General features: G+C 44.6%; 1 protein-coding gene across 1 annotated transcript; it reads right to left on the bottom strand.

Annotated features, from left to right (window-relative positions):
- Positions 1-5,763: 5,763 nt before the first annotated feature.
- FOXN2 (forkhead box N2) lies at positions 5,764-57,223 on the bottom strand. Its single transcript, XM_066611894.1, has 7 exons — positions 57,187-57,223; positions 21,884-22,434; positions 14,632-14,724; positions 13,879-13,886; positions 10,191-10,255; positions 7,782-7,850; positions 5,764-6,298 (listed from the first exon to the last, which is right to left on the bottom strand). Exons 2-7 carry the CDS (start codon positions 22,418-22,420, stop codon positions 5,766-5,768), a joined length of 1,305 nt encoding a protein of 434 aa, XP_066467991.1. The 5' UTR covers positions 22,421-22,434; positions 57,187-57,223; the 3' UTR covers positions 5,764-5,765.
- Between the last annotated feature and the right edge of the window lie 2,231 nt (positions 57,224-59,454).

Genomic DNA, 59,454 nt, shown 5'->3' with positions numbered 1-59,454 from the left:
CTACGTGAAGGGCCTTTAAAAAAAATTAAAATGGGAGAGCATTCAGAAATTTTAATTCCCCTACGCAGGCTGAAGCAAGATAGTTGAGAATTCTACCACTTAATTTGGTGTAACATAAAGACCAATCTCAGCTCCTGAATGCACAAAATTCTTGTCCTGCCCCCATTTCAGCCCTTTAATACACATTTAAGAAGAGCTCCTCCCAACTTTTGCTCCCCACTCAATGCCTTTATTGTTCTGCCTTTGCACATGGAAAACTACAGAAAACATAAATTGGGGAAGTGTCTAACAAATACTAAAATACAACACATTTTGTAGTATAAAGATGACAGTGATTAGATTGTTCATTAATAAAGGGAAGACACGGAGACAATTTTGCAGGAATGGGAAAGATACTGCAGATCATCAGATCAGTTGCAAGACTGTAAGAGTGAACAATTCAATTTGGGGAGAAAGACTAGCCTCATCTCAAGTTCTAGCCAGTTTTAGCAGAAACTGAAATGTAGTTCTCGTCAAACTTCAAGAGAGACGCAAGACCTAAAGAAATTAACACACACTTTCTTTGGAGAGCAGTCCCATGATCTGCACTGCTACAAAAACATTTCACACCACATAAAATTATTAAGCACAGATTTTCGACAATTGCTAGTGGAAGCAATAGCTCTGGTCAGCCATGCGACATACAGGACTTGAAATTTGTATGTAATACACATGACCGTCCATTTGCAAGAAAGCAAATGCACAAGAGCTCCCATGAAACAGGGATATACAACGACAATTTAAGGGAATGAGCTCACAAGTCACACTCATGGTAAAATACACAATGTGGAAAGGATATACAACCAGATCTATTCATGAATTCAGACATGAGTATGTTTGAGACTATAGGGAACCATCTTGAAATAGCCTGGGCTCAATGTATCTCCTCCCATGCAAAGCATCCTGAGGCTAGCAGACAGGCTCTGATTTGGGTGCTATCTGACACTTCAAGCAAACCCTTTTTTGTCAAGGCACCACAACCATGGAACACCCTACTGAAGGAAGGTCACCAACCACACTGTTGACATTGCTGTCAACATTAACAAATCATTTTTATTTAAGCAAGCTTTGTAACCTAGTGAGCTTTTCCATTTTGGTTTGGGTTCTAATACTGTGTTGCTGTATATTTTTTGGAAAGTTTTATGAGAGTAATTTACACAGAAAGACACGGTCTGGAAATGTTTTGAGATAAACAACATCCGTGCCTGACTTGGAAGTAGATGCAGATAAAAATCTTTCCCATGGTGACTTGTGGCTGCATACAGGAAGGTGCTCTGGAAGTGCTTTTGGCAGGCAGGCAGTTGCTTTGGCCAGTCCTTCAGAGCATCTGAGTTGAAGAGGAAAGAAGGTGACATACAGAATGAGCACCATGTGTTTAAACTTTACATTGGAAAAAGCTGTGTACAAACAGGTGAACGTGCAAACATCCATGCAGTAGAGATTTTTTTGTCTAGAAACTAGCAATGTGATTACTAGGCAGCGCCGTTTACAGTTTGCTACCTTTTGGACAAAGATTTGTTCTGAAACACAAAAATTGCTACATGGATCCTTGCAACCAAAAGGCCTACAGAGAAGGCTCTCTGTGGCAATTGGGTGAGGAGAATAGTTCTGATCCAGAAAACCACTAGCTCCCTCCATTTCTCACATAAGGCATTCCAGAACAGGTGACAAGAGGGCCAATGGATTACAGCGAATGCATTGGGCCTCTGCAGAACGGTTATAGCAATTATTATATTATCAGGGTTAACACAGGATAGGAGACAGCAGTATTCAGGAAGAGGCAGTGAAATCAAAACCCTGACTGCTAACAACTTTATCACTAAGGAAGCTGAGAGTTCAGAGCAGCCAAGAAAATGGTGGCTTCATTCTGCTTTGCAAAGTCTTGATTTAGTTATCTGTAACCTGATACAATTTTTCTGACAGGGAAAAATTTGCTTAACTGGCAGACTATACACCCCCTTTCCCCAAAATGCCAGGATTAAAATGGCACATCAAGTTGCCCCACCAAACTAGGCAGAAGAAACTGTGCTTATGCATCAAGAAACATTCAAGGTATCCTCAGAATTGCAGGGCACAATGTCCCCAGTCCACCACCCAAAAACACTTCCTGTGCAAGCACCCCTTGGAAAAAAAAATCAGAAAAAGTCAGGACTTGCATAAAAGCGCAGCCATCTGAGAGAGAGAGAGACTCCAGTTTATCTCAGGGGGATTCACACAAGAGAAGTTTTCTGTGAATTTGGATCCATTTGTGAAATCCATTAGTGTGGTGGCTTTACAATTTGCTTTTGGATTAGCCATTTGTTCGAAACAGGGCTGATTCCCATGCTATTCTTAAGTAATATCAATAGCCTGCTTATTTCAGAAACTGACTGTGTGGGTAGCCTCTCAAGTCTATGATCTGCAGCGTCCTTCCTCCACTTCAAGAAGTCATTAATACAGGCAACGGTAACATCCAGAGGACTAACATGAATTATATAGCTAGCTTTGAAATGCAGGCTGGCTGTCTCATAGACAGGGATGTCAACCTCTTTTGGGTGGTTTCCTAACCAACTAGCTGCATACTGGAGCATCACTGCTGACACAGCAGCTGCCTCAGAAGACCCAAGAGTGCATATATATCATAGCACATGGGGAAGAGTCAGACACACAACAGTTTTCTGAGAGAATGTCACGTGTGTAAAGCATAACTTATAATCAAGTCTATCTTTTCAGAGAAAGAGCTGCATATCTGAAAATGACCCACTTCTGCAGTTAGGCCTTCATGTAGGACTTCTCATAAAAAAATAGGTGTGTGTCTTTTACCATTCCCATGCATTATAATACAGTGTTCCACTCAGTCATGTGTCAGCTCCTGCTGAAAACTTGGGCCATCTGGAAGCCTGACAATAGCCTATGTTATTGCTGAGATAATGGAGGGAGAGACAGACAGATACGATGCCATCCTGGCTATGTGAAAACTGTCCGTGGTAAAATCCCTATTGATTTTTTTAAAGGGGTAAATATTTCACCTCAAGTCTCACTCCTACCCAAGGAACATGGAGACTGCTAGAAGTTAACAGCATATGTCTTCTAGGCCGCTATCAACATTTTAAAAGACACCCTTTTAAGGCTGTGTATATAGGATTTATGAGGAATGCCAAGTTAAATTCAGTGCAAAACTGAGGCAAATAATAAGGGAGGGGAAGGCCAGTCTTCCAATAAGCTTAAGAAAGCACACAGAAAGCTGTCTGTCAATTGACACATTCACACCAACATGGGAAACCTGCATCTGGGCTGTATCACCAGATAGGGCTCACGTGATGTAACGCTTTCCTATGAAACAAAGATGTTTACATAGTGAAAACTAGCATGTTAGAAAGATGACTTTGGCTAGAACCTTTCTCCCTGATAACTAGTTTTCTATGTGCAGGGCACTTCTTTTTCTAATATGGTGAAGCATTCCATCCTGTGAGTCCCCTCCCCCTTGCCACCTTATACTCTAAAAAAGAAAAAGAATCACCATTACAGTATGCTCTACCTGAGTATGTAAGAGCAAGTTGTTTGGGTAACAGCGATTTACAATTTAGCAGTCCACATTTTTCACTTAATTTGAATTTAAAGACACCAAGAAGGCCCTAGGTTTGAAAAGAAATGTGTACATTTCAGATCTAAAAGATAGTCCTAATTTAAAAAAAAAATTAAGAAAAGGAACAGGCTTATTTTTTTGCCATAACTTGGAAGGCTATAAATGAACAAGAAGGGGACTCAGCCACTCAACCTCTCTCAATAATATCCATGTCTTTTCCACATGATAACTGACGATTAGAGTCAACTGGCAACTAGTCCATGCTGGCAGTTAGTTAGTACAGGTATCCTCCCATATTAGTGGATCCGGTATCTGGTACTCTACCCCCCCATTACCTTCATTTATCTTTGTTACCATTGTGCCAAGCGAGAATGTCTCTTCCTTCTACAGACATTATAAGCATGGAAGCTTATAAAGAGACAGGTAGCTTGAATGCTAGAAGGACAAAGGCAGAATGTTGACAGGAAGCAGAACACTTTCTCTAGTGTTCAGACTGCCTGCCTTTTTATAAGTTTGCATGCTTATAGCGTCTGTAAAAGGAAGAGTCATTTTTGCTTGGTGCAAAGATAACAAAGAGAAACAAAGGTAATGGGCGTGGGGATAGGGTTCCCTTTTATCCAAGGTTTCCAGTATCTACGGGGAGCAGAAATGTATTTCCCATGGATGTGGCGGGGGGGGGGGGAAGCCTGTATTAGGATTATCATGGACCATGAACTCATCATAACACATAAACACAATTATTATGCAACAATGGAGGTGAAACTGGAAGGCAATAAACCTATCATACATTTGTCATTTTTAAAAAACCTAACACAGGTAGTTGCCCCGAGTCACAGCCAACCACACGTTCTAGATCCCAACACAGACATGACTCTTATTGTAACCAAATTTAGATCTCATACTGAGCGAAGTGGTAGAATCCTGTACTGTCCCCACTTGAGACTGTAGGTGTGGGGTCATATTGTAGACCACTTGACTACACAAAAACCCTTACGTGTATTAAATGGACATATTGGAAGAAAGGTTTTGCACAGATCTTTAATCTATGCAGGTATTTTGCATGGAAAAGTATCCAAAAATATGACTCCCCACCTGAAGTTTGAAGTGAAATAGTCCAGACGGCTTCCACCTCAGCTGACTACCACATTCTGCATAATATATTATTGGTTCTGACATGTGAGTGCTGGGTGCCACTTTGGAATATGAGCCAATGTGCACAGGGTGTAGCACACCTGATTTCCTAAACTTGAAGACAAAGGATTGTACACATAGGCCCAATATGCAGCCCAACAGATGCATGCCTGATCCACAACACTTGTACCCCTCAAATCTGACAGCAAAGGACAGCACACTGGCTTTTAAGTATGAAAGGTCCTATTTCAGTGGTTCCCAAACTGCGCGCTGTGGCACCTAAGGGCATTGTGACAAACTCACATGGGTATTGCAGGATGTTCCTGATGGCTCCTCGTCCTGGCTCACCCAGTTGTCACCAACTTATGATTGTGTGCAATTTCATACAATCCAAGTTGGCGGTGCCTGGGAGAGCTGGGAAGAAGAGGCCACCATGATAGAAGGGTGCCATGACCATGGTAAGTTTGGGAACCTCTGCCATATTCTAATGCAATGTCAAACATGTAAACACAGGGCAGATCTGGAGGTAGGACAGATGCACCAGGAAGCAGGATAGGATTCCCTTGCATACACTCTACACAGGGCCCCATCTATACAGGGCTAAGGTGTGGATTTCTCAAGCTTAAGTTGAGCGAAATAGATAGCTAAACAACTTTCCACATAAGGCAAGATGCAACTTTTTGTCTTTAGCATGAGAGGATATGGGCAAGGTTGGTGATGTGAATTCAGACCACTCTACTGGAAATCTTATATATTCAGGTTGTTAAACACTATTAAAGAAAAAGAAAGCAGTTAGTTTTCCTCACCCCACTTGTCCTGCACCATTTTAATCAGCTCCTCAGTGCCTAAAACCGCTACCATGACCCTTGAAATTATTTTTTTTAATGTGAAACTATAACCTTCAAAAATAAAAACAAAAAACAAAAAAATCAAAAGTCCTTTTATGGCTTTGATCTCCCTTGTGAAGGGTAAAAAGTAGAGGAGTATTGCCACGCTAAAAAATAAAATAGGCATTTATATCCATCCATCTTCACATTGTGTTGCTATTTTTTTTTCTCCGCTTCTGGCTATGGGTCTTTGCAGTACTTATGAGGGAGCCTAGACATGTACTGATCCCAGCGAGGTGAAGCAGAGACCCAGCAGCCTCTTTCAGTTCCTCATCTATTTCTTGGCAGAGCTCCTCTAGGGCTTTCTTGTGAGGTTGGGTTCTGTCTGAGGTACCAATGCGAGGCTGTGCAGTATAACCGCTGTCCGCAAGGGGATCATCCTCATCCTCGTCATCCGTATCCACTTCACTGTGGAATCCTTCGCTGCCATCACTTCCCACTCGGCTGGCCTCCGAGACAAATTCATACACCTCGTCAATGGAGGACAGGGATGACACACTGGACAAGGATGTGCAGCGCTGGGAGGCCATGCTGCTGGCACTGTAATTGTGATCTTCCTTTGGGTCGATGCTGGGGACTGCCGAATCATTCTCCTGATGGCTTGCCATACTGTGGTTGTGGAATGCACTGCCATAGTTCCTTTTTTTGGAGAGTTTAAGAGGTTGTGGCTTCTCACCTATGGAAACACAAACATCTATTAAAACTCAGGACACAAAATGATTGCAGTCAAGATAATCAGATATCCAGTTTTAAAGGGCTCAGAGATGAAACTGAAACACAACCTAATTACGTGACTGAAACTGCTCATATTGTGTTTTATGTGTTTTATAAAACACATATATGTGTTTTATCATGGCATTCTCCTTTTGCTTCATTTGCTGTTGAAATTTCACCTGTAAGCCCCTTGGAGCAGGGGGCATGTTCTTTGTTATGCCATTCTGTACAGAACAATATCGTTAGAAGGCATTATACCAGTGTGGGTGATGGAAGAGGAAAAAGTAACTTAATACAGACAAGATGGAAGTACTGATTCAGAAGTAGGTATGGAAGCTGTTCTGGATAGAATTGCACTCTCCTTAAAAATCAGATTCACTGTTTGGGGAAGATTCTGGATCCTAAATGCTCATATGCTGACTGTGGCCAGGAGCCCGAACATCTAAAATCGGTGTGCCAGCTGATCTTTTCCTGGAAAAGTCACTGCTGGTCACAATTATTCACACCATAGTAACTTCCAGGGTGGACTACTGTGATGCACTTTGCATGGGGATGCCTTTGAAGAAAGCTGGGAAACATATTTAGCAAATGGAAAGTGGAGAAGTAGGACTGCAGCCATCAGCCCTGCCCTCCCATACCTGGGGCCAAGGTCTGAAAGGTGAGCCTATGTGCAACCAACCGCAAATATGTAAGCTCCCCTTTCAAACCTTCACCCCAATTGTATTTACCTCATAAGTACAATTCAGTACTTATGTTTAGTACATAAGTTCTGAATTGTACTTATGAGGTAAATACATAAATATAATTATGTACTTATGTTCAGTACATAAGTTCAGTGAGCAGCTGGGGGCTGCATGAACCTCTGCCTGAATAGGCTTCATTAAAAATTATGGTTGCAAGAGACCTTGTGAGGCAAAAGGGATTCACCCTGGTATTTATAATCCAAAGCACATCTGGAGTCTAGAGCTACATGGCTTGAAAACCGAAGATAGATCAGTGGGTGAACAACATGGGATGGAACTCACAGTATTATACCAGTAAACAAGTGCACTGAACCAAGTGTCAAGTATGAAACCTGCATGTGTATTGTACTGGAAGACTGGCAAGCCCAAGTAGGGCAGCAGCATCATGAAACACTGTGCAGAGTTATAACGCATCACACTGCTGCAAATTATGCATTCTCCACATTAAGTGTAGTTTGGCCCTATGACACTTTCCAGGAAATGGGCTCCATTAAGACCCACTTCCAAGTAAACATGCATATTATTCCACTGCATTGGCCAGAGGTGTTTTCAACACAAGGAACAAGGGAAACCTTATTGAGTATTTTCTGTCAAACTGTCAATTGCCGTAACCTAAGCGGACCCCAAAAAGATGACACCTGAAAAGGCCTTTCACAGCATCATTTGTAAAAAAAAAAAAGGGCAAACATTTCTTGCACTTACAATCTAAAATGCCTTGTTCAATGGAAGTGTTCAGCAGCATCATGGCAGTTGCAGCGTCAATATCAGAGTCTGAAAAGGAAAGGAAACACCCTGTGTTATGATTCATTTAGAGGACTGTGGAGTGATCACAGACTAAACATAATTGCTTTTAAGAAGTCAAATGAGGGTAAGACAGTGGATTTGGCCCAAGTGGAGGTTATATATTTAAAATATCTATCCACCTTAAAATATATCCACCTTTCTGTCCAACAGACACTCAAGGCACTATGTGTCAACAATAGTTAAAAAGAGACTAAAGTAAACACAGATATACAAAAGATGAATTGAGAGTTCTCAATGGAGAACTGTATGCTTGAATTTGGGACACAGGAGGCTGAGACCGTTCCCCCCCCCTCCATTTTCCCCACCACTAGCAGTAGTTCTACAGTAGTGGCAATCAGCAGTGTTCCTCCCAACGATCCCCCCCCCCCACCGAGCTGCTACATTATTACATAGCATTGCTCAAAGGAGGCTACGGGGGGAGGCAGCTGCACTGCTGAAGAGCATTACTGTTGTGTAAGTTTCAAACCCCCTTCCTTTTACCCCGCTGATCTGTCCCAAATCCTGCAAATGGGACTGCAAAAGTGAGGAAGCCATTTTGGTTCTGCCTGACCAGTATCCCAGACAAAAACCCAGCACACCAGAGAACCAAAACCCCAGCCAAGAGAGTAATTCAAGAGCTTAATAAACCATAGGCGAATGGAAGCATGGTTTGCAGGTGTCATTAGGGAGGGAGCCAATGACTGGCTGCCAATCCCAATTCTGAAGGCAGCAGAACACCGAGGAGAACATTCACCCATTACACAGGTCAACACACATTTTGCTTCCTTAAATGTTACACCAATTCCTGGGTATATTTGGGGTGCTGATTCCAAAAATGGCATCTGTTTTGCCCTATCATGTTTAGTTTTGGAGACACGGCATAGCCTCTCTAGTGAATGGTTCAAGCAGCTTCCTCATGAGGAAGCCTATACCATGGACAAATGGAAGAGCAAGATCCTTGCGCCAAATACCTCAATTTCTTCAAAGAGTTCAGTTTTAAACTGCCAAGTCAGAAGGAACAACCAACCAATTATAGAAGCAAAAAGGCAAAAGATAGGGGAAAGTAGGAAGAAGGGAAATACAGGTAGAGATGGAGGGTGCACTGGAGAATGCATGCTAAAAACAATAAATGGGAAATAGATTAAGATTTAGATGAGCTTTTAAGGCATGATGATTGCAAATGCAGCTGTGAAATGAAATTTAAAAAGCACAAGCAAGCAAGAGATGAAATCAGTACTTTTAGAACAGTTCAGGGGACCAGAAAGGGAGAATGCAAAAGAGTAGCCCTGGAAGGGGATAGCATTTCATTCTTCAAGAAGAGATTTTATTAGCACCAACGCAAGACTCCCCTTGGCTTCCTTATGGTAAACACTCACCTACAAGTAGCTGAAACATTCAGTTACAATCACATTTATTTCGATTTTGAAGCAGTGCTGACCTCAGGACTTGGTGCAGATAACACCATTTTAAAACTGATCATTATCTAGTCAAATCTAGTCAAATTCATTTAAATATAAAGGGATATTAAACAATTCATTAGAATATAGAACAAAGTACAGGTGGGTGCTGCTTTGCGACCTTCCTGCTTATGCCAGGACTGCATAACCGATGACCACGTGTGGTCATATGGTCATCAGGGGCACACATTCCAACCCTCCAAAAGCAAGGGGAGTTCCCCTCCCCTCCCTTCCCCTCAGGAGGGCTGTCTGAGCCTCCCAGAGGCAGCACAGGTCTGCACGCTGCTTCTGCAAGGTTCAGACTGAGGTGAAATCGTCTCTCACACGATTTCCTGTTTCCTCCATAAAAGTGGAAGTCATGTGAGAGATGCAATTTCCCTCAGTCTGAGCTCTGCAGAGGCAGCATGCAAACGCACGCTGCTGCTGGAAAGCTCAGACAACCCTCCAGAGGGGAGAGGAGTGGAGCATCCCCTTCCCTGTGGAAGGTGTGGATTACATCATGCCCTGGTCCCAATCCCTGTCATTAAGCAGCGCACAACTATGTACTTAATCTCATCGAAATAGCTACTGTAAAGTGGTTACCCAAAGCAAGAAGATCTGAACTGCTATGCTAGAAAACACACAGGTCCGGTTTGGATCCAGCATCCAGTTCTAGTTTATTCTAACTCTTGTTTGCAGTAACCATGGTTTGCAGACGTTGGATGCCACAGCAAACTATGGCTATCGCAAACTAAAAGTGCAGGACAAAATCCAAGTGTGCAAGGAGACGAGGAAGTATGCCTGCCCAAAGCTCATGCATGAGGAGCTAAGCCACAAACTGAAGTGCCCAAGCCAAAAGGAGTCAAAAAAGAGCAATGAGTACAATACTTACCTTTGATTGATTGACCCTGGCTCTGTTTCAGGACTGAGGTTAGGTAGTGAGGAGATGATGAACCACTGAAATAGAGAAAGGGGGGACACACATCACACAAAATTTACAGAATGTGCTTTGGGAAATTAAAATTCCTGTTGTTTCCAGCCTACAACGCCTTGGCACTGCTGATCACTGCTCATATCGCCTTTCTGCCACTAACTGAAAGCTGAATTAAAATTGTGTTTCCATATGGCACTTCATAGCAGCTCAAGATTATTCAACAATGTCCTTCCCCATGGCCAAACTTCTCTTTACTCACTATTAGATCCCATTCATTAAACAGAGTTTATTGTCTGCAGGTGTAGCAGGTGTTATTGCTTCCTATTGATCTTGCCTGATGGATTAGTGACTAACAGCCCACAGGGAGTTTTAATTATATATTCCTCTAATTTGTTCTGCTTTCATTTTTTTTAAAATAGCAAAATATTTCCATTCCACTTTAAAAAAAATTGAAATAATAACACACAAGAAGAAGTTAACACTCTTCCTGGGTATAGAAACTGGCACTGGGCAACTGAGAGAAAATATTCAAAAGACAATCAATAAGGGTACTCCTCAATCAATCAATAAGGGTAATGATCCAGCCAGGATTAACAGGAAGTAATAAAATAGGCTGAATGTTTAATTAAGGCACAAAAGCCCTGAAAAGCCTTAATATAACTTTGCCTAGCCATACTGAAAAGCTAATGGCCCAAGAGTTTTTATCACAAAAAGCAAACAAGTTAAAATAAGGAACAAAGGACAACACCATGGAAAACACAATACAGTAGAATGACAATGGTATTGTTTAGATGCTCTGTAAAAACTGAGTGCACAGAAGATCATAATTGCATTAAAAAGAGCTAGCAGGGAAGAAACACACATCTGCAATGTGACAATGTGCTTATCAAAGTAAGGACTACTGCAGTTCCCTTTGAGTGCACATTCGGCGGCAAACCTGTTTCCTGCAGAATGTGAGAAATGACCCTGAGAGACTCTAATTCTAGTATGGTCTACCTCTCCTGGGTTGCCAGTTTCTAGACTCTTTATAATCTCTCTTCATGAGCAACTGAGCCACTGTTCCATGCTCTTGGTTTGATCCTTTTCACTGCCTGCCTTGCCATTGCTTTCCTCAGATCACTGGCCCCTCTCCTGATCTTGTTCCAAAGCCAAATTCTGAAACTGGCTTTACTCTGGACCCTCCAAACAAGATGGAGGGCATCAGTGAAGAAGGCTACTTTGCTTATCAGTGCCCCCTGCAAATAGCATCCACCAAAACACGCGCCTCATAACAAACATTTCTAGTGTAGCTGTGGGAGTTCTCTCCTGATTTTGCTCCAGGCTCCAACTCAAAATCTGACATGGGGCTCTGACATAGCTCAATGAAAATGGTAACCCAACATGCAGCAACAGTGAAGAAGTATATCCCTTCAGGCCAGCTCAGATGACTTTCTCAAAGAGATATGAGCATAAGTTCATTATGAGCATCTGTTAGCAGAAGCCCTTCCAGCATGAACTTCTGCTGCACTCTGGTCTATTTTAAGAAGGGGACTGGAAGTTGTGTGTCCTTCCTACAGCACAGATCTACCTCTGGGGAGATACGTTCAGCACTACTTTCAACAGTTCATGTAGATTGAGAAGCCTGCTCACCTAGGCAGCAGGGACTTGCAGGTCAAGTAAAATATTTTGGTTTGATTTGGCCATTTGGCATTCTTAGTTTGCAGTACAACACAGTATTTGTCTTAAACTGAAGTCACAGAATGAAATTTGGTTTTCAACTTCATAACACAATTCTTGTGTTCAAGCTGACATACCTGCTCGAACCCTTTTTCAACAAGACCAAGAAAACTCTGCATGTAGTTGCTGGGCAATAGAAGAATACCATGGACCTTGGTGTGCAACAACACAGCTTGGTGAAGAATATAAGAGTTTTGTTACTCTTATATTGACTGACAGGAAAACAGTCAGTCTAGCCCAGCTACCATGATCACAAGTAGAACTTGACAATAACCCTCTTCTACTGCTTTTGGCCCCTAACCACAGGGATTCACTGGCAAAATGCCTCTGAGCATGGGGCTCCCACAGGCCCACGAAGGCCAAGAAGGGAACTTTCCTTCATAAATCCGTCTAAACACCCCTTCAGAGACATCTAAGCTAGTGGCAACCACCACATCATGTGGTACTGAACTCAATACATTATGTACCATGTGAAAGACTTTCTCCCACCTGTTACTCAATAAAGTAAATTGATAATGAATTTGTGACGACCACCTTAAAGTACTATGGGAGAGGGATCATCCTTCCATATATTTTCTGTACCATGCATGTTGTTATAAAGTCCCCCATGCCCTTAGCCATCTCTTTTCTAACCTAATGCTCTCCTCCCAGCTATATTTCCAAATGCTTTAGCCCAGTGGTTCTCAAACTTTTAGCACTGGGACCCACTTTTAAAAATGAGAATCTATTGGAACCCACCAGAAGTAACATCATGACCAGAAGTGACATCATCAAGCAAGAAAATTTTTGACAATCCTAGGGTACAATCCTACCAACTCTTACCCAGGAGTAAGCCCCATTGACTATCATTGTTAAAAGCATATACATAGTAGCCTGTTAACAGTTGTGTAATATTTTCCCAGATGCAGTCACATTCCATGGCTGCATCAAGTCCAAAATATTAAAAATAAAATATTTAATGGGAACCCATCTGAAATTGGCTTGCAACCCACCTAGTGGGTCCAAACCCGTATTTTGTGAAACACTGCTTTAGCTTTCCTTGTAGGAAGATGCTCTAGCCCCTGAGTTTGCCTTTTCTCCACTTTTTCCAGCTCTACAATATCCTTTTGGAGATGAGGCAACCAGAGCACATTATTCCAAGTCTGGCCACACCACAGGTTTGTATCTGGCCTCAGTCTGACAGCCAGGTGCAGGCTTAAGCCCTGCACCCAGTTTCAAGGCCAGGGAAGAAAAGATACAAAATGCAAAGTGAGACTCCTCCATGTTTTATTAGTGTAGTCCAGGATGGAAGGGAGAAAGAAATCAGGCTTCCAAGGTAATTGGAAGGTGAGCTACTGGAAAGGGGGGAAAACAGAGACCGCTTTTCAATTATTGCCAACATGGATATCAGACTCAGTTTAGTTTGCCCAGAACCCTGCTTTAAAAAGTAATCTCAGGCTTAATGTTTTACTGAGCAATCATTTAAACTTGGTTAGGTTTTTTTTTGCTTTAAACATAGGGCCTTCATTAGCCAAGTCAATTTTTAAAGTGCATCCAATTCTTTTTTAAAATTGAGTGAAGTGTCCATTTTGCATAAAGTACCAGTTGATACTGTATCTTCTCCCATCTGTTTAATGACTAGATTTCTTATCGCCATGTATCACCCTGGCTAACCAGCATAAAAGGCAACTTTGGCTCAGCGTTCTGGCAGTTCAAACTGGTGAACAATTTCTGCTGAGGATTGGTAGCAGATTGCGTAGTTCTACCAGTAACCAGTAGAACATGGAGAGTTCCTTTCTACCAAGTCAAACATTAGTCTATGCAGCCCAGTACTGTCTACACCAACTGGCCATGACACTCCAGGTTTCAGACAGGAGTCTTTATCAGATTGCATGCATGGCTTCCATGGCTATGGCCCTCCCCTCAGTTTTCTCCCCCTCTACCCATTTGCTTTTCAGACTCAGCTGAACTCATCTCTAACTTGGGAAAAGCAGTTTGCAAAAATCTGTCCGCCCCTCACCCTGCAATGTATCGTGAAATGCAAATGCACCTAATAATTCATTCTCGTTTGAACCTGCTATCTTAGGAACGCTGATTTGGAAGTGAGCCTAATTGAAATCTATGTGATCTGTATAATTTCTTCCCAATTACAGAGTTTTACAATTCCTGGTTACACATTTTTTAATACAGAATTCCACGCAGCCTGCTTTATGAAGGTTCCAGTAAGTCTCTATCAACTAGTGCAAACACTCAGTTTAACAAAAATAAGACAAGAGTTTCAGACCAAGCTCTTAGAATGCCAATGAGACCTGAAAGAAAGAGGCTGACATTTGCATTGGACACAAGAAGTTGCCTTGAACAGACTCAGATTATTGGCCTCTTTGGCCTCCAGGACTTCAGGCAAGGGTCTTTCCCAGAACTGCGAAATGGAAGTGGCAGGAATTGAACCTGGGACTCTCTCAACCATTGAGTTTAACCTAGCACCCTAAAAATAAAAAGAGAACAACTTTGCCACAGGATGACTAAACTACCATATTTAAATTAAATTTTTATAATTCATGCACACTCCCACCCATCCTGCTATCTTTGGACGATACATCCCTAATCCAGACTTGTCAGGATTTTTATTTTTAAACAAGATTGAGTCATATATCTGAAAAACACAGTCCTACCTCAGAGGCGATACTGGTGGAGTATATAATGCAAATGTGGAAGGGAATGGTTGCTTCTTCAGCGCTTGTATAAGGTTAGGTTTATATTCTGGGTCCACACACCATAGAGAGCCTTTTCCATTCACCTAGGAAACAAGAACAAAACACCAGGTTTGATACAAGGGGGTTCTCCAATTCTGAGTGCACTGTGCATGAATAGCTCAATCAAAGTCACTGGAAAGATGGAATTTCCTCTTCCACAGCTTGTTCACTCCAGGAAACCTTCTGCTTTACCAAAGCATGCACAAACTTTCCACCTTGTGGATGTGCTTGGCTGGTACTTTTGAGTGGGCACAATAGCCTGGGCTAGCAAGGACGGCAACAAACAGGAGGTTGGATAGGCAGGATGGAAGGAGACATGTGCATGCCTTTGAGCACAGTTCCCCTCTTTCTGTCAAAGGCACATACAGCAGGACAGGAAGGAAGATGCTTCCCTCTATCATGTGCTCCTTTTGAGAAACTGCACTGGAGCAGTGTGTACCACTGTACTGTACAGTAAAAACCATGACTAAAAGTAGTTTGCCATTTTGTTTACAGAGCATAACTTATTTGTTTTAAAGATTTATATATTGCCTTTCCTACGTTCAAGGTGGTGTACAATTAAAAAATGAAAATGCAACCATAAAAACAAATAAAAAACCATTTAAAGCAATTTAAAATCATAAAGTTAAATGATACAGATAAAAATATAAAAACAGCAACAAGATAAAAACAATGGCATAAAAGCAGCAATCAAAGATACGAAGGGTCCTTAGGAGGTTCTTCCTCCCTCCTCAAAGGCCAAGCAAAATATATTTTAGACCCACTGGAAATTATATAAAACGTGTTAATGTTGCACCCAGGTAGAAAGCGATTTAAGTATAGACTCCTGGAACCTAACCTGTACTTAAATAGGGGACCTAATATGATCACAATCTTTTGGCACCTATATCTGATTTCCAAGGACAAGATAAACCACTGCATGGGCATTTTAGAGATTCTGAGTTTTTACAAGCAGCAACAGCAAAAAAAAGTTCCAGTACATCGCTAGTGTGATATGGATGAAATTCAGAGCATGGCAAGGGATCTTTCTCCCTCTTCATCCTCCCCCCCCCAAGTCTTCCCTTTCACGTCTGTTTTCTCCCATAAACAGTTCAGGTTTAGGAGAGGTCTGATAAATGTCTTTTGGCAGATTACTGTTGGTCCTCCAGTACCAGGAGGTTTGGGAAGCAGGCTGCATATTGGCCAAGACCCCCAAGCCAGGGAAACAATGACCTGCTCCCTTGTTGTGAGGGTGCAGCTGGCTAAAGGGGAGGTGGGGGGGAGTGAGAACCAATACATGCATTTCTTCCACCCTGCACAACCCCACAGTACAAGGACTGAAAATGGTCAGAGATGACACTGAAGCAGTCATGCACATTCTAAAAGCAACCCATTCTATTTTGGGAGGTGGTGGGGTCTGAATGAAAAGTACTTCTGTATGCCTTGGGCTTCCCCTGAGTGCTCAGAAATGTCTGGTTTGTTTGCTGGTAGCCCTGTTTTGCTTTCAAATTGATCAGCATGAGGCCATCTTGCTGCTGAAGAGAATCACATTCTCACATCCTCCAAATGCCTCTTCAAAGCCCAACTTTTCTAGTCCCTACGCCCTACTGTAACCAAGTTCTTGAACCAGCCCTAACAGAAGTTCACTTTCTTTCAGTAGCAAATCTGCACTGCAGGCTCCTTGGAACAGGACCTTGTCCTCTTGTACTTTGAAAAGTGCCATGGTCACTGGTCACACTATGTAAGTAAATAAATACTGTACTGAGATTGTGAGCAAAATGAAAACACAACTGCAGTCAGGTTGAAGCTGTTGAAATGTACACATAACTAACTGATGCTGAAAGCATTCATGCGTGCAATTAATTAAGTACAGTAATTCCTTAATAACATGTTGGCATGCATTTTAAATTGCATTTTATCTGAAGCTGCCTTGTGTCAGAGGCTCTTTAAGGCTTCTTGCAGGCATTCATCCATGGTCACCTCTTTCTTTAGGCAGCAGACTAATGGATGCTATGCCAATACAGCAGTGATTTTCTCATATTAGTATTCCAGCAGTCCTTGTAGGTTCTTAGCAGTGGCTTACATAGGAGTTCTTCCAAATTGCCATGATCTGCAACGAGGTATGTTGAGCTGACAAATACTGACTTATATGTGCAACACAGAGGTGGCCAGATTTCAGGCTTGTGGGATCTATTTTGTTTTAACTGGATGCTGGAAGCAGTCAATAGGAAGGCGGTGCAAAATGGGCAGGGGGGGAGCAGAGCAGTCCCTACTGCACACCATGAGGCAGACAAAGCAATGACTTGCACCTACAAGTAGGAGTTGCAACAGATCAGGGATTCTTCTAACACCAGACTCTAAAACTGATCAGCAGAGCTACAAAGAAACCTGGTTGAGGCATTCAATTAAACACTCATATTTAATAGGTGAGAAGTACTGAAGCTCAGAGAAATGCAAATAGTACAAAGTCAGTCATGGCAGATAATTTTTTTTTAGCTTGCTATTATGAAAGTAAGCCAGGAGTTGGGAATACTTGCCAGTTTGCTGCAAATCACCCAGATATCAAGTGGTATGGATTGATCTGTGCACCCACAACTTATTCACCCAGGAAAATAGATTCCTGCATACAACTAACTTTAGAAGCATTTAATTCTAACTATGCTCAGGATCTTGGAAAAACAGACCTGCCTGATGCAAGGGCCTCGTAACAGTTGCTGTCACGAACCCAAATATAAAGCGAATATGGTCAGACGCCATTTCTTGTAATTGTGCTGGGAACAGTACAAGGGAACAAGGTCACTGACTACTTTGATAACATCTTCATTAACATTTTGAACAAAGAAGGAAGGTCACACAATAGTAAAAAAAGCCAAGAGACTATCCAGAGCATGAGAACACACACAAAAATCACAGTAGTACTGTCGGTGCATTGGGAAAAAAATCCAAAAGCTACAGTTCAGCAGTGCCTTCTTTAGAACCAAGCAAAAGTCATGAACAAACTTTTGAGTTCTCCTTAACGCTTCAACAGGCTGGGTGTTAAGCAACGCAAAAAGCACTTCGTTAAGCTAATCAAATAAAGACTGCATAAGTCCTTCTCCACTCCATCATAAGATGTTTATAAACTGCAGACTTAACACTCAACCCGATTAAGAGATCTTGGTAACCAGTGTAAATGGTAAAGAACAGATGCAACATGCATAGACGGCTCAGCCTGCAGCAAGTAGAGGGCTGGACTAGATGGTCTACAAGGGATCCTCCAGCACTGTGATACTAGGGTCCCACAGGTATGCATCCTTGTGGTTGCCTTTTCAACTAGTTTCCAGACTATCTTTAAAAGCAGCCCCAGTTATCCAGTCTGGATGCGACTGCTCCATATGTGACAAAGGCTAACAAACAGCTTCTCTGCTTCGGGCCTAAAGTACTGAATCAGCCCAAGTTGGTTAAAAGCACGCCTAGCTACCAACTTCACCAAAGAACAACATCCAGGAGCACCACAGATTGTGCACCTTATTCTCCTGGAGGAGTGCAACCCCATCTAAGCAGACTATTCCCAATCAAGATAATTGTGTCTGGATTAATTTTCACTTTATTTGCCCCAGCCCAGGGTCTCCACCACCTACTTATGATCAGTTAGTGTAATGACAGGTAGAGTCTAGTGTCGTCTGCATACAGATGGCACTTCACCCCAAACCTTTGGATGACCTCTCCTGGGGGTTTTGTATAGATATTGAAAAGTGCAGGTGACAATAAGAGGCACCCCATATACCAATGCCATGGAATGGAACAATAGTCCCAAAGAAACACCTTCTGAATTCAACCCTTCAGGAAGTGCCGGAGCCACCCTAACACTACGCTTCCACTCCTGGCAAGGCAACCCAGAAGAATACCATGGTTAGTGAGAATGAAAGCTTCCAACAGGTCCAAAATAATCAACAGGGTAATAACCCCACCTTTATGTCCTAACACAGGTAATTCAGCAAAACGATCAATGTGATTTCTGACTGAATTATGGAACTGAAAACAAACTGGAAAGGATCTAGATCATCTATGACTACCAGACGCTGCCATACACGCTCAATATCTAACTTACAAGGTGCTTAAGCCATTTCTGCCCAACGTTACAAATATGCAAAAGGGACCAAATCTCTACACCTCTGGGCCAGGCAAAAATGGGTCATGTCAAAGCTATTTCTATAAATACTTCTTTGCACGTGGGCTTTACTGTACACGTTTATATTTGCTTGAAAATGGCCCTCAATCTAAGCTGAAGGACTGCCCTCAGGTGAGAAAACACTGTCCTCTGGACTGCTTTGCTAGCTATAACAAAGCGATGTTGTCTCACTTCAGCAGTCTTGGCTTGCTTGCTTCCTGTTTCCATTGCACAAGCTGTTCCCCTTTGATGACTACGAAACCGGTTTTTCAGAGTGACTTAAAAAGGAGTTACTTGTCCTCTGACACTCTTGAGCGGAGGTTACATCAACGCACACACATGTGCGCACAGGTGAGAGCTTAAAAAGACAGCTGAAGGAGAAGTTCCTCCTCCCCCAAAGGAAGCAGCACACCAATAGATCAGCAGGAACATCATATTTGCCTCACCCGACCAGCCGCTCGGGAGCCAGCCAAGCAAAAAAGAAATGCTGCCATGGCAACACAAACCAGGCTGCCCCCCAGCTTTACATGCTAAGCTGCCCCCACCCAATGGCAAAACTTTCAAATAACCAATTTCTTCCACTTTAAGGCAACATAAAGTGCAATTTCCTGCTAAACCAGCCACAGTCCTCCCAAGGTCTGCAAACTCTGCAACATATACCCCAGTGCTAGGAAAGCGAAAGCGCCTGGGCAGGAACCAAGGCTTCAGTCCTAGCCCTACTTTATTGAGAGTAGGTTCCCATTGAACACGGTGGGTGTTACATCTGAGCAGACATGCATAGGCTGCAAAGCACTCAAGTGGCAAGAATGGACACGGACACCAACAGCTGCTGTTTTTGTCTGCAAGTTTAACACTTGAATATTATTGTTTATGGTGAGTAGTACAAATCTAGTTACTTTAAGAGTCATCAAATGGAGAGTTGATGCCCATCCCTTGGTGGTGCATCCTTCCTTCTTCAATACCCAACAGTTGGCCAGCTGAACTGGGTAAGGTACAATGGATTTTAGCAGGGAAGGTCCCCATTACCTATCCTCAGTAAATTAGGGCACTCCATTTTAATCTTTCGAGAAACAGCAGCTTGATCCAGGGTACAGGATAAAATTTCCCCTTCCCCACACTAACCTTGAACCACTCCTGCCTATTTACTAAAATGCACAACACAAACCAAACATGCAGTCGTGCCAAACAACAGGTTTAAAGTCATGCCTATCATCGCCTCTATGAACCCCGCATTCATCTCTTCTGCATTCACAGAAAGAGCCTTTTAAAAGAAAAAAAAAATTCAAAATTCCAGTGGTCATTTATTTACTGCAAGGGATGTGTTGCCTCTTCCCTGCTGTGCAGGAGTTTGACTTGCAATCCAAATCTTCCAAAATTTCCTGCCTCTCCGGATCTCTTATAGCGTGGCTCTCAAACATTTAGTACTGGGATCCACTTTTTAAAATAAGAATCTGTCAGGGCCCACTGGAAGTGCAAGCATCATCAAGCAGGAAAATTTTTGACATTCTCAGGGTGCAATCCTACCCACACTTTCCCAGGAGTAAATCCCATTTACTATCATTATTAAAAGCATATACATAGTAGGGGGGACTGGGGGCTGGGGATAAGAGTAGGCCCTCAGATTGGCTATACTTCTCATAAGAGGCAACTAAATAGCCACTGGGTAGATGGGACTCGTTAGTCTGGGAAGGCAGCTCATCGGAGAGAAGGAAAACTCTGATCCCAAACCTCCACTGCCTATGGAAAAGGCTTCAGGAGTCAACCTCGAGGCAAAATCGGGAGCCGGAGTCCCTGAGGCAGTTCATGGCTGAACACAGTCACGTTCTGGCAACTCCTGCAACACCGCTGGAACAAACCGTATTGGCCTCTACCTTTCCATTGGACCATTTCAGTGATGTGGAGACGGGGGATTTGCTGCCTGGGAAACAGTCTATCCTCCATATCTACTTTACCCAGGCTTTGCGCACTGGAGAGGACACTGTTCCAGAACCACCATTCAGAGCGCGATACCATAGTCTTCCAAGACTGAAGGATGCCAACAAGCATTCATAGGAGCCTGTTAAAAATATAGATGTGCAACACTTCCCAAAATGCAGCCACATACCAGGGTAGCATCAAATCTAATATATTAAAAATAAAATTTGGGGACCCACCTGAAACTGGCTTGCGACCTACTTAATGGGTCCCAACCCACAGTTTGAGAAACACTGTCTTACAGGTATCAAGACAATATCAGACAATCATGTCCTGCCATGTTCATCCTGGATCCCAGTGGAAGAGAAAGTGTTCCTATAGTTTGTACTGACATTTCTGAACCCTTTGTTGACACCTCTGATTTATCTTAGCTATTCATGATATGAAGCGGTTCAGTCACCTACTCCCTATTCATGAATGTCTGTTTTTATCTAGAGAAGAAAACACAAGCAGACACCCATACAGGGACCATATAGGGAACAGGGGCAGCTGAAGCAAGTGAGAGTGGAAGAGGAGTCTGGGAAGATGAACTGTTTGCAGCACATGTGCTCAACATCCCTGCTTGCCAAGACTTGAAGATCAAACAGCATCCCAGACAAGGTGTATCTTCTGTGCCTCCTTCCAACCTGTGAGTGCCTTATTTTTTGTGGAATTCCACAAAATTCCACATCACAGGGAGGTTATCTGCCTCTTCAAACAAACGCTCTCTCTCGGGAGAGTGGAAGGGGAGGTGCGAGTTACAGAACGTATCACCCTGAGACTCATCAGCCTTATCCTTATCCTTATCCTTATCAGACACTGTCCGTAGTTATGTACATGAACAGAGTGAGTTAGTGACAGCCCAGTCTTAACTAACTTTCCAGTGCTGATACAGCCATGCCAATGGGGCGTGCGCTTTATCCTGCACTGGGAGGAGCAGTGTTTGTTCCCTTACCTTGGGGCTGCATTGGATCTGGAAATTTGGTTAGGATTGGGCTGTGAGCAAGCAAATACATACACACTCAGTTCCATTAAACGCTTGAATTAAGGTGGATTTTACTCTCTCTTCTTAGAGCAAAACAAGCAAACGAAAACGTGATTTTTTTTTAAACCACCCTCACCTTGCCATGGCTTCTCTCCACTTTTCGGAAACACTTGTTAAGGGAAAGATTATGCCGGACAGAGTTCTTCCAACCAGTGGGTGCTGTAGCAAAGTACGGGAAGCGTTCCAGGATCCAGCTGTAAATTTCTTTCACTGGCAAACTTTTATTAGGAGAATGTTCAATTGCCATATAGATGAGGAGGCTAAAGGAATACGGGGGCTTGGAAGTAGCAGATTTCTTCTCCGGATTTGAGCAGCAAGACGAAGGATAGGATGGCATGTTATCACCCTCGATATCGTACAGAGGGCTGACCATTGGAAGACCCTCACTTCCAAGGCTGAAGTTTGTTAGGAGGTTTGTACTTTCATGGAGCCAGTTCAAGTTTGTGAGCTCATCGTCTGCCAGTTCGCTATCCACGGCCGTGGCTTTGGGACGGGCGGCGTCACCCGCCTCTGGCAAGCTTCCCATTCTTTGGATATGCCTTAGCCCTTCGGCTCTCTCTCCTCCTGGAGTTTCAGCTTTCTTGTCTGGAGTCATTCCAGTTACTGGACCCATTTAATCTTGTGGGCCTACAACAGAAGAATATTATTATTACTTAAAATCAAACAAACATAAGCCTTGAAATGCTGATGCCATTTTCAAGTCACAAAAAAAGAACAAACTTTCAAATTTCAGCCCAAATTTTCAATTTAGAAGAGCTCCACATAATCCGGAAATTTGCTCATTGTATGCATTATGAGGGCTTCACTTTTAATCAGATTAATTTTTTCAGCCCACTTTTAATAGCTTAAATATTGCCTCAATTAATCAAGCAACAGATTTTTAAAACACAGTCAAGATTTACAATTTAAAACACAAAAGAGAAATGCCTTGATTCATGGAGATGTGCCAAAGAGCCAGATGGACAAATCTGAAGTGACACACCAGAACCTGGCAAGTTATAGCAAGTGGTACAGTGGACTGTACTACTTAAGACTTCAGTAGTCTTAAGATCACGCCTTGGAATACTCCCTTCAAACAGAAAACTAGCACAACAGGAAGAGATTCTGGTCAAGCCTGTTCTCTTTGACGTGTTAGTTGATTAACTGCAGGGAAAAATTGTTATATGGGAAAGCATTAAAAAAAACAGTATCCTCCCCTGGTGCAGCCATCTGGCATGATCCAGAATTCTATCGCCTCAGTCTTTTCCATGTGTCGGCCAGGTCCTAGTCTGCCCCACTCACAAGCATCCAGCCAAATTCACCAGCATTGTGGGAGGGCACATTGGCTGTAGTATCCTGCCTAGACACCACAAGGGGGAGAAAACAAAGGAGAGAAGAGGGGGAGTTGGTATGTGCTTTCTAGAAACAGGGTTGTTTGTTTTCCCAGAAAGTTCATCACAGTAAGTACTGCACTGTATTTAATATTTTCTACGATCAGGCTGCATTAATAAAATATGCCATTGTTTGTCCCTGTGCTCAGGGCCCTTCCATCTACGTTCACACTTGCTTATCTACAAAGACTGTTCTGTTAGCAGCCTGAGAATGGAAGTTAAAAGAAACAGGCCTTGGCGATCCTTCTCATTATTACGTTTATTAATCATGTATATAATACTCGGTGTGCTGCTGCTGCTCAAACACAATATTAAAACCGTTGGTTGCTCTTAACTATCCCCTTTAGAGGTGGCTGAATCGGAGATCACAATTTCTCACAAGGGGGCTTTTCATGATAAAAACTCAACATGAACTCTCTTGATCTCACTGGATGCCAGAATACAGGAAGTGAAAGATTAGTTTAGTTTAGTAAGAATGTTCAAGGAAGTGCAATTTCAGAGTAAAGTACTGAGTATTTACTGCCAACACGCTCCCATTTGTTGTGTTTTAAGATATAAGATAGGCAATGGGGCAGAATGCTCAAAATGCTCTCACCTTATTAATTAAAAATAAACTCTTCTCTCCTATGGTGAGCCCTGAAAAAAAATTTCTATAAATTGGTAGATTGTTCAGTATGAACTAGGAAAAACTGGGGTTGGTGCCAGTAATGATATTACTGGCAGACACACATGCACCCCAATTCCCTGAGTAGTTTTGAACAGAGGGATTTTTTAATAAATTGCATGTCTTCACATGAAGTGCTGGAACAATCAAAGCCAAGGAGCACTGAGCAACTTGCCACTTGAAACCTCACATACACAACCTCTTTTTATTTTAAATTATACCACATAAGCTCCTATGCAGCATCACTATCACATTTTTATAAAGAAATCCAAAGCCTATACCTGAAAGCTGGAACATAGTCTAGGGCAGGGGTCAGCAACCTTAAACACTCAAAGAGCCATTTGGACCCATTTTCCGGAAAAAAGAAAACCTCAGGAGCCACAAATCCCTTTTGACATCTAAAATGAAGATAACACTGCATATATAGTTTGCACTCCCCTCTTATAGGTCCCAGTTATATAATACACTCACCTCTTGTAGGTCACAGTTATATAATACACTCCCCTCTTATAGGTCCCACTAAAAATCAGGTCCAGACCCACAGTTGGAGAACAACTGTTTTCAATTGTGCACAGGTGAACTGCTTGTGAAGGATACTGTCATTCTTTACAGTCATTTACTTCTGTACTTTTGTAAATGCCTTTACACACAATACCACCTCTGAACAAGACCACTTAGTATTACTTAACACTGTTCACAAAGGTGCTCCTGAACAAGCTAAGAGTTCAAAACTGAATAAAATAAAAGGCATACTAACAGTGATTACTTCCCAACCATGAAATATGCTTTGGTGCTACATATACAGTATGTTACACATACAGTATACAAACATATACAGAATAACATCTGGTGCAGGGGTCTCCAAACCTCTTTCAAGTTTCCAAGTGAAGGAAATGGAGCAGTGAGAGTGTGAGTGAGTGATGGGGGGATGCTGAGTGGGGAGGTTGAAGGATGTAATCCTGTGCACACTTTCCTGGGAGCAAGCAGAATGGGACTTACTTCTGAGGGGACACACACAGGATTGTGCTCTAAGCTTGGAAGGAGAACAGAGTAGCTGCAGCCAACTGCTTGCTTTTGCTTTTGCTCCGTGGGGTCAGGGCTGCTTGTGGGAAGGGGGGTCATCAGGGTGTTCAAACCCCGTTCCTTTACGCGCCCTCCCCTACACAGGCAGGCGGCTTGTGCTTTGGCTCAGGCAGGAGGGAAAGTAGGGAGCTCCGCGTGTGCGCTTGGGCTGCTGATCAGTGGCTTCGTCACGGGATGGGTGAGTCCTTCCCCCCCCCACGGGTTGGCCCCACAGGGAGCCGCAGCAGAAGGCTGAAAGAGCCGCTTGCGGCTCCAGAATGGCAGGTTGCTGACCCCAGGTCTAGGGAATTACCAGCACTCAGGTCTGTGTAAGGTGTATCAGGTGTCAAGACAATTGAATCCGTGTTATATTAGCCCCTGAAAATGGCAGGTAATGTGAAGTATTCTGGCTTGGCCAGACATGCTACAAAATACTTGAAGCGGATCTCTGCCCTTGCCTGCTCAGAGTAGTACCAACTGTTTTGCTGTGCTTCGGGTTCTAAGCCACAAGCTGTTGACCTTGGGCTAGAGAATGCACCCTCCAATTCTGGATTCAGAAATGGCTACCACACAATATCACAAGCGCATGGGGAAGGGGGATGACAAAGGAATTGTGTTATTTATTACCATTAATGTGATTAGCACTAGACTACAGGTGTCCACAAACCTCAGCAACCACATTTCATGTAATGCCCACCCATGTAACTAATGGAAGGGGGAAATCACACACACATTGCTGTGAAAATGTGATTTTCTATTACAAGAGGAAGTCATCTCTATATTCAGAATTCTCAGTGCTCTCAAGACAAAATATGTCTTTTAAAAAAGATGGATGGATCACATGCGACAACAGAGTAATTAGGTAATTACTGCTTGAAAAATGTTATCCAAAACATCTGGATAACTGAATCCTCACCTCCTCTTCTCATCAAGTTCAGTATTACACAAGCCCACCAAGGTTGATTTCATTCACCTAAATTGCATTATTCTGTATGCATGAGGCTTCCCCACTCCCTTTTCCCTAAAGGGAGATCAACTCTGCGATATCTCAAAGTTTCTCTAAATGAAATACATCATACAACTTTACCACAAAGGCATTAAACTTGCAGATTATTGCCCAACAACAAAATGATGATACTTCTTGGTTGCTTCCTGCAACTGCTTTAATTGAATTCAGCATCCAAGACCATTTAAGGCATTAGAAGAAGCTGTAAAGTAAGAGAATTTATATTCACTATGTATATTTTTTTAAAAATTGTCTTCGTTTTCACAGTGGAAACACAGAGCATATCAGTGTGAATCAAACTGAGTTATGACATCTAATCAAGTGATGGTTTCTATAGCAATAGCACAGCGATTCTTTTAGTCCCAACTAAGCAGCAGCTGCTGCAAACAGCAATTTCAAACTGCTCTGCAAGCCTTGTGTCTCAGGCACCCATCCTGTGAGGTAGGTTGTTATTATTTCTGTCATGCAGATGGAGAATGGAGCTGAGAGATGGGCACCTTTCCCAAAGTCACCCACAACCTGCTGGAGCAACAGGGTCTCCACCCAGGCATGCTACTGAGGCCTTTGTTCCTAGAGTCTTGCTCTCTACCACTCGAAACCAATGATGCTTTTAGCTTGCAATTGCTACTCATCACAAGAGAAGCCATCCCCTTCCTGCAACTCATGTTTACTGCTGCTTATTGTCCCAATAGTCTTTTTTAAAAATAATAATAAAAAAAATCACACATGCAATACGTACAGATTGTGAGCCCATCTATATATTGCAAGCCCTTTGGGGAAAGGGAAATTGTTTAGTTATTTCACTTACTAATCTGATTTTCTCTGTGAACTGCTTTGTGAACTTTTTGATTGAAAAGTGATACACAAATATTTTTAATAACAACATACTAAGAGCATACTCAGGTCATCATATGCCTACCAGACTGCAGGCAAATCAGTCCCGTCCCCCCAAAAGTTAGCAGTTTCAACAAACTTGGGAGACTGACCAGGTATGCAGAAATTTTAATTGAAAAGAAAAAGTAAAGGTAAACATGAAATAGCCTGAATATGTTCAGTGGCCTCCAGAACCCATGGAATGCTGAGGTCTAACTGGGGAGAAGGGCAGAACGCAGGTGGAGAAGAGAGGGAATTCATCTGCTTTAGCCAATTTGGTATTACACAACATAATAATAAAATATAACTATTTATAGTACTTCACTTAAACAGGACTTTGGTAATCATCACTCAGCAAGATACATCGCTATTGTATTGAAATTACAGATTGGAAGAAGAGAGTGGGATAGCGGTCCAGTTCCAACATCATGGCCACAGACAGTGATCAAGTCTGAAAGTCACTTTTTTATCTGCTGAAGAATCTACATGTGCACCCTCCTCGTCTATTCCATGTGCATACTCCCTTGTCCATCTCAAGAGTTGCTATAATCCTAGTTATCCATTATGTCTAAATCAGCCATATCATTGTATGAAAGAGGTTTGCAAACTGCACTAGGAAATCTAGTGCTAACCACAGTTTGACCAATTCAGACATCATGGCAGACAAAGGTTAGAGCAGCCTGGTAAAGGAGTAGGACGGACGACCAGTTCCATTTCAATGAGTCTCAAAACTACAATTAAAAAGATAGGAAATATGATGAGTGTGCAATATCTTTCCCACACTCCACTCTATTATTTAGTGAATTTTCTGAATGAAGCAAGTGGCTTGCCTAAGGCCACCAAGAGAGTTCAGTGCAGAGGTAAAATGTAAACCATTTTAGCTCTTGTTCCCAGTTCAACCTCCCAGAGCCAAACTAGATGAGAATTTGGTAATCAGAACACCTACCACCTTTTTCATTTTAAAAGTTTTATATCCCACGGTTCTCCTACTGAAAAGGCGTACAATCTCAACAAATCAATAAAAACAATAAATTCCATCAATAGCAACATAAGAACAAGCAGAAGCAACATTCATGGAGCAAATACAACATGAAACAAAAAAGTGTTAAGCCTTCTGATGGAACCATAAGGATGGTTCAGGTCTTAATTTTATAAGGAGCAAATTCAGCAGTTGCAGTGCCAATGCAGAGAAAGCCCTTCCTCTCTTTGTCACCACATGAGCCTTGGAGACTGGTACACCCACAGAAGTGTGATATCAGGGGGCAGGCCACCTCATATGGATGATTAGTTTCCATATGAGCTTTTAAAAAGCAGCCATACTGGGGAGCAAGGTTAGGATGTGAATCAGGGTTTAACCCTCTCTTACTGCGCTAAAGCCCTAGTCCAAACCATGCCCCCAGCTGCTAATAATGACAGATGGAAAATTTACAGGTACAGAAGGTACCCGGATAACTTTTCCCCTCCACAACTAATAGCAGTTGTGGGGAGCAGGAAAGTTTGTTGGGCAGTTGGTGCCAAATCCCTCCCTTCCAGATTAAATGAGGGCCCCTGGTTAATGCCACTTCAAAGTCACAGAATCCTCACATCAGTTTAGCTGGGCTATTTGCCCCTGTGCTACATTAGCTCGACTTACTAAAGTAGAGGACCTCTCTCTTTAACCACAGTTCTCAAAATACAAACTAACTGCATCCCTCTAAGAAGTTATGGTCCGTTGTGAGACTGGCATGAATTTCTGTAATCCTTCTAAATGGTCTTCATATTACACCAATACTATGGGGAATAGAGAAGAGTGCAAGGGGAGAGAAACAGCTCACAAAATGTATTTGTGACAGAGGTGCGATCTGAACCTGGAACTTCCTGTTTCCCAGTGCAGTTTTAGTCACTTTAAAAGAGAGAGAGACAAGGAACCAAAATGTCTTTGTCCTGCCTGGTCACCTGCTAGCTGTGCAGGCAAATGGATTAATTATAGACTCAACCAGACCTGAGTTTCACTCCCTATTTTCTGACAAAAAATAATTCTGCTTTCTGCCCCTGTACTTGGTACTTATCGAGTCAGACCAGCCACAGCAGCACCAGCATTGTCTCTTCTGGGCAAGTGGTGCTGTAGCAGCCATGATGAGGTGCTGCCATCAACTGCTCTCGTGAATAGAACTATTGCTATTTGCGTTTAGCAAGTTTGTCAGTGGCCAGCTTTAAATGTGCCTTTATATGACAGAGTAAGAGCTCCCCTTGAGACAGCTTCCTGTCAAAGAAAAAAAAAGGATAGTTTGTTGAAATATTTAAAATTTCTAGCCCTTAAGGTCTAAGATAAATGTTTGAAACTCTTCTGCACCTAAGGTCTACATCAGGGGTCTCCAAACCCCGGCCTGTGAGCCAGATGCGGCCTGTGACAAGCCTCTATCCGGATTGTGGCAGGTCTCTGGGCCCCGGCAAATCTCTGGCCCACTCAACAGAATGTGACCACAGCTGTGCTCCAATTGTGTCTGGCGGGTGTTCTGAGGGCTGGGGAGGCCATGCACCTCCCCTCAGACGTTCTAAAGGTCTAAAAAAATCACTTCCTGGTTTTCCTGAAAAATCAGAAGTGACGTTTTTGGGTTGTCTGAAGTCCTTACGCTTTCTAACGTATTTATTTAAATTTTATATTTAAAATTGATTTATTTTTCTGGCCCTTGACACTGTGTCAGATATTTGATGTGGCCCTCTGGCCTAAAAGTTTAGAGACCCCTGGACTACATGAACCTTAGCTCCAGTAATTCCAAGGTGTGATGATAAAAAGGCATTCTGAGGGTGGAAACAGACAATTAGTGGGAATTTGGAGGAAAATGGACAATTCTGGGGCCTTCAACACATTCTTCCCTGTACAAGAGTTAAATTAGTCAGCATGAATGGTGGATAAGAGGAGAGGACTGAAGCCAGAGGTCTTGCTGCATTCCTGAACAGTGCTATGCACAGGCTTCCATGACTTCATGCTTGGTCAGCATTGCTTGTTCCTGTTGCCTCTGAACGACTGGACTGTGCCCTCATTACCAGCACTTAAACCTTTGGCATGTAATATTATGTTGCAATGCTTTTCGGGTGTGTGCGTGCATTTGAGTGTAGGGAGGGAAGAGGGGAAGAAGGGAAAGACTTGTTGCTAGACCTGCAATTAAGAAAATAAGAACAGCCCCACTAGATCAGGCCATAGACCCAACTAGTCCAGCTTCCAGCAGCCCCACCAAATGCCCCAGGGAGCACACCAGATAACAAGAGACCTACATCCTGGTGCCCTCCCTTGCATCTGACAGAGCCCATTTCTAAAATCATGAGGTTGCACATACACATCATGGCTTGTAACCCGTAATGGATCTTTCCTCCAGAAACTTGTCCAATCCCCTTTTAAAGGCATCCAGGCTAGATGCCATCACCGCATCCTTGTTGATGCATCAAGTAAATGCTGGCTGAGCTCACTCCCACTGTTCAAGGACGCTTGGCCTGGCACAGTTCCGAGCAGTGTGTGTGTAGCTGATGCGGCAGCAAAGCTTGCATCGGCAAGAAACACACAGATAGACAGCGGCTTCCTTCACCAAAGTCTCTATTTACAAGATTTACAGATACACAAAGTAGGCAACATGCATGGGTTCCATCACAGGAAACCAAAGGTGTCCAACCTCACAAAGTGTGCAGCGTACCAACAGAGTGCTCCGCCTCCAGCCTTCCCAAGACCCCATTTTACCAGTGGTGGCTGCTCAGTTTTTATTGTTCTGCTGGCCAATGGGTGCCTGTGTACGTGCAGGCTAGGGTTGATTAGCCCCACCCAATCCCAGCTGGGGGTGTGGTTACTCAGGCAAACTCTTTTCACCTGCTGAGTGACTCAGCACAGGCTTTTACTTGCCTGTTAAAGGGCCAGCTTTTGTCAGGCCTCTGTGGCAAAGCCAAACCAGGGTCTTCCTCCAGGAACTCTACACAAGGAGCTGGGTCACAATCCTTGACAATCATGTGGCAAGGAGTTCCACAGACCAACCACATGCTGAATAAAGAAATATTTTCTTTTGTCTGTCCTAACTCTCCCAACACTCAATTTTAGGGGATGTCCCCAGGTTCTGGTGTTATGTGAGAGTGTAAAGAGCAACTATCTATCCACTTTATCCTTCCCATGCATAATTTTGAAAGTCTCAATCATGTCCCCCCTCAGACGTCTCTTTTCTAGGCTGAAGAGGCCAAAACACCGTAGCCTTTCCTCATAAGGAAGGTGACCCAGCCCAGTAATCATATTAGTCGCTCTCTTTTGCACCTTTTCCATTTCCACTATGTCTTTTTTGAGATGTGGTGACCAGAACTGGACGCAATACTCCAGGTGTGGCCTTACCATTGATTTGTACAACAGCATTATAATATTAGCCGTTTTGTTCTCAATACCTTTTCTAATGATCCCAAGCATAGTATTGGCCTTCTTTACTGCTGCCGCACATTTGGTCGACACTTTCATTGACCTGTCCACCACCACCCCAAGATCTCTCTCCTGATCTGTCATAGACTTTACACTTACATTGAAACGCATCTGCCATTTTGCTGCCCATTCTGCCAGTTTGGAGAGATCCTTCTGGAGCTCCTCATAATCACTTCTGGTCTTCACCACATGGAAAAGTTTGGTGTCATCTGCAAAGTTGGTCACCTCGATGCTTAGCCCTGCCTCCAGGTCATTTATGAAGAGGTTGAAGAGCACCAGTCCCAGGACAGATCCTTTGGGCACACCGCTTTTCACCTCTCTCCATTGTGAAAATTGCCCATTCACCCCCACTCTCTGTTTCCTGGTCTTCAACCAGGTCTCAATCCATGAGAGGACCTGCCCTCTAATTCCCTGAATGTGGAGTTTTTTCAGTAGCCTTTGGTGAGGGACCGTGTCAAATGCCTTCTGAAAGTTCAGATATATAATGTCCACGGGTTCTCCCACATCCACATGCCTGTTGACCTATTCAAGGAATTCTAAAAGGTTTGTGAGGCAAGACTTACCCTTGCAGAAGCCATGCTGATTCTCCCTCAGCAAGGCTTGTTCATCTATGTGTTTTGAGATTCTATCTTTGATGAGGCATTCCACCATCTTACCTGGTATAGAAGTTAGGCTGACTGGCCTATAGTTTTCCGAGTCCCCCCTCTTTCCCTTTTTAAAGAACGGCGTGACATTAGCTATTCTCCAATCTTCTGGCACCGTGGCCATTTTGAGGGACAAGTTGCATATTTTAGTCAAGAGATCAGCAACTTCATTCTTCAATTCCTTAATAGCTCTTAGGTGGATGCCATCAGGGCCCGGTGACTTATTGATCTTTAATTTATCAATGAGGTCTGAAACATCTTCTCTTTTAACCTCCATCTGACTTAATTCCTTGGTCAGGAGTGGCCGTTCGGGCAGAGGTATCTGCCCGAGGTCTTCTGCCGTGAAGACAGATGCAAAGAACTCATTTAATTTCTCTGCCATCTCTAAGTCTCCTTTTATCTCCCCTTTCCCTCCCTCACCATCCAGAGGGCCAACCGCTTCTCTGGCAGGTTTCCTGCTTCTAACATATTTGAAGAAGCTTTTATTATTCCCCTTAATGCTGCTGGCCATGTGTTCCTCATAGTCTCGCTTGGCCTCCCATATCACCTTCTTACATTTCTTTTGCCACAGTTTATGTTCCTTTTTATTCTCCTCATTAGGACAAGACTTCCATTTATGGAAGTTTCCTTGCCCTTTACGGCCTCTCTAACTTGGTTCGTTAGCCATGCGGGCACCCTCCTGGACTTAGTCGAGCCCTTCTTTCTTTGTGGTATACACTTCCGCTGGTCCTCTATTACTGTTGTTTTAAGCAGCCTCCATGCTCTCTGAAGAGACTGGACTCTTTTTACCTTCCCTTTCAACCTCCTTCTAACCAGCCTCATTTGAGGGAAGTTCGCTCATCGAAAGTCAAGGGTTTTTGTGAGAGATTTGCCTGGTATTCTTCCCCCGACGTGCATATCGAAACGGATCGTAACATGATCACTGTTCCCCAATGGCTCAGTAATATTGACATCTCTAACCAGGTCCTGAGTACCGCAGAATATTAAATCCAGAGTCACCTGTCCTCTGTTGGGCTCCATGACTATCTGCTCTAAGGCACAGTCATTTAGCATGTCAAGGAATCCGGTCTCCTTTTCATGACCAGAACACAAACTGACCCAGTCAATATGAGGATAATTGAAGTCCCCCATGATTACAACCCTGTCCCTCCTTGTCACCTCCCTGATCTGTTTCCTCATTTCAAGGTCCTCTTCTGGTTTCTGGTCTGGAGGACGATAGTATGCCCCCAGTATTACATCACTCCTCAGGCCTGGTAATTTAACCCATAGAGATTCTATGGAGTTGGACACACCTTCAATCTCTACTTTGCTGGATTCTATCCCTTCCTTAACATAAATGGCCACCCCACCTCCAACACACCCCTCCCTGTCCCTCCTGTAGAGTTTATAGCCTGGGATTGCGGTATCCCACTGATTCTCCGCATTCCACTAGGTTTCCGTTATGCTGTTTTCCCTTGTCACCAGACATTCCAATTCTCCTATCTTTGCTCGGAGACTTCAGGCATTTGCATAAAAGCATTTGTACATGGAATGCCCCAGGATGGGCTGCTTATTAGCTCCTTTATTAGAATCCTCTCATTGTGCCAGACTATCTATCACATCCCATCACGCTACCATTCCCAATTTCTTCTCCTACTCTGCCTTTACCCTGTTGTTCTCTAACCTCCCCATCCTCATCCCATAGGGATAAGGAGTCCTGAACTGGATGCCCCTTGGCTCCTGCCGGCTTTCCCCCAGGGATCAGTTTAAAAGCTGCTCTGCCACCTTTTTAATGTTATGCGTCAGCAGTCTGATTCCATTCTGGTTCAAGTGAAGCCTCTTGTACAGGCCCTGCTTCTTCCAAAACGTTCCCCAGTGCCTAACGAATCTAAACCCCTCCTCCCTACACCACCATCTCATCCATGCATTGAGACCCCTAAACTCCGCCTGCCTAGCTGGCCCTGTGCATGGAACAGGTAGACAATGCTACCTTTGAGGTCCTGGCTTTCAGTTTCCTACCCAATAGCCTAAATTTGGCCTCCAGGACCTCCCGGTTACACTAGCTCACGTCATTGGTGACGACATGCACCACAACTGCTACCTCCTCCCCAGCACTATCTACCAGCCTGTTTAGACGAATTATGGAATGACATTGGATAAGACCTTCGACCTGAAGTTGTTAACAGGATGAAAGGGACAGGCTGTGCAAGGGAATACTCACCACCTGCCTGACACTTCTCAGTCTCTCAGACTGCACCAGCCCCTATTACCTTGACGTGGGTACCTTCGTTCCCCACTGACAGGAATAACTAGTACGAATGCAAACACCACTAACAGATCTTGGCCACCTCACATAACCCACAAACAGACGACTTTCCCACAAAAGCAGTTTAGGTGCAAGCCATCCAAAAACAGGCTACAAGAAATACGTGTGCCTGTGTCCTTTAACTGCACTGAGGATCACAGTCAAAAATGTCCAGAGGACTAAAACAAGACACTTACAAGCACAGTGTTCCAGAGATCTTACATCACATTACAAAGTACACTAAGTCACCATTTTACAAGGGGTTCACGATATAATGGAATCACTTTATGATGGACTCTCTAGGGCAAAAAAAGGCAGACTGTACATAGATTATTCACTGTGGGATGGGTTTATTATTGCCACCAAGAGAATCTCATGGGTGACAGGTAAACCAATCAGTGACTGCCAGCATTTCATATCATCTTAGTCAACTGTCAACCAACAGCAATGTGTTTAACTTGGGGCTGAGGGTGCACTGAGGGAAGAATTTAACTGAAGTTAACAAATGCAAGCAAGTAGTTTCTCAGTCCGGTAGCCTTCATGCATGTGTGTGTACTGAAGGACACACAGTGTTTCTCAAACTGTAGGTCAAGACTCACCAGTGGGTCATGAACCAATTTTTGCTAGGTCTTGAAAAGTTTTTGAAATATTTTAAAAAAACAAACCAACCCAGAACTTTAGAAGCACCCTTCACTATTTGCAGAAGAAAATCATTAGCTGGAATGCTAAACTGTGGTACGAGGTAAGCTTCATTTCTCCAAATTAAAATGTCACATCTTCCAATTTTCTCTAATAATTGGAGTGCTATAGATCCTGTGTGAACCCAGTTTCAGCCTTTTGTCTGGCCTGGAAGTCCCTAACTGTACATCCTGCTCTCCAGTACAGTCTTCTGCGTACCCTGGAACAACTGTAAAGTTTTGGAGGAATAGTCCTTGAACTCCAATTTCTAAGGAGAGTCTAGCAAATGTTCTCTCTCTCTCTCTCTCTCTCTCTCTCTCTCTCTCTCTCACACACACACACACACACACACGATACATAAGGTTTCTAGTAGTGTTGGGAGCACAGGACCACCAAGCACTGGAGAGGTAGGTAGGGGCGTGGGAGAAGGCATTCCGGGGTAGGGGGAGGCGGAGGGAGAGAGGGGAAAGGGCGAGGAGGAGGTGTGCCAGGGGGAGAGAGTGGGGTGGTAGGGAGGCACGTAGGACTGGTGAGGCTTCACTCCACTGGATTCAAAGCCTCTGTGTCAGGCTGGCTGCCCGACACAGAGGCTCTGAATTCTACACCAACCTTTGGGTCATTGTAGAATTGAGTAGCCCCATTGTGGGGCTACTCAGTTTACCTGGAGGAAGGAGACAAAAGTCCCCTTCTTCCAAGGAGGAGGCGGCAGCTCCCTGCAGCAAGTAGGATGTAGCAGCAGCCATTTTCAGCGCCACTGCAGCCCCGTGTGCTGGGCAGCTCAGGATTGGGATCCTCATCATTAAGCATTACACTCATTGTGTGCAATCAACATGAACAGTTCGTGAAAGAGATCAGGATTGTGTAAACTAGGCATGATCCCCTTGCTGGCATGGTCAGACAGTACATTGGTGCAGGGACATGGTCAGTTGATGCACTCCTGAACATTCACCCTCAAGTGTCAGCTGTACATGTAACATCTGAAAAGGGCTACGGAACAAGCAGATAATCAATCACCCTAACTAAAATTAAGACCTCACTGATAAGAACAGACACCCACATAAGAGTAACTATGTTCTAGAAAGCCCAAAGAGAGAGGAGCAAAGAGTGACCTTCATTTATTTTCTCCTTTTTTCCTTTATTCTCTGGAACCTCCATGCGTGCACCAGACCACACTGCCCATCTCACAAGAGCTGCTGTTGAGATCAGAGGTCAGATTTAAATCCCCAAAATGCAACTGCCAACAGCCTAGATTTGATTACAATGCTATGTACACCACTGTGTATCCAAGACAACTGAAGCATTATGTTCTCCTCGGGGATAAAAACCTGCTTCTTGGTCATAGGCTTAGGCAAGCTGGCACATCACTTAGCAGTCTCGTCTCTGTTAGATGAAAAAGCACTTGCAGCTGTACCGCTCACAACACAGAACACAAAAGTAGACAAGGAAACATCTTCTCTCTGGCTGCAGTACACACTGAGGAGGAAGAAACATAGAAGATGGTAGAAGCCATCTCAGTGGGCTCTTCACCATGGTGTGGTCCAACAAGAAGCTGACGGAACATACCAAGATCCAGGTCTACAGAGCTTGCATCCTGAGTACACTTCTGTACTGCAGCGAGTCATGGACTCTTCGCTCACAACAGGAGAGGAAACTGAGCGCTTTCCACATGCGCTGCCTCCGACGCATCCTCGGCATCACCTGGCAGGACAAAGTTCCAAACAACACAGTCCTGGAACGTGCTGGAATCCCTAGCATGTATTCACTGCTGAAACAGAGACGCCTGCGTTGGCTTGGTCATGTCGTGAGAATGGATGATGGCCGGATCCCAAAGGATCTCCTCTATGGAGAACTCGTGCAAGGAAAGCGCCCTACAGGTAGACCACAGCTGCGATACAAGGACATCTGCAAGAGGGATCTGAAGGCCTTAGGGATGGACCTCAACAAGTGGGAAACCCTGGCCTCTGAGCGGCCCGCTTGGAGGCAGGCTGTGCAGCGTGGCCTTTCCCAGTTTGATGAGACACTTTGCCAACAGTCTGAGGCTAAGAGGCAAAGAAGGAAGGCCCATAGCCAGGGAGACAGACCAGGGACAGACTGCACTTGCTCCCGGTGTGGAAGGGATTGTCACTCCCGGATTGGCCTTTTCAGCCACACTAGACGCTGTGCCAGAACCACCTTTCAGAGCGCGATACCATAGACTTTCGAGACTGAAGGTTGCCAATACATACATAGTGCCTGGCTTTGTAGCCTGGATAACAGGATGAACATTAGAGCAAGTTGAACAATGGTTCAGCCATCGGTCTTGTTTCTCTCCATGTGCATCAAGTGGCATGTACACTCATTTTTAAATTGATACATGTTAAAGATAAAATGTTAAATACAAACCCCGTTATACAATTCCTGCAAACTTTACTTCCTTGTGCTATTTCCAATTTTGTCCAATTAGAAGTTAGTCTCTAATAGCTTTTTTTAGACCCAAATCCTAACCTACTTTCCAGCACTGACATAACTGTGCCAATGGGACATGTGCAGCATCCTGCAGTTGGGGGGCACTCATAGACTACTCCTCAAAGTAAGGGAATGCTTGTTTCCTTATCTAGGAGCTGCATTGCCCTTATGTCAGCACTGGAAAGTAGGTTAGGACTGCACCGTTGACTAATTTTGATTTTGTTTCTATTAGGTTGTACCTTAACCCAGTCTTGAAAATAGGCCCATAAAGTTTATACACCCCCAGAAACTTCTGCTCACCTGTTCCAAGAGCTAAGCCTCATTGCCGAGGGCAGTAATGGAGATTCCTTCCCCCCCCAACTGTGAACGGTGCTGATAAGTATTCCCAATTGATAGTTCCTTCCAGTTACCATTTCCACTCCACCTAGAATGCACCAGGAAATATGTGTTGACAAATGAATTTCAGGTTTTCAATGCCAAGTGGTAGCAAAAAAGTCAACTTTCTAGTGTGAATGCAAGAGCCCACACAGGAACTTCACCTCACCACAGCAGCCCTCCTGGAATTTACTCCAAAGGGTTGGGGAACCCTCTGTGGTGAGATGAGATGTGGCATAGAGGGCTCCTGAGGGAGGAGGGAAATGGTGAAAATTGGCTTCTGTTTGTACTAATCAAGGTTAGGATACAAGCCACTGCCTTTGATTAACTGTTTGGGGGGCTTGGTGGCAGAAAGGTGGTATACAAATATTAAAAACAAACACATACGCTGATAAGCCATCCTTCATCGTAACTGCCTTGTAACTGCCCCTCATCAACTCATAACAATCTCAAAATAGCTAAAGAACTGGTCTGAGTTTGGGGGCTGAAGGTCTGCTAATGTAGGCATGGACACTAGCCAACTGCCACTTTCCCCAGCTGGCTTTTTTCTGGTTCAAAATGACCATACTGGAAACTTGCAAAAGTAGTTTTTCATAGCTCACTCCAAGGGGGGTGGGAATAAGAAACGCACATTAGTACAGAAAATGATGAAGACGCTTTACAACCATCCCTATTGTTCTAAAAATCTTGTGCCAGTCTTTACCCTGAGCAAAAAAAAATTGATTGTACTAAAATGAAAAGGAAGGTTAAGCAAAAATAAAAGTCCAAACCAAAAGTGTTGCCGACTGAAATTCACTTAAAATGGTGTTTGAAAGCAAAAGGACAAAACCCACTTCTCATTTCTTGGCAAGAAGGAAGGAGAAGCTTTTGAGGAGAGATTTTATACATGCAGCGTTTGCAAGACTTCTCCAAAAAAAAGAGCATCTCAATCATATAATTAGTGCGCAAACAGGAGGAACCCAATGCAGCCATCAACTTAATGTAGCTACCAACAATGCCTCTATTAATTACTCTCTTTATCCCCTTGAACATTGTTGTTCCCAAATATTTTCCTGAGGGAAACCAATTGGATTTTGCCATTGCTGAAAGCCATCTGTCTGTTACAACGCCAGGGATAGCAGTGAGGCAATGAAGCCATCACAAGTTGCCATGGTTTTTGGGGTGGTGATGATTTGGAGGGTCAGTCAATTCTACACAGGTTGTTCACTACCTTATGGGAAATCGTGAAAAGATTTGCACTGTAAGCAATATTTGCAAAAGCATTCAGCAGTGGAGGGGGGGAGAGAGAGGGAAGAGGAAACACATTCTACGACCTCACACTTAACCCAACCACCTGAATGAAATGCTGGGTATCCAAATGGATCCGAACTGGATCTATTTGCCAACTCCACATGCTTCAAACATAGAACTACCTACAGTGATCGTTTCTATGCCTACATCTATGCAAAATCTCCAAAACTAACCAATCTGTATGTTCAAACTACAAGCACTGTAGATAAACATTCTCATGGTAGCAATGACTTTCCAATTATTATGAAACAAGCCCCTTCCCCAAGCCAATCAACACATGTAAGGTAACTTGCAGAATTTCTGGCATTGTACCACTTCATGATTAAGGTGTATACATGTGGGTGACACAAGAATTGATTTGTTTGCTCCCCATCACAAAAATGCCAGCATGATGAAAATTAACATCTCAAGGAGAAGACTATTTCTGAAACACTATCTGCCCCTCTAAGAGGGGCAGAAAATTTTTTTATGAGAGGGGGACGAAAACAGCAGGATGGATTGATTTTAATCACCAAGGAAAAACTGGCAAGTTTAAACAGTTGATTTAAATCATAATTTTTCCTCATATATTAAGTTCAGGGTTGTTTTTTTTAAGGGTAGTTGATTTTTAAAGAAACTTGTAGCTGAAACTTTTTTTAAAATCCATTTAAAATTAGCTATTTTTACCCATCCTACAAAATATGCAATACTCCACCTACAGCCTGAAATAATAATTGGATTCTTGTTCACATGGACTCTTAACTTTTTATTCAGAAGGGATCCACATTAAAAACTGGAACATGCCACAACTTCCTTGAAAACCAGGTCAGAATCACACTGAATGGCACAATAATACCTCAAGTTTTTACAAACATACTGCTGCTGGAAATCTCTACATAGTGTTTAATGGCCAAAAATCACAACATAAGTTCTGCTATGAAGCAGTAATGTCCCCACATTATTTCTGGAAAATGACAATTATTTCCCAAGAGAAAGTTTTTGTTTTCTTCATATCTGGCAATTGGGGGAGTCGCAGTATGTGAGAGTGTGATGTGACACTTCAAGTACTTAGCCTGGATCAGCTGTCCCTAGTAGTCATTGTGGTTAAAGAAGTTGGTCAGTTCTAACCTGGTACCCTGAGCCCCCAAGCTTGAAGAGTCTCTTTATATACACAGGCATCCCCCTGTAACCACAGATCCAGTAACCATGGATTCAGTTAACTGCTGATTGCATCCCTCCCGGATCCATTAACATTGTTTAAAGGCTTACTGCGTCTAAGGGAAAGTTAGTTGGAGTTTAACAGGAAGCAGGAAGATAACAGCTTCTTGCTAACCAATCTAGTCTCTTCAAGCATTCAGGCTGCTGGCAGCCTCCCCACACATTTCCATGCTGATAGCATTATGTAAAAGCAAGAAACACTTCACCATAGTAAGACTTTAAACCATGTAAATGGACAGGGAGGCTGCGGGGATAGGGTTTCCCCATATCCAGTTTCAATATCCACATGGGGGATGGATTCCATGCAGATATGGGGGGAGGGGCTGTACACCCAAAAATTGAAAGCAGCTATATCAGTCCATTAAAAAAAAAAAGATTCCAAAAGCAGAGCAATACCATCAGTAGGATGAAGGTGCATAAATCATGCAGCCATCCTACACACAGGTTTTTACACACGCAATGAAACATCTCAGTGTAAGAGCATCACACATCATGGTTCACACCCATTTTCTGCCATTTACTATATGGGAAGTGCCTTATAAGTAGGAAATCCACACTGTATAAAATAGCTATGTGTACAAACCTTCCCCTGAAAAATCTTACTTGTCCAACTAGAAATTCTTTCAGCTTTCCTTGAAAATTCTCAGCTGTTTTGAGAGGAAGTCTGATATTTACTTCAAATTTCACTTTTTTGAATGTTTGTGCCAACCTAGTCAAAAGTATTCATGAGGCCCCTACAATTTCACATAACTTGCTTCTCAGAAAAAACAATCAAGATATTAGTTAAGTCATGACTCATTGGGTAGTCTTCACTGTTTCCATCCAGCATCCAAAAAGTGGGGGAAATGATGACCTACTTCACAGAGCGGCTGCAAGACTGAATCACACAACATCCTACATAACATCAGCTCCTCAGCTGCAATACAATTACAATACTTGCTTTACAGGATCATTAAGAGGAAGGCATCATCACAATATACATGAAGTATTGTGCACACGCAGAAAGCATTAAACAAATGCTAAGTATTAATATTAATTACTATTACAACATGGGCTTTTTACAACAAAAAAGCTAGGAAACCAGTCTTGGATGCATTGATCACAAATGAATCTATTTTGCCTAGTGTTCAAAGCATATGCATACTATCAATTGCATAGGTATATGTAACTAGAGGTTGTGTGTGACCTCCATTTGCAAGGGTCTTCCTGCAGAGAAAGGTTTGAAGTGGACACCAAAATGCCCATTTTCATCCCCTTATGATATTGACTGAGCACACAGAAGATCAATCAAATGAGCCCTCATGTTCAGACTTGGAGAATTACGATGACAACATAATCATGCTGACAACCAGTGGAAATAGGTTGGTTCAAGCAGTTTCGGTACAACACTCAAGTACCGTCAAGTACATGTTGTCCACAATTGTGTTGCTCAGGTAGGAGCCAGCATTCAAAGCAGGAAGTCCACAATATAGAAGAAAAATACCAGTGTGGTTATATGCTGGGCTTACAGAGCCAATACCTGAAGCAAAAGTTAATTATGTCATGTGTGATGTGGGCTGGGACCCATTCACTTAGTTCTTCTTCTGTCTAATGAACTTCAATAGTGCCTTGGAGAATTATTCACATGGGTCCTCCAACAGCACATCCCGAGTATATCATGTTTACTTATGCCTTCCCTATGAGGGAAAGTTGAACACTTGGATTACTTGCTTTTAAATGTACTTGGGATTGCCCTGGAAAAGAGGAGAGTTGATGGAAAATTGTAAAAAATTGTGCACAGCTCAGATCTCTCTCTCTCTCTCTCTCAATATTAGAACTCATAAAACCAACTAGTAGGAGATTTAAAGCAGCTGAGAGAAAGGACTTCTTCACATAACACAAAATTAATTAAAGAACTTTGCTGCCGCAAAAATGTGGCAAAGATCACTAGCTTAAATAGCTTGAAAAGGAGATAGCCTGGCTTTGAACCTGGAGGTCCCCAATAGCAATCATGGTGAAAAAAGATTGGTAGACCTATCCTCCATGTGTTTGTCTATCTGTGAACACCTGTTGCTGGGAGAAAATAAGAGCAATGGAGGACTCCTGCCTTTGTGAACTGCTCGACGTCTTCCTAGATGCAACCCACATTGGTTGGCCACTGTGGAAATACGATGCTAGACTTTGGGCTGATCCAGCAGGACTAGTTTTTTTTTTTTCTCACAGAACATGAAGTAGCAAACACGGGTAAATTATTTGAAAGGCATCACCACCTATCTTCACATACCTACATAATTCTCCATATGTATTCAAGATTATATCTGCATACAACAGGAATTGCTATTGACTATTTAGGCATACCAGATGCTACACAAAGGTCACTAGCCCTTCCCTAAAGAATCTCTTTCAAATTCAAAAACATTACGCACCATAGCATCGATTTTCAACCACTGTGCCATGGCACATTGGTATGCCATGGATGATTTGCAGGTGTGCCATGGGAGTTAGGGGAGGGTCATTTATTAGTAGGGCAACTGGGGGATGTGAGCCCCCTACCAGCAGCACAGCGTGTCTTGACAGTGCTCAAAAAACTCCACAGTCAGGGAATTAGAGGGCAGGTCCTCTCCTGGATTAAGACCTGGTTAAAGACCAGGAAACAGAGAGTGGGGGTCAATGGGCAATTTCCACAATGGAGAGAGGTGAAAAGCAGTGTTCCCCAAGGATCTGTCCTGGGACTGGTGCTTTTCAACCTCTTCATAAAAGACCTGGAGAGAGGGGTGAGCAGCGAGGTGGCCAAGTTTGCAGATGACACCAAACTTTTCCAAGTGGTGAAGACCAGAAGTGATTGTGAGGAGCTCTAGAAGGATCTCTCCAAACTGGCAGAATGGGCAGCAAAATGGCAGATGCGTTTCAATGTAAGTAAGTGTAAGGTCATGCACATTGGGGCAAAAAATCAAAACCACACATATAGGCTAATGGGTTCTGAGCTGCCTGTGACAGATCAGGAGAGAGATTGTGGGCTGGTGGTGGACAGGTCGATGGAAGTGTCGACCAAATGTACGGCGGCAGTAAAGAAGGCCAATTCTATGCTTGGGATCATTAGAAAAGGTATTGAGAACAAAACGGCTAATATTATAATGCTGTTGTACAAATCAATGGTAAGGCCACACCTGGAGTACTGCGTCCAGTTCTGGTCACCACATCTCAAAAAGGACATAGTGGAAATGGAAAAGGTGCAAAAGAGAGCGACTAAGATGATTACTGGGCTGGGGCACCTTCCTTATGAGGAAAGGCTATGGTGTTTTGGCCTCTTCAGCCTAGAAAAGAGACGTCTGAGGGCGGACATGACATACAAAATTATGCATGGGAAGGATAAAGTGGATACAGAGATGCTCTTTACACTCTCACATAACACCAGAACAAGGGGACATCCACTAAAATTGAGTGTTGGGAGGGTTAGGACAGTCAAAAGAAAATATTTCTTTACTCAGCATGTGGTTGGTCTGTGGAACTCCTTGCCACAGGATGTGGTGACGGCATCTGGCCTGGATGTCTTTAAAAGGGGATTGGACAAGTTTCTGGAGGAAAAATCCATTATGGGTTACAAGCCATGATGTGTATGTGCAACCTCCTGATTTTAGAAATGGGCTATGTCAGAATGCCAGTGCAAGGGAGGGCACCAGGATACAGGTCTCTTGTTATCTGGTGTGCTCCCTGGGGCATTTGGTGGGCCGCTGTGAGATACAGGAAGCTGGACTAGATGGGCCTATGGCCTGATCCAATGGGGCTGTTCTTATGTTCTTATGCACACAAACAGATGGTGTGCCTTGACTATTTTAGTGCCTTGTCAGTGTGCCATGAGATGAAAAAGATTGAAAGTCACTGTACTGTAATGTAATTTTACCTACATTAAAGGTCTCCCTAGGTGGACTTCTGCCTTATATTAGGAACATTTTGTAGTCCCAGCCCTCGGGGTGTTTCACAAAGCTAAGACCAAAGAGAATGGATTATACTAGATTTCATGCCCAAAAGGCATACTCTGTAGCAGGGGTTCTTAATCTTTTAAGGAGTACAGACCCCTAATAGATTGCCTGATATATCCCCATACCCTCTTTACCATACTGCTATAATCATCATCATCACTATTAGGTACCAGTTGAACTCAAAAGATATCAATAGCATGGTTTTACTTTATATATTGTAGCTAGGAACAGAATGCCTCAAGCTGCATTGATAATGTTCTTAGTTGATAACACAGGCCAACACACATTTTGCTTCCTTAAACGTTACACCAATTCCTGGGTATATTTGGGGTACTGATTCCAAAAATGGCATCCGTTTTGCCCTATCACATCTAGTTTTGGAGACATGGAATAGCCTCTTTAGTGAATGGTTCAAGCTACACCATGGCTTCCTCATGAGGAAGTTGCTTGAACCATTCACTAATAAGGCTATACTATATGTTCAAAACTAGACATGATAGGGCAAAATGGATGCCAATTTTTGAATCAGCACCCCAAATTCATATCAACACCATAAAGTTTGGGAAAAACTTTTCTGACCCTCAGTTTTGTAGGCCTGTGTAATCTTATCCAATCTTATCCATGTCTACTCAAAAGTAAGTCCTATTGTGTTAGGGCTTACTCCCAGGAAAGTGTTGATAGGATTGCAGCCTAATCTAACTACATTGTTTTTAACTGCTCAGAGACTGAGAGCCCAATCCTATGCCTGTCTACTCAGAAGTAAATCCCATTAGAATCAATGGAGGTTACTCCCAGGAAAGTGTGGATTGGATGGCAACCTGAGTCCCAAACCCCCATCATTAGGTTTCGATACCCCCAAGGGGTATGGATACCCCTGATTAAGAATCTCTGCTCTACAAAGGACCTTAATCCCAGTAATTCCAGAAGTGTGCCTCATGGCACCATAATGTTAAAAAGTACCACAAGCATGCTGTGGGAAGTGACACTTAGGGCAATTCACACATAATGCTCCTGATTATGCTCCAAATTATGGGGTGTGCTGCAGATTCACACAATCCTTTATCTCTCCAAGTTCCTGCTTTAATCAATCAGAGTTTGCTGTTACACATTAACTAGGCAAAATGCAAACTATTTTTGCTGTTTCATCAAATCAGGAGATTGGAGAAAAAAATCAGAAGGGCAGAAAGTGGTTTGACCATTGCATCCAAAATTAGTGTGTGAGTGAGAAAGAAAGTAAACAAGTGAGAAATTCATTTATGATCTAGAACAGGTGCACATACAACATCTGAGCTTGTGAACACTATTAGGTACCAGTTGGGCAGGAGGTCTGGTCTAGAGGGTAGAGCCTCCATTAGGCCGAAGAGAACATCTGAAGGTTGCGAGTTCAAGGCCACCAGCAGCTCCTTGAAAGGTGAGACCTTGAAGCAGCTGACAAGCTGAGCCTATTCCACCTGCTCTTTGGTGTGAGTGAAGAAGCGTCTTGGCTGCCCTTAAAGTAAGAGATGAAGGAGCCATTTGTCAGCCAGCGTGGGAGGCAACTGGGGGCCAGAAGTGATACCAGACCGTGAAAGATCCATCTGAAATGTTGTGTGGTTCTTGAAAGATAGAACCTTTCTGTTATTGTAAAAATCCCCTCGGGGGTTTAGAGATAACCACCTATGTGAACCACCTTGAATAAAGTCAGAGGAGTAATCCAATGACCAGGAAGGTGGTATATAAATACCCAGTATTATTATTATTACTGATCTCTGAGGCTTCCAAATGGCACTTCTGGTTTGAAGGAAAACCTAGAAGTGCCTCTGGGTAGCCTGCTGAGGTGTGTGGAGGTCACGCACAACCTCTGAGCGCTTCAGAGGAAGACACTCCCGGTCATGTCTGTAGCTCTTTGGATGGCCCCCACAGATGGATTCAACTATCTGTGGGTTTTGGTACCCACAGGGGGTCCAGGAATGGATCCCCCATAAATACTAAGGGTTAACCTGTGTTTTCATCCCCCCCCCCCCCCACTGCCAGGATCTTCCAGGGCTTAAAAGTGTTCTGAAAAGTTGCATCACTAGCTCTATATGGGGGGGGGGGGGTTTGTGAAAATGGACAACAATATTACCTACACACACAACTGCCCGTACCTTTAAAAATTGTTGTTCATGTTGTTCATGTGCAATCCCTGAAATTTTCCAACCTGACCTATATTATTTTTACATAACAAAAACACTCCTATATGAGGAATCATATAGTGGGGTATTTCTCTCCACTCCAGAGCCTCTTTAGAAGCAATTCCATCTGCTTAAGCCTAAGTTAGCATCCAGGAACATTTTCCCTAGCCTTTCTTATAGGTTGTTCTGTTCAACATTTCTGCCTGAAGCTTACAACTAAAGATGGCAGTCCTGCTCAGTAAAATGCTATTCCCCCTGCAGGGAAAGATAAAGGTGGCTGTGAAAACGCAAGAGATTCAGTACTCCAAGTGACAATGTAAAAGTAGACCAGAATAATATAATTCATACATATCAAATACACCAAGGAAACACGAGGAAGCTGCCTGCTGGCTTACCTGGTGTCTAGACTAAGCTGAAAGATCTGACAACGTCATGTGGGAAGACAGAAAGGAAGAGACACTATTGCAAGGTCATGTGATAAGATTTTGGTATACCACTTCCCACGCTCCAAATTCTAGTCACTACACACACAAAAAACCTTCTGCACAAAAGTTGACTTTGCCATAAAATGCATGGCTGCTTTTCCATGTTATCACACTGCTATTTTTCCCCCTTTAGGAACTGAGGAAGCTGACAGATTTTTAAGATAGAAAAATGCAAGCCTGTGTTACTGAGCAAGGCAACAAAATTTTCTAAGATCCTTCATCACAAGGATGCTTAATTGACAGCAGGTTTTGGGAGACAAAGCTATTTAACATCCAGTCACTGCTTCCAACTCACTTGTTGCCTTAAGCCAGAATATTCTAGGACAGCATTTCTCAAACTGTGGCCTGGGACCCAATAGGTGGACACGAGCCAATTTCAGATGGATCACATAGCATGTAGCTCAGCCACCATTGAAAATACAGGATACAGAGCTGCTGGGCAGTGCGGGCTCCCGGTGGAAGAGAGGCATGATGCTTTGCCCTGAATAGATGGGTAGATGGGACCCTGGAAAGGGAGGAGGGATGTGTAGTTGGAGAAAGATCCAAGTCTGCATTCTGATTTGACTTCTGAGCTGGAATGTTTGAATTTCAAGCTATGCAAAATAACAGCACAAGCGCACTGTGTGGTGGGACCTCTGGTTGATCACAGTTTAGGTTTGACACCTAAACTTATGACATCACTTCCGGTGGGTCCCGACAGACTGTCATTCTAAAAAGTGGATCCCAGGGGCTAAAACATTTTTTGTGAACCACTGTTCTAGATTTCTCTTTACTTTTGAAAAGGCAGGAGTTGACAAAAAGAAAAGGTGAAAATTGCAATTGGCCTTTACTATTCCTCCCATTGCCCATTTCTTCACATTTCCATCTTCCCATTAATTTTGTTGCCTCCTAATATGCATACACATAGCTAAAATAAAAAGCTTGAGAAAATCCAGCACTGCACTTCTTGCCTGGTGTGGGTCTGCCTCTCATCTTCATGGTGCAGAAAAGCAGAGTGCAATGCAAGCCTGATGTGACACTAGGGCTTGGTCCTCCAGCCTTCCTGAGCCAGTCCACAAAGCTCTGCTCCCTGCACCATCCATGCTCAAAGTCCACGCCCAAGGACAGCAGTCTTCAACATGTGGACTGCAGCCTGAAATCAGGTGGGCTATGAAACAGCAGCCACCATTTTGTTTAGCCTCCATTGGTGCCTAATTGGGAAGGGCCAGCCATAATGAAGAAGCAGGGTGGCAAAATCTCCTGGCAACTCTACACATACTGGAGAGCTAGATGAGCAACACTGGCACATGCAGGTGGCTGTTCATCATTGCCACACTGTGGCAGAAGCTGCGTATCCTGGTTGGGTACAGCTCTTGGTGGCATCCGTCTCCATCTCCTTCCTCCTGCTTGGGGACTTCCAGCATGCACGTTCCAGTAGGCATTGACTGCCACAAGAATCCTCATGTGCATGGATTGGCAGGGGTGAGGAAATGTGTGCCCACTGCAGTCTGAACTGTCTACCCAGAAGTAAACCTATTGAGTTTAGTGAGATATTCCCATGCATAGGACTACAGACTTAAAATAGAACACACCCACACAGAGGTTATGATGGGGAAGTACCCGGAGAGACGAAGGAATTATTATAACTGGAAAAACAGAAATACAGTGTGCATTTGCACTGTATTTCTTGGGATCTAAAGGAAAAAATCTTGGACTGCTAGAAGTGGAGATTCCTGGAGAGATGGATGAAATACAATTAATAGTGAAGCCTAAACAGCTGGAATTCACTGCAAGCAAACATGCACAGGATTGGACTTTGCATGAGGCTGTACACAGATACTCGGCAGGAAGAGATAAGTCCTTCCATAATGACCAGACTAGGAGTTAACAGTGCAGGGTGTGCCTATTGTGTGTTCCAGTACGCTGCCAACACTACCTGGGATATGTGACTAACAGTGACTGCTCAGATACGTGTTTAGTTGCAGTGACTGAATGTCAGTTGAAACAATGATGGACCATCACTGATTATTCCTTTTCTTTGTGTATGGGCTTATCTTGGGAGGGTGATGCCTCTTTGGTCTCTACTTCTTCTGCTGTACATGGATTCCAAGAGCTCCCTTCCATGGATTCCCTGGTTTTTGATTTGGTTCACTTACCTGATTGTTGTGGTTCTGTCTTACATTTTGTGCTCTGCAGTTTCCACTTAACCCTTGGGTGTGAAATTTTTTTGCCCTGATGATTAACGTAAGAGAGCTCTGCTGGATCATGTCAAGGGCTCATCTAGTTCAGCTTCCTGTATCTCAGTGGTTCACCAGATGCCACTGGTGCACAAAAGAGAACATGATACCTGTATTCTGAAGCCACACACTTGCACCAGGTATTCAGAGATCTTGTATTGGCAACCTTCAGTCTCGAAAGACTATGGTATCGCGCTCTGAAAGGTGGTTCTGGCACAGCGTCTAGTGTGGAGTTGTCGATCCGCTTGTCGGTTTTCACCCTAAACCCCACGCACCCCATGAGGTTAATGGACCGTGGCGAGGCAACACCTTACTGGCTGGGGACTGCCCAGCTTAAGGCGGGCGGTAGCTGCCCAATGAGATGCAATGATCTCTCCCACCGTCGGAAGCAGCCCCTGGCGTCATGCTCTACGCCAATCGAGCAAAGACTTATAACCGGTAAACTGCTGCTTCCCGTGTTGTGCCGACGCCGTATGGCGAAGTTGGAGTGTCCTCTCCAGTGCGCGAAGCCTGGGTAAAGAAGGTATGGAGGATAGGCTGTTACCCATGCAGCAAATCCCCCCTCTCCACGTCGCTGGAATGGTCCAATGGAAAGGCAGAAGCCAATACGGTTGGTTCCAGCGGCGTCGCAGGAGTTGCCAGAACGTGACTGTGTTCAGCCATGAACTGCCTAAGGGACTCCGGCTCCTGATTTTGCCTCGAGGTTGACTCCTGAAGCCTTTTCCAGAACTGGATGTAGCCACAAGGCAGTGGAGGTTTGAGGTCAGAGTTTCCTTCTCTTAGATGAGCTGCCTTCCTAGGCTGACGAGTCCCATCTACCCGGTGGCTGTTCAGAGATAGGCTACCTCATAAACCTGGAGGCTGCATACTATAACCTGTGATGGATTTTTCCTCCATAAATCTGTCCAATCCCCTTTTAAGAGCTTCTAGGCCAGGTAATACCACAACATACTGTTGCAAGGAGTTCCACAGATTATTTACACACTGGGTAAATAAATATTTTCTTTTGTCTGTTCTGACTCTTCCATCAGTCGATTTTAGTGAATGTTCTCTGGTTGTGGTTTTGCACAAAAGGGAAAAGAACTTCCCTCTATCCATCTGCTGCTATAATTTTATATGTCTCAATCAGGTCCCCTCTCAGGTATCTTCTCTCTAGACCAGCTATTTTCAACCTTTTTCGTCTCACAGCACACTGACAGGGCATTAAAATTCTCAAGGAACACAATCAGGTTTTTGACAATTGACAAGGCACACCATTCAGTGGGAGCTCACATCCCCCATTGGCCCTACTAATAAATGACCTTCCCCCAAATTCCAGTGGCACACCCGTGGAGCACTCATCGCACACCAGTGTGCCATGGCACAGTGGTTGAAAATGGCTTAAGAGCCCCAAACCCTTTCCTCATAAGGGAGGTGTCCCAGGCATTCCTTGTAAGGGAGGTGTCCCCAGCCCACTAATCCTTAGGTTTCTCATATGTAATCCAAAATGATTAGCGGGCTGGGATACATCCCATATATAAAATGAGTAAATTTGTTTTCCAGAATGTCTTCATGTTTAATTTCTTGTTATTATGCTGACAATGTGAGCATATACATGTGATTTGTAAACTTCAGCTACACTCAATTAACTACTGGAGTTAGTTACGCACTTTTAATTTTTTCCCTTTGACATAACTGGAATTTAGATTACACAAGGATGAACTGTTCACTGGGATTATGGATATTTTGCTTGGTAGCAGAGAATTTGTGCATACAAAACAGCAAAATAGTTTTTCCCATGGATCCTGCCCCCTCATTGCTGGGTTCCACCCGAGTCCCAGGTTGCAAGTTATTGCTCAAAGTGGGTCCCAGCTACAGACCAGTTGAAGACCACTGCCCCAGATCAATGGTCTTCAAACTCTTTACTTCCAAGAAATCTTTTCTACACTGACTCCTCTGTGGAGAAATCCCCATTGTCTGAGGACTCTGGGCATGCTCAGAGCCAGAAATCCTTCTGAGGACTCTGGACATGCTCTAGTGCAGAGGTCAGCAACCTTTTCGAGCAAAGGGGCTGGACATTTGGTGATGACATCACCAAGTCATCGCTTGGTGATGCACATCTGGGTAGCTGAACTTCCAGAAGTAGCTCTGCTGAGCTCAGTTTGGGAGGCCTTCCATCCGATTTGCCACTTGCCAGGCAGGGAATGGGCAGAGCCATTTGCCCTGGCTTGTGGAGTCCCAGTGCCACTACCACTTTCTCGGGCAAAGTGCCCATTGTTTAGCAACAGGCTGGAGACTGCAGGCCGAATTACTTCAGGTGGAGGGCCAGATCTGGCCCACGGACTGCAGGATGCCAACCCCCTGCTCTAGGGCATGCAAATAATTCACATGAGGCACTGACTAGGCCTAGATGGCTTGCCCATTGACAGACCAGAACACAGAATATTGCCCGGAATGTCCCCAGCCCACACACATTGAAGGAGAAAGATTAGCAGTGCTTGACAAGCTGCCTTTCAGTTGAGAGTGTCCTCTATTATACCAGTCTTCTTATCGAAAGAATGCAAAGAACCTCTAGGGGTTCCCTGGGATACATTTTGGAAACCAGTCTTGAGAAAAAGCAAGTTGAGTTTCAACCTGGGTGGGGTTGCATTCCCCCCACGGGATGAGGCTTACAACTTTGGAGTGCTACACCCGGCCCTGACCTTGGAAGTACAGTTGCCGCTACAGCCAGAAGCACTTTTCTCCTCTTGCTTCAGCTGGTGCACCCATTCCTGAAGAAGGCAGATCTGGTCACAGCAATCCATGCCTTCATTACATGAAGTCTGGATACTGAAACACGCTATACGAGAGGCTGCCCTTAAAGACAATCCAGATATTGCTGCCAATACAGGGTGCAGAAGCCAGGAGTACAGTCTGGTCACATTCGGTTGAGTGGGCCAGAGGCTTGCAAGGGTCCAGAGACTTGCTGCGGGCCAGACAGATGCTTGTCACAGGCTGCATCTGGCCCTGGGCCAGGATTTGGAAAGCCCTGAGCTTGAACATTGGAGAATAGGAGGAGCAGAGAGCGGTACATCATCAGGTAGGGGAGGCAGCATTTGGTCTACCCCCATCAAGCATCAGGAGGTCTTGGGCTGGCCCTGCATCTAGATATTTGCAGGACTGTGTTCTTCCACACAAATCTGCCTGGACATCGAATGCAACACTGGGGGGCCCTACTCTGAGTTCTGCCATGGGCAGGCACAGCACTGGTAGGGACGCAACACAGGGCCTTCTCAGTAGCAACACAAGACTGTGGAACACACTCCCTAGGGGTGCCCAGCTGGCCCAGTCACTGTCCACTTTGAAGCAAGCAGTTTAAACTCACCTGTTTCATCTGACATTCGACTGATGCTTATGGTTCTATTCAGCTCTGTGGCTTGTTTAAGCTATTTCTGCCCAACACTGCATATATGCAACAGGCATCAAATGTGTACACCTGTGGGCTGGGCAGAAATGATTAATATTTATTTATTGCCTTCCTGATTTTATATATTCATTCCGTTTCAAATTGTTAGTTTGTTTTTAAAATACGTTGGTAAGCACCCTGGTTGTCCCCCTTTGGGAACAGAAGGGTGGGATATACATGCTTTACATAATTGTCAGGTATGGACCTGTACTTCATGAATTTATCTAATTCCCTTTTAAAGTCACCTAAACTAGTAGCCTTCACTGCACCTTATGTTAGTGCAGCAGTTCTCAAACGTTTTGGCCTCCAGAGGCCTTAATACTCTTAAAAGGAGTCTTGGGAAGTCTCAAAGCACCTGTGCATTTGAAGAGTGGCGCAGCACCAAGCCCAATGCCAAATACAGGCAAAGAGCCAACACAGGAGGGGAAAGAGGAAGGAGAACCATGAACAGGGCAGGCAGGAGTGACGGATGAGCAAGGGGCAGATATCAGCTACTTATGGTGTGCTTGTGGAGCCCCTAAAGAAGTCTCTGAGAGCCCCAAGGACACCCAGGACGACAGTTTGAGAAACGCTGTGCTAGTGGATTCCAAAGATTAATTATGTATTGCCCAAAGAACTACTGCCCTTGGTGAATTCTATATCTCCCACAAATCAATTCGTTTCACTTGATAGCTCAATGATTGTCATCTCCAGTTAAACAGAAATCCAAGAAAGGCTTCTGCCTGAACCCTTGAAGAGACAATAGACTGGCAATGGGGTTCAGTGGCCCAATGGGCTGACTTGGTACAAAGAGGCTGCACTGCGCTTATATAACAGGAAAAGCAGGAGCTATATACCAAAAGAGCACAGGCTGGAAGGTTTTCAGGGCATTTTCAGACATGACACAAACACTGCTTTATCAGCTTCTGACACGCTGTAGATTTGTACACATTTGAAGTGAAACTTTAAACGTGCAGGAATTATGCCTTTAAATCGGGAACATGACTTAAAAGCACATTATTGGCCCTCTATCCACCATCATTCAGACAGAACTGGACTTTTTCCTAAATAGATCAATGGGGGACGGGGGACGGGGGACATCCACTTCTACATCTGCTGGAGAGAATATGGCAACCTGTACAGGAGAGAGAAACCTTACTTATGAACTGAGAAACACAAGCCAGCTGGTGGCAACATCACCTGCTACTTGTGGGCAACAATTAAAGCAATTTTCAAGTCATACTTAGTTAGAGCTCATTAAAAACACATTTCCTTTCTCATGGTGGGCAGGGCTTGAAGTTGAGAAAATACAGGCGCTTAATAAGCTGTATTTCTTATTTCCACTCTTGCAAATGGACGCTTCACTGTATTGTGGGGATTGTGCAGGTTTTGTCTTTTGTGCTCCCTGAGGCATCTGGTGGGCCGCTAGAAGATACAGAAAGCTGGACTGGATGGGCCTTTGGCCTGACCCAGCAGGGCTCTTCTTATACAATCAAATTAAAGATGTGGCTTATGCTTTGAAGTCTGCTCACTAAATATTTCTCAATAGGTGCCCCTCAGTAAAATCCCCATGGAAGTCAGGTTAAAAAGTTTCCTGCCAGTCATAAATTACATTTCAGTATTACATCTGATTAAAAAAGAAACAGATATCCTCAGAGCTCAAAAGGTCATATATTAATTATTTCAAATGTACACCCTGACCAAGATTATGCCTCCCAAAATACACACACACGCACTCACACACCTTGCTTAAGAAAGTGATAATCAAATCAAAAATAAATAATAATTGCAGCCTAAACTTCAACAGTTTCAGAGTGACTCCTGCAGCCCACTCAGGTTTAGTCCAAAACATATACTATTCAGGCCACACATTTTCCATGAGTCCCTCTGTGACGAAAAGTTGCCAAAATGAACCAAAGAGCAGGTGTGTTCATACCAGCAGTTTACTATCAAACAACCACTGAACTGCAGTGGGGGAAGGCAACAGGCAAGTGACTGGGCCTTCAGTTATTGTTCAGAATATTCCCTGAAGCTTCCACAATCAGTTTCAACAAGATGGGACACAGAATAATACAATCAGTTTCAATAGGATGGGACACAAATACAGTATTTCCAACATAAAATGTAAAGCACTCAGCCAGGAGATCCATGCTTAACCCTTGTTCTGCCACAATCTCATTTAATAGCCTCAGAAATATCACTACCCCTTTCTATTCCTTGTTTGCAAAGCAGGGAAAACTTAACTGTTGATCTCAAAGCCATTCTAAAGAGAAATGGGGATAGTACTGTAGGTATAAAACGCACCACCCACTACCCAGAAGAGTCCTCAAATTTGAAAATGTGTCCCTAAGGTATTGCAAATGTTCCTGCCAAGCTTGCTCACTATCCCCATCCCATGAGTGTATTAAATGTCTAAGCCTCTCCAAGAACTGAATGGCTCAAACAATGAAACTGTCACACCACAATTTGAAACAAGAGAGATTTTTAAGAAACAGAAACCATGCATGTGTGATCTGCGTTGAAACTCTGGGGAAGGCAGGAAACTCTCAGTAGCAACAGAATGCTTTCCCATTAGCAAAAAGCATTTCTGTCCAACGTCACATATATTGCACGTGATGACCGGCGTCCTTTGCGACAAGATCGGCGACCGTCTCAAGTCAAAGATCTACCAGACGGTCATCCAGCCGGTCGCACTCTACGGTGCTGAATGCTGGCCGGAGACAAGAGAAGCTGTCATGGTATCATAGAGACAAAGATGCTGCATTGGATCAGTGATATCACTTGTACCAGCAGTGGCATGGTAACACTCCAATCTCCAACAAGTTGAGAGAAACCCAGCTTCAATGGTATGGCCACATTCTGCGCGCCTACAGTGATACGCTGGTGCAGAAGGGGCTTCCGTTGGAGGTCAATGGCAAATGACTGAAGGACCGACTGAAGCAGCGCTGGCTTGACACACTACATGGTGACATGAAAATCACCTGCCTGCACCCGGACCTAACCTGCGATCAAGAGAAACGGTGACTCTGATCCAAAATAGTGGACCCGGCCATCACATGGGACAAAGATGAAGTTGCATGTAGGCAACAGGGATCAAATGTGTACACCAGAGGGCTAGGCAGAAATGGGTTTTCACATGGCTTAATTCCCATCCTAAGGGTGCAATACCACTTTCCAGAAGCGAGGTAAGGGCAACGCAGCTCTGAGGTTAGGGAACAGACATTCCCTTACCTTGAGGAGGCCTCCATGACTGCCCCCCAACTGCAGGATGCAGCACATGCCCCACTGGCAGGGCTATGCCAGTGCTGGAAAGTGGGTTAGGATTTGGACCGCAGGCTGAAGTCCTGTAAATACAAACTTGAACTCAGTGGGCCTTCTGAGCAAACCTGCACAGGCTGCCCTGTCACTCACACACACCCTCTCCGAACATCCCCTTCCACGTGCGGGGAGGCTGCTGTGTCCTTTGCACCGCAGTGCCTGCATGGCTGGGGTGCAGGAGGAGGCAGGGAGAGGAAGTGGGCCGTTCAGCGGGCTGGAGCCGTGGGAAGGGCCAGCTGCGTGCCTGGCCCCTGCACTTCCCAGCAGGAGAGGCTGGCCTGGGAGGGGAGTCCCGCACTTTCCGGCCGCCTTTTGTGCTCACTCCCAGCCACGCGCCCCGGGGCCGCCTTCCGCTGCGCGGGGCTCCGCTGGCCACGTGGCTGTCACCATCGCCCCCAAGCCGAAGGGGGCGGCTGGCTCGGCTCGGCTCTCCTCTCCAGGAGCGACAGAACTTCTGCAGCTCCAAGCGGAGCTCGAAGTCCAGCAGCAGCTTCTCCCACCGCGCTTGGGGCGGAGGAGGCGGCCACATGGCCTGGAAGGAGAAGCAAAGTTCAGCGCCGGGAGGAGGAGGAAGCGACCCGGCTTGCCAAGGGGCCCCGACCAGGAGGGAGGTCACGCGGCGGGGGGAGTCCGAGGCTGGGGCGTCGCGTTTTACCCCGCACCGCCTCTCCGGCCACCTGCCCCGCGCCGGTCATCACGGCTTGCGGAGAGACGAGACTGAACTCCGGGTTGAGGCTGGAACCCTGCGCACGCTTTCCTGGGAGTAAGCTCCATTGAAGGCAACAGGACTCACTTCCGAGTAGACCTGCCTAGGCTGGCGCTCCGAGTCCCAGCCGGGCCTGCTCAGCTCCTGCACCGAGCCCCGCCAGCCTTCCCATGCAGCTCCTTCCTCCCCACCCCGGCTGAACGGGTTCGACGTGCACACTGCTCTCTCCGACTGGCCGAAGCGCGTGTCCATCTGCACCCTGGAACTGGCCTTGTTGTGCACAACTCTCTGCAGGGGGGAGGCCCTCTCGCTGCCTCAGCTTTTGCAAGGGCAAAAATAAAGAGAAGTCATTCCAAGCACTTCTCCCCCCACCCGACACACACAACCTTCTGACTTCACAACAGAAGTCGCTTCCCCCGCCTACACACACACACACCCAGGAAATGCACACACCGCTCCATGACACACACAGTGAACTCCACAACCTCTGGCCCGATGGCAGCGAGCCTTCAAACCAGTTCAGCAGCAGAGGCAGCAACACGACCCAAACAGAACCCACACACCACAGCCCCAGAAGGCGCGGGGCACGCACATCACACACTGTCCGAGCAAGGGAAGCACACCCCGCCTTCCTCCTCCCCCCAGCCGTGCGCGCACCATCTTCCTCTTCCTCCCCAGACGTGCACAACACACACAGAGAGAAAGAAGCCGGCTGCAACTGAGCCCGCGGAGCAAATCAATGGGCAGGAGAGGGGCGCGAGACCAGCAGCTGCCCGGCGCCCACCCGCACCCCGAAGAGCGGAGAAAAGAGAGGTTCCCACTCACTGTACTCATGAAGCCTGCACAGGGGCCGGGGCAGCAGTCACAATATGGCAGCAGAAGCAGCAGTGGGGAAACTGTGTCAGAGATCAGCAGCTGCTTCTGCCGCCTCTGGCTCTCCGTGCCCTGCGCAGCAGCAGCAGCAGCCGTGCCGCCGCCTCCTCCGCCTCCTCGCTCCAGCCTCCCCATAGCAACACGGCGCCCAAGCCACTAACTCCTCCTTCCTCCCGCCTGCCCAAAACCTGCTTGCGCACGGCCACTCTCCCCTCCCCTCGCTGCGATGGGGCCTCCCCCTTCCCTCGTGTCTCCCCCGGCTCAGCAGGCGAGTCCATTGCAGCAGAGAGGGGGTGCTGTGGCAGGAGGAGCCCGGGAGGGCTGGCTGGTGCATGTGTGCGATGCATGGCGTGCCGGGGCTGGCTGGAAATCACGTCTCTCCAGCAGCCGGAATCCCCACGCGCGCTGCCGGCCTGACTCCTTCTCCTGCAGTCCTTGCTTGGGGAGCCTTGGCCAGCAAGCCTGCTGGAGGAGGAGAGTCGTGACAAAGGAGGGTGACAGAGCAAGAGGGAGGGTTGCACACTTTCTGGGGTCCCTGAGTGCACTGCACTCTTGAGTGGGGCTTGCTCCCAGGAAAGCACATCGAATTGCAACCCACCAGTGGAAGCCTATGCATGTTACTCAAGTGATGTCTCACATGTTTAGTTTTCTTACTCCCATGTAAGCTTACATAGACGCTGGTTAAAGACACTGGTTTTATTTTATTTTCGTAAAGTTTCATTTTATTACACTTTGGGAGTCTGTGCGTTGGTTTTAGCATTTTATGATGGGAATATGCATGTTACATTAAAACCCATTGTTACCCTGCCCTCAGGTGTACACATTTTGTCCCCGTTGCGTATATGCAACGTGGAGCAGAAATGGCTTAAGTGGAGTAGCTTACACCTCCACAAGATTTGGTTAGCCCTGTTGATATTATTTCATTCCTGGTTCCATTTTCCATTTGTCATGTATACGCTGCCAGGATGAGCAGCTGGATTTTCAAGCAGCTAGCAGCGGTATGTCATTGGTCATGAGCAGATACCCTCCACACAGGATTGTATCTGTGTGCACTCTGCTAATAAATGTGGAAACACATTAAGACCCCCAGGTTCTAGACTCACAGATTAGAAACTCTGCCACCTGCACTGACAGGATGCAGACAAACCAGGCTCATTTTGAGGGCAGCAAGAGAGCTGAAGGATGTCAAGGGGCAGCTGATCAAGACTAAGTTTTGAGTGTCCTAGCTGTGGCACTCTTCCTCACAGGAGTTAAAACAACAACAAAATCCAAGAACACTTTAAAGTTCTAAGAAACATATGGTGGCATAAGCTTTTGTAGGCTAGGTACCACTTTGTTGAATGCTTAAGGTGGTCTTTGGACTGCAGGCCTTCCCCATGAATTTTGTGTACATGTAGGTGGGCAGAAGGGTTGAGGGAGCAATCCTAAACCAGCCCAGCACCAGCGCTGAGCCCTAGCGCCTGTGCTGGGTGTCGTAAATGTGTCGCACATATACGACACCCTCAGAATAAGGAACACCGGCATTGGGCCCGCACCAGTCAGGCTCTAGGCCCAGTGCCGGCAGAAAGAGGATGTGACGCTACCAGGGGTAAGTGTGTCCGCAGGGCGCCGGTGCAGACTCTGCGGAATGAGGGAGATCAGAATGAGGACAGGGGTGGGCAGTGTGAAGGGAGGAACTGGGGTAGGAGGGGATGGCACCAGCGGAGCTCTGTTCTGCTCTATCCTAAATTTCTTGGGCTGGAAGGCCCAACATGAAGTCTCTCAAGTCTGCGCCAGCAAAATAGCCAGCACAGACTTGAGAAGCCCTATTGGGGGGCTTACGGCTTCCTCAGGGGAAGAGGATGAAAGTCCCCTTCCCCCAAGAAGACCTCCGGCTGCTTCCTGACGTCTGTTGGATACAGCAGTAGCCACTTTGGTACTGCTGCTCCAACGGGTGCCAGGAAGCTCAGGAGTGGGCTGCCCACCCACTGACCCCAGAAGTGGCCTCTGTTACATTTGCAATAACATTTGCTAAGGGGCCTTCAAGTGCATACAGCTGTAATGCACAGGAGTCACAATGACATTGAAGGTGTGGCCAGTAGGCATATTCCCCCCCCCCCCCGCATATTCATTGTACACATGGGAGGAATATGTGGATGGGACTATAATTTTGTGTGCATGATGTAAGTATGGGGGAGGGGGGATGTACCCAAGACTTAAGGTGAAATCTTATGCAATCCT

This window comes from Tiliqua scincoides, chromosome 1 (genome assembly GCF_035046505.1).
Source record: "Tiliqua scincoides isolate rTilSci1 chromosome 1, rTilSci1.hap2, whole genome shotgun sequence".
Taxonomy (NCBI): Eukaryota; Metazoa; Chordata; class Lepidosauria; order Squamata; family Scincidae; genus Tiliqua; species Tiliqua scincoides.
This window is presented reverse-complemented; position numbering and strand designations above follow the sequence as displayed.

Excerpts from the sequence above, each read along its gene's own strand:
- FOXN2 (XM_066611894.1), bottom strand. The coding sequence starts at position 22,420 with ATGGGTCCAGTAACTGGAATGACTCCAGACAAGAAAGCTGAAACTCCA. Across the intron at positions 14,725-21,883 it reads TGGAGAGAAGCCATGGCAAG|GTGAATGGAAAAGGCTCTCT; the intron begins GTGAGGGTGGTT and ends CTTGTTTCCTAG. Across the intron at positions 6,299-7,781 it reads TGAACAAGGCATTTTAGATT|GTGAGAAGCCACAACCTCTT; the intron begins GTAAGTGCAAGA and ends GTGTTTCCATAG.